Source organism: Quercus suber, unplaced genomic scaffold, assembly GCF_002906115.3.
Source record: "Quercus suber isolate HL8 unplaced genomic scaffold, Cork oak 2.0 scaffold_122, whole genome shotgun sequence".
Taxonomy (NCBI): domain Eukaryota; kingdom Viridiplantae; phylum Streptophyta; class Magnoliopsida; order Fagales; family Fagaceae; genus Quercus; species Quercus suber.
The window spans coordinates 488,042-560,130 of NW_027069587.1; the positions used below are offsets into that span (position 1 = coordinate 488,042).

Here is a 72,089-nt window from a genome sequence, read left to right on the forward strand (position 1 = left end):
CAAAACATGTCAAGTGATCAAGTGTGTGCATGTGGTGTGCATGTGAGATGCATGAGCAATGCATGACAAGGCACTCATGGGACAAAGTGTGTGAAACACACAACCAATGTTTAAAACATATTAAGAATGTAAAAACATAGTAATCCCTAAAAATTGGTACTCATCAAAGTCCAAAACAATGAGAAAATGTCATTTGGGCATTTCATCAAACACTTAGAGTACATACAAACCACTAACATTTAAAACAATGCATGAACATGATGAAATCTTGCCTAAATACATGTTAAAAATGTCATTTGAGGCTAACACAAATAAACAAAATGGGACACAGCCCAATCAAGAAAATTAAAAAAATTTGCAAAAAAAGTAAGTTTTCCCAACCCTTTTCAAGAGTGAAAAAATGTTAAAATATACCTTAGATGAGTCTTAGGAATGATTGATCTTGAGTTTTGGGTGAGATTTTGAGAGAGAGTGTTTTGGGTTAAGAGAGGCATGAAGGAGGGAAAATAGAGATATTTGAAAAACTATCATTGTTTGGCTTTAAAAACTGCAAAACCGCTCATTTCGCAGGTAAGCTTCTCGTGAAGTTACTCGCAAAATGGCCTCTAAAGTGCCTTGACATATTTTGTGGGTAGCTTCTACTCACGAAACTCTCTCTGTAAATTTTAGAAAGTATTGAAATTTGCTTCCTCATTTTCGCGGGTAAGTTCTTACTCGTGACTTACTTGCGAAAATGCCTCTGAAAGAGTTTTTCAACAAAAAATGAAATGGAAAATTTGGAAAAACTCTGAACACACAAAAACATAAAAACACTTCCAAAAACAAATAAAATAATCAAAAATATTTTTGGGTTTGATCATTAAGCAATTAAGTATACACATCACATTTGAACATATACAATCACACAAATGGAATAAGCATTCATTGAACATTAGAATTGTGTGTTGTGTGTGTGGAACAAGTATGAACTAGTCCATAGCCTAGTATGAAGTTTCAATGATCAATTCAATCAAGTTATACACAACTAATACGAAGTCAAGTGATCTATCTCACTTGTAGAAATAAATATATATGACTTCTCACCAATGTGTTTACATTTTGATTGAAAGCTTTTCATTTGGCTTCCATTTTTCATACTCTTGATAAAATAAAACTCAAATTCTTAAGAAACGATGCCATGAACTTTTTGATATATTTTTGACAAATAAACCTTTGGCTTTGGCACCATACATTTTAGTACATATTTGTCCACATTTTCCTAGTCAAATTAGTTTTTGAAGCAAGGCTTTTTCAGCTCTTTCTCTTTTTAGAAATTGACATTTGTAGAGTTCTTTTGAAATAGAAAAAAAACAATGTTAGGAGATATATATACACAAGTCTATNGCAACCTGGCATATTTGTCACAATTTTCAAGCAACGCATCATACACTTCTTGAAGGTTCTTCTCACCTTCGTTGAGGCACACATCCTCATCTCCCGAATCATCAACTTCTTCACCTTTGAAATGTACACCTAGCTCATCAACCTAGTTGCTCAACTCATCTCTAGAGTCAACTGTGGTAATTGCCATGTAAGTTGAATAGTTCCCTCACTATCACATTCTCCTTTCACATCGAAATTTGAGCTTTTTGAATCACTAAGGTTGTTGCAAACACTTACCTTTTCCTCTCAAGTAGTTTGGACATTCTTTCTTGATATGTCCGTGCCCATTACATTCATAGCACACGATTCCTTGAGTTGATGAAGAGTCTTTCCCATCCTTCTTCTTGAACTCCTTCTTGTCATTTTTTGAAGATGATAATTTTCATTTTCCAAATGACTTCCCATTGTTCTTCATCTTAAGAAATTTCTAGAAGTTCTTCGCTAGAAATGCCACCTCATTTCTACATCTTCTTCATCGAAGGAATCAACCATTATCTCATTTATAGTCTTAAGAGCAAGTGATTGCTGAACTTGTGAGAGGGCAGTTCGAGTTCATAGGTTTGGAGAGATCCAATGAGTTCTTGAATCTTTATCTCATCCAAATCTTTACTTTCCTCTATGGCTGTGACCTTAGCACGGAAGCTTCGGTAAGGATCTCAAGATCTTCCTCACCACTTTGCATCTTCAATCTTCTCCCTAAAATTGAGCTTGGAAATCAAAATCTCTTTGATTCTCCCATAAAAGGAATCAAATGACTCATCGTCGCTCATCTTTACTTCTTCAAACCGAGTAGCGAGCATTTGAAGCTTGGTGTCCTTAACCTTCTTAGTACCTTCATAGTTGTCTTAAGAATGGTCCACGCCTCTTTGGTGGTCTCTCACATGTGAAATCCTATGAAACTCATTAGTATAAACACCATAGAAAATAGTGGTTAATCGTTGCTATTGGTGTTTGTCAAAGCAAGAGCAGCCTTATTCCATTCAAATTTGGTAGTAATGGGTCTTACATACCCATTCTCAACAGAATCCCACAACATCTCATCAATAGCACAAAGAAAAGCACACATATATACTTTCCAAAAAGCATAGCTACTCCCATCAAAGTATAAAGGACCATTAAGGATTGAAATCTATCTATCTCACTTGAGGTTTAGGATCACACTAGGATAATGAAATCTGATAAGTGCACCCACTCTAATACCAATTGAAAGCTCGGATTTGTGCAAAAAACAAACTTGTTTAACCCCCATAAAAATTAGGCTAGATAGTTTTACTTTAACTTATACTAAGTGGGAACAAGAGTAAATAAGGCAAAGAACCATTTCATACCCTAACCATATTTATCCATTATCAACAATAAAAGGAAAGCTTAAAGAGAGGGAAGAGAGATGCAAACACAAGATAACACCAGACGTGTTTGAAGAGGAAATGAAGAACTTGGGAAAAACCTCTCCACGCCTCCAAGTCAAAATCGATCACTAGAGAATAAAGTTAGATACACGAATAACAAAAGACCATCCAAGCCTAGTCTACTATATACTTGACCCTCCAAGCTCCTGCTACAATGACTTCTGACAGAGCCTTGTCTTTTCTTAGCTTTCTGAATCCTGAATTCAGCCTGATTGCATCCACCAATGAATGGCTCCTTCAATGCTTCCAATAGCACCAAATCTCACTTTACACTCAGGATGGGTGTGTAAGTGTTTGGGCTAGCAACTTCTAGAAATATCGAATGGAGAGGTAGGAGTTGAGGAAAACCACAAGAAAATGTGTAGATGATTATGGGTAACAATATCTAACTCTCAAGTGTATTTTCTAGGGTTTCTCTCTTGAAAAGTACTTTACGATTTGTGGGTAATAAGTATAATAGTGTGTGAAAGACATGGTAAAGCAAACATAACTTTTTGCCAAATAGAGAGTTTCACGATGTCTTCGGGTTGGCTTACCACGAGACACTCCAAAACATCAGCCTGCATGACTCTTCATCTTCTAGTCATGTACTCTGCATGTGGCTTTTTTCCGGTAACTTCTGCAGAAGTGCGAGCCAGTCACGAAATCCACTTGTATATCCTTTGAACTTGGAGTCTTCACCAATCTCTCACACTCATCCCTTACAAATAATCTCACATACATATAGGGAAAATGATTGATGAAATTAAATCAAATTTGGCACGGAATTAAAGCCAACACAACATAGTTGAAATCACATCTCTTACAGTTTGAGAATAAAAAGGCAGTCAAGTGTCATGCTTTTATCGGTCGTTCATGGAGTGGTAAACAAATTTATGGTACAGAAGATCTTGATTCTTCCTAAACACATCTAGTGTTTAGCTATGTTTGCATGCTTTAACTTTTTTCCTTATTGTTTTATATTTGATATGCTTTTTTTAGGCTAGCGCTTGGTTGACAGAAAAGGGTTAATCACTTACACCTAGACTAATCGTATTAGTTTGCTGAGAAATGATATAGCTGTAAAAGTATGTTTAGGGTTATAAAAATTTTCTAGGGTTGCTATAACATCATTCACAATACATCATGGTGAACTAAAATTTAATGACTGAAATTAATAAATAATGCATAAATCTTAATATTAGGACAATAAAAAAGAAGATCAACAATACAAAAAGGAAGTTTCCCTTTATATGACTTTTGACACAAGAAAAGATTCAACAAACACTTCACTTTGAATGTTGCTTCTCATAACAACAAAGAAACATGCTTCAAGAAAAGGGGGGGAAAAAAACCAACAATAGAGAAGGGAAATAATTATTCCATGACAAATTAGTAGACATTGATTTATGAAAACAAGGTGGGGCATTGAGTTAATTTGGGTTCCACGGGTAGCAAAATCATAATCATTGGTCTTGTAATTTAACTTAAACACCCAGCAGGCTTAATCTTCCAATGCAGTTACTGCATTGAGGGTGATCTCTATCAAATAGGTAGATATCAAACCAATGGAAATTATCTAGCCATTGAAAATTACAATAGTAATCAATAGTGCTCCAAGGATTGTTTAAAGTTGAATTGGTAGAAGCCTTGGATACTGGATGAAATGAGGACTAAGATCGCCATCCCTAGATTTACAATGAATAGTAACATTAATGCCCAACTCATTAAACAATTCTACATATACTCTACTCCTTTCAAAAATCCCTCCTGTAACCATGAAAACTAGACAAAAACAAACAAGAAAAATTTGCAACAATACAATTCTGTTGATCAAAATCATAATGTACTCTTCAATGCAAATTTTGTTGGGTAAATGGACATTTTAAGTGCCTCTCATTTTGTAGAACCAAATATTATCCCATATTCAATGCTATAATCATCAAATTTGGCAACATTATATTACCTAGTTACGTTTTGCAATTGATGTCTGCACTAGCACAACATTCTTTGTTTTGACATCAACATTTTCAAGAAAACTATGTCATTTTCCTTTATTTGGTAGCTACCTTGAAATGAGTTGAAAAAACTATCTCTTAATTTCCCTTATTTAGTTTCGCATGAGCGAGATACATTTTCCCTTATTTAGCATCGCATGAGATAGAGTTGTTTTCCAAAAACATATTAGCGGAAAACAACTATATCTCATGTTAGGCTAAATAAGGAAGCTAAGAATAGTTTCTTTTAACTAATTTTTTTTAATACTAAAATACACTGAAAAATGTAAAAAACTATCTTCACATACGGTTTTCCCTTGAGAACAAACGGAAAATTGGTCTGTATTGCATAGAATTAGGATTTGGATGAAAATTTCAGGATATGTTTAGGGCATTTGTAGTAGGAGATAGTATGATTGATTGCTTAATCTGGTAATTTTAAAAGAACAAGATAAAAGGTTAATTTCATTTCATCAAACTAGAGTTAAAATTGCAGCCTTAAGTTAGAATATTCCATTGAACAAACAGAAGGAATAATAACCAATGTAATGCTAGTAAACTCCATGAATATACCAGCACAATAGCATGGGACACAAATCAAGAAACGTCCTGGCTCATTGTTCTTTAACCAAGGAGGGGCACTTTCTTGTAAAGCAATGCCTCATTTCTCTTTATAGTTTAAAGAAACCTTGACGAATCAAGGAAATATAGACCCGAAAGCCATCATAAATTTAAGAAATTCAAAAAGAAGTATTTTTTCAATTTTCTAAAATCAGTTTAGAAAAATACATATTTATAGAAGTCATTAAGGGTATTAGAGAAGCTTCGTTAAAAATAAAAATTTTAAAATACCCTCAAATTTCATACGATAACATAAAAGACCGAATTACCTAAATAAAATAATTGAATTTAGGTGGGGCAAAAATGGGCTTTTGCACCTTTCGCCCAAAAGATGTAGCAAAATGCCCCACGTTCTGAAACTATTTAGCAAAATACCTCTATTTTGAAACTCAATTTTTTAAAACTCGAGTTTCACATTAAAACTCAATTTTTAGAAAATCGAGTTAATTATAGGCAATCAAAATTAATTAAAAAAATTATGGAACTCGAGTTCCATATGAATTTTCCAAATAACTCAATTTTATCAAATTGAGTTTTATATTGAAACACGATTTTCTAAAAATCGAGTTTCAAAATAGGGACATTTTGTTAGATAGTTTCAGAATAAGGGCATTTTGTTACATCTTTTGGGTAAAAGGTGCAAACACCCATTTTGGCCTTTAGGTGTGAAAATAAGGATACTTGTTTCTAAAAGGATCGCACGTGGAATTTTGTTTGCAGTTCTTGAAGTAGAACTCTGAAACAAATTGGGTTCATAACATATTTATTTAGTTTTATTGTTTTTATTTGTTCGTTGCAAATTTGTTTCATTTCAATGTGGAACTTTGAAGTTGTAGGATTAATAACTTTTAGCTGTCAGAATGGAATACACACTCCTTTTCGGATAACATTCGTATAAGTTTTACCCTAAACTAGATGGGAGGAATCTCCTCACTAGCTAATATTAACGTGTACAATATCTATTTCAGATCCAAAAAAGGTAATATTCACCAGTACAATAATTATTAAACAAGTCACATACCTTTTAAGTATATTATCTTGTTAAAATACGTGTGGATAGTTTTGATTCTAAGAAAATATTATCTATCCAACAATATATCACGAGCTTTATAACTTAATTGCATTTTTTTCATGTACAAAATGCATGGAGGTATGGAAGTTTCGAGTCGTGAGTTAGCAATATATTGTAAACTAATAATTTTCCCAAAAAAAAAAAAAAAAAAAAAAACAGAGACAACTTTTTAATTCCCGTGACAGTTAGGATTAAGAGAATTTGACCACCTATTCAACCTTTTCTCTACTCCACTGTTTTATACTTTATCATGCATCCAACTAATTAATTGTCACATATATTTTTTAAAATTTTCAAAATAAATTATCATCTTTATCTTTTTAGTTTATAAAGTTTAACTTAAACCCATAATTAATGCCTTCCAAAACTCTCAAATTGTAAAATTTTTATAAAAAAGTAATATGTAAATTAAAGATAAATATTCATCTTAGAGTGCTTTCTAGTTTTTATCTTTTTAATAATAGATGAAGATGGATTTGTTGTTAATAAACTAAGAAATTAGAATTTAGTGACCAATACGTTTCGAATTGCGATATGCCCCTTCACTTTTGTGTTTTATGCATATAAACCACTGTTATTGTTGACAAATCCTCCCAGTATTGTGATAACATTATACCATTACCAAGTGAGTTCAACTCATGGTATGGTAAAAATATTTCTTTGTAGTATATTATGTACTATTATCTGTTCTATTTTTTCTTATATCATTAATGTTCATTTCATATAGATATAGGCCTACAATTATTCTTTTTGGATGGAATGAATACTCGGTACACTGCACATATTATGGCTTTGCTCAAAGGGTTTGGTATTGGATTGGCCAATTAGAAAAACTAGCTTGTAACTTCATGCATATATATGGTATATTTAAAGATATAAAATAAGATGTATAATATAATTTCTATGTATATAATTGAAATACTATTGATAGCCATTTTTATGGTTTGTTAACTCTTAAAAAGTTTGGTAAGGATATTATTAATTTAGTATAAAATGTAGATTGTCCATTTTTATTTATTTATTATTATTATTGCGAAGTACCATTTTTTTTTTTTTTTACGATTCATTTATTCTAATCTCTTTAGTTTTTGTACTTATGGCACGTTTGGTAGACTGTAATAGACACTGTAATGTAATAGATATTCCTATGGCATAACTATTCGGTTATTTGGTTATGTTTTTATTATAATGAATAGTTATTCCTTATGAATAACTATTCCTTATGAATAGCTACTCTTCAAAATGAGGAATAACTATTCCTTATCAAAAGTACTGAATATCTATTCATTACTTTATGTAATAACTTTTTTCTTTCTACACTGATTTTTTTTTTTTTTAAAAATAAATTTGATAGATGCAAGTGGAGAGATTTGAACCATAAATATTTCAATTAAAAATATTAAAAAATGCCTACCAGTTAATCTTGACATTTTTTATTATTAATAATTTGATAGTTGTAACGAGAAATGATGAGTTCGAATCTTGAATGTATATGTTAGAAATGGTATAAGATATTAATTGAGTTACAAGTTTCTTAGAATTTTTTTTTTTGGTTAATTTATTCATTTGATCATATTTTTAATTTATATTAAGATTTACTTTTTGGTATGTGGAACCAAACCAAAGATATTTTTATCATTGTTATTAATACCATTCCGTTCTGGCCAGAATGGTCAGAAAATTTCATACCAGTGCTTAAACTGGTACGAATCACCTTCTTGTTTCACCTCAGACCAAATTGCGGTTCGTTTCGGCCCATTTTGGCCATTTCGGCCTGTTTCGGTGAATTTTAGCCGGTAGACATATTTCGGTCGATACTGAATCTACTGATAAATACAGAAAAATTTTGCCTTTTCAAGTTTTAATGGCTATTACCTGAATAGACCCACCCATCGCAATTCATCTTACTTTCGATCCTTACAAGTTGAATGACTCACGTACTCATCCCTTTATAGCAAGTTTCCACCACGTCAACGGTTGCTAGAATGAACCCAAGCCATGGCAGAGGCAGCTGCTGCTGCTTCATCTTCTTTTTCTTCTTTCTTCTCTTTTTTCTTCTTCTTTCTTTTTGTCCGTTGGTCCTCCTTCAATTCTATTTTGAATTTTCATTGCCTAATTTTGTGTTTTTCTTTCTAGTTTTGTGAACCTAGCACGTGACTAGGTGTTGGAAATGACAAAGAGACTTGACAAAAAGTTGCTTTGTTTACGTGGGTTCACGCGTAATATATAAATAATAAAACTATTTTAATATTTAACTTTAGCTTTTATATTTTGGTTTTTAATAGTATTTTTTTAAAGAATATTTTAATAGTAAAATTGTTTTAATATATATATATATATATATATTAGAATCAATAGTATTATTATAATTATTGGGTAGTTTTGGACTTGAAATTGATATATTAGCTAAAATATGGACTTATAGTTTTAAGACTCAATAAATTATACGGATTTTGACCAATAATATATAAGGAAATATAAGTATATAAAATTATAAATAAATAAATAATTATAAAAAAGGTCACTTCGAAACAGTATGCCGAAACAACCTAGTACTAATTCAGTACCAAAATATTCCATTCCAATAGACAAACCGAAATAAGCACCGAAACGGTATTTATAACATTGATTTTTGTAGGATTTTGTGAATCTTGAATGTTTCTATTGGAAATACTAAAAAATATTATTTCTTTTTTAGAAAAATTCAACCCGATGGCATTTACTAAAAGGTCCCATTTTTTTTTTTTTTTTGAGAAATAGGTAAGTCCATATTATTAAGGCAAATCAGATTGGAATACATCCTCCAAATCACTAGGTAGTTCTTCTACCCATACATCAAAATCTGCGAATAAAACCGTTCTCCTAGCTAGGCGTAAGCCAACTTATTACCCTCTCTTCAGACATGCTAACTGGCAAAACTGTAAAGAAACACCTTGACTGTGTGCATCCTCAATAACAATCCCATACAAAGTGTTGCATCTCTCCTTTGCTTTCAAAGCCTGAACCACCTTCAAACAATCAGCCTAAAAGGTCCCAATTAAGTTACAATACTTAAAATTTTAAATTAAAAAAATGAAAAAAAAAAAAATGAAAAGGGAAAGAGTTTTTTTTTTTTTTTTTGAGATGGAAACTAATAGATTTTATTAATGTAATTCAACTACATCCAATTGTAAAATTGAAACAATGTGAGATGGGACATCTTCCATCTATACTTGAAAATCTGGTATGCATAATGCATTTCTTTCCAAACTATGAGCAACCCTATTGTCATTTCTCTTAATGTGAGAATACAACAATCTTACAAAATTGTTTGCAAGCACTTTCACAACTTCAAATAGTACGCCCGTTGGTGATAAGCTACGCTCCTCTAACTTCAAAGCTTGAATCAAGTTAAGAGAATCACCTTTAAGGATAGCACTACGAAATCCTAACTCAAACACAAAAGACAAATTCTTGAAGGCTGCCAGTGCCTCAATCTCTTCAGCCTTGTATACTTGAGGGATTTTTTGAGAGCAAGAAGCCAAAACATCCCCATTACTATTCCGTATCACCACACCAATACCGAGCATATTAGATGCACCAAAACCAGCACCATCAAAATTTATTTTCACCAACCCACCTAGCGGACAACTCCACCTCGTCCCTCTACTGCCATTGGTAACTGCCTGAACACTTGGGACCTGCAGATTCTCACGGTACTCTGCCAACATTTCCTGTGCATATTCAATCACTTGATGAAGCGACACGGCTTGTAAGTGTAGTCGAGTTTTATTTCTTTGATTCCACACCAACAAAGCCGTGTAAGCAAACAGTTCTAGTGACTTCCCTTCTGCAACTAGCCAAGACAACAGCTCCTTGACATCCATAAACTCCGTCTCAGACCTAAAATTCCATATTCCATGATTAGCCCACATAGCTTCGAAACTCTGAACAAACTCTAGCCTTGCATCATCTGTAAGTGTCTCGGCTAAAAACACCACAATAGGATCTTTTGCCCGTATAATTTCCATGAGCTCCCTAATTGTACGCAAGTTTCCAAGCCCGAGACAGTTCCATGCTAAACAACTCATTGCTATTGGCGGGGCTGCACAGCAGCTCCCGGCACTACTGATGGTGATTTTTCGTTCCTAGGGTCAGCCTAAAATCTCTTTGCCGACACTACAAGAAGGTTTGCCTCTACCCTTGTATCTCTTTTTTTTCCAAGAGGTTGCTTAGTCTCTGCCGTGTTGCCCTTTATGGCTTGTTTGGAAGTTTAGAGAGGGAGGAGAGTAGAGGGGAGTAGAGGGAAAGGGAGTAGTGGGGAGGAAAGTAGAGGAGAATAATTCACCTCCACCTTATTTGGATGTTTTTAAAATTAGTAAGGGGGAAGGGAGTAATTAGCCCTTCCCCTTGTGTAATTTTGTTAATATAATAAGGATAAATTAGGTAATTTACTTGGTCAATAGTTTATGTCCTCTACTCCCCTTCCAAATCTCTCCAATTTGGGGGAATTAAAATTGGGGGGCTAGAGGGAGTCCAAACCCCTCCAAACTCCTCCAAACCCCTCCCCCTCATTCTTTAAAAAACTTCCAAACAAGGTAATTGCATTACTCTCCCTCCCTCTACTCTACTCCCCCTCCTTTTTTAAACATCCAAACATGCCATTATTTTTCTTTCTCTCCATGTCCAAGTAGAAGCAACACGAATTGGATCTGAATGGAGAGAACTAGCCTGTAGGGAGTCACGTGATTTTTTAAGTTGGGATAAATGACTTAAATTGTCACATGAGGTAGGGTTTTTTATTGCACTCTTGCCCAACCCCAGAAGTTTAGCCGCCCCAAACTCCTTAGCCAAATAAACTTCCTTATTATTTGCTTCCACATCAGATATGGTCACATTATTTTTGATTAATTCCACCGTTATTTCCAAATCAGAAACGGACTCATTTAGTTTGCTTGATTCCTCCATTATTTCCTCATTAACTTTGGCTTTTAAACCCGAATCCTCTTTCCTATTTCCATTCATCTTATTGCGCATTAATGAGGAAATATTATCACCATCAATGCTGTCTGCTGTGCTGACCGTTACACCTTGTGATTGCTCTAGCAACTTCCCCCTGCCTGAAACTGAACTCCGGCCAGAACCATGATCAGTTGATGCCCCTGAAACCTCCTTCTTCTTCACTGCATAATAACCAGGGACCGTGATTGCATTTTTTCTGGCAACTACGAAAGGTGGAGCTTTCAATTGTGGTCCGAACTCACGCTGTTCTAACTTGAATGTACCCTCACTGTCAATCCACAACTCACAATCTGTGTCATCGTGAGTGAGTCGCCCACTCCAGTAGCATAAATTAGGTAGCCTCTCGTACTTGAAAGAAATCCACACCTGTTTACCTCCTCCACCAACCGATATCAATCTTCCACAGCACAAAGGTAAAGACAAATCGATGGAAACTTGAACACGAATAAAGTGACCACCATCATAGATTTTTGGATCCTTTTGGCGCTGATACCTCTCCCAGTACACTACAAATTTTTTAGGGAAAGAGTTGTTTTAAAAGCTTTTTCCTAAAACTTTTTTTAAGCGGTCCACTCTAGTTGACTTAAGATTATGAAACATATCGAAATAGCCAAGATTTTTTTACCTAATAATACAAAAATAGGAATATATTGTAAATGTTTGGTTTAGGTTGTAGTTTACGATATTTATAGAAGAAGCTTGTAAGAAGTAAATTTTTTTTTTTTTTTTTGAGGTGGGCGTAATTTTTATTTTTATTTTTTGTAAAAATGCTTGCAAATAACAGAACCATCCATGACAGGAAGAGGTTGAGATAGAAGCGAAGGTTGTGGCGAACAAAGAAATATTAACATCTGTGGTGGTGGAGGTCAGAAAGAAAGATAATGGAGAACTAATTGCTTTGGGTAAGCAATGGATGGCCACACCCACACTAAAGGTTAAACTTGGTGAAATGAGCAAGCTTTGAGCACAAACCAACAAAACGCAGAATGCATTTTTTTTTTTTTTTTTTGACGAATAGAATGCATTTTGGTTTTAGTTCTACAAATCAATACAATGAATTTATACATTTGAAAAACACAGGTTTATGCGAAAAATAATTTTGATAATATAATGAAATGCAATGCATTTCACTAATTCAGTTTACGGGTAATTTGTTCTCTCTCATATGGGTTGCCACAACTTGGGACAGGAAGATTGGTCAATTCTCCGTGAGCAAATAATCATGCTTATAATAACTCAAAATTGTTCTTTGACTCTCTCTCTCTCTCTCTCTATCACTTAATAGATGCATCATACTTAATTGATAACATTTAAAATTAAATGATATTCAATTTTTTTTATAAACACAAAAGAGAGAGAGGAAATGGAATATATATATATATATATATCCTTCTATGGATGAACATACTTATGCAACTTCTGCTTAGGGGATATAATTACTCAATTAAAAGCAAAATTAAAGGTCACTGGCGAGAGTTGAAGCTTGAAGGTCACTAGACAATGCCGCAGTTGTTGCAAAAATCCAAAGCCCAAAATTATGCATTGTGCCACAGTTGAGCTCTTTATAATGGAAGGTTGTTGATAAGTTTGTTGGAGAAAACTTGTAGGAATTCTAGCTCAAAGGAAGCACCAAATGAAAATTTTGACGTAACTTAAAGGTTTTTTTTTTTTTTTTAATTGTATATTTTTAATATTTTTTTTTATAGTATATCTAGTTCAAATATGAAGTTTAGATTTGAAAAGGCAAATTAAACAACTAACCCACATCTATGGCCTTCCTGTTAAAACAAAAGAAAGATAAACACTTTTTTTAAGTAATAAAAAATTAAACTTAATCGGTGCAATCTTATTTAAAGAGTTAATAATCACATCAAGAAATGTTATCAGTTTGTATACAAAGTACAAACCACCCATACATTTATGCTCTCAATCATTGGCAATCAAATAACAATACAAAGAGGAGTCAACCCTACAAATTTTAAATATTTTAAAATTTGGGCCCAAAATAACAATACTGGACCCCTCAAAAATTAAAGATTGGGCCGAGGAAACAAATGAATTAGTAATCTGGTCCATTCGTGAGAGTATGCATTATAAGACCTTGTGTACCTATGTGGTGTGTTAGTTTTTTACATCAAAACATGTTTGTTAATTGTTGATTTTTTGTTTTTTTAAAAATGACAGTGTTTAAATTTTTTACCTTTGGTTGCTACCCAAAGTTTAAAGTTGGGACTTTGGGGGATTTGGGTACTATCGTGATGTTGTTTAGATATAACTAAATGACTTATTTGTGGGGGTTTTTTTTTTTTCTTTTCTTTTCTTTTTTTCTTTTTTTTCTTTTTTTTAATTTGACAATACTTTTGAGCTTTTCAATTAAAAGAATATTACTTATAGTTTTTTTTATAGGACTACTTATAGATTTAGATAATAGATATAACTTTTATTTGATTTTTAGATTATGGAAAAACTAGCTACAAGCCTACAAATAATTCAGAAACTTTTTTTTTTTTTGGTTAATACGAAGTAGATGATAGTTTGAATTTTCATAAAAATCTATTAGTTCATGCTTGTACCCCTAAGCTGAAATCTCAATTCCATTTTTGATAACTTTCACGGAAACCTACAATTGACAACATTTTTATTAGGGACAATCATAATATGCCACCTCATGAATTATGAAAAAGATTGTGAAAATTTGCGTCTCTATTCATATTACATATAGGTAGAATAGTGTAAAGAATTATATAGCTAATAGCGTGATCATTAACTAAGCCAATTTACTCTTAAAACTCTGGTTTTATTTGATGTACACAAATTATTTATGCTGGTGAGGAATATTGTAGATATTATATATAGAATAAAATTGAAGATTAATTAACATCTTTAATTGGAACTTGAAGTTATATCATAGATTCAAAGATGATAGTCTTCATTATATTTCACTACATAGGCATAGCTCACAAATATTCACAAGAAGCAGCACAAAATGGTTAAACATACATCAAGCTAATTACTCTAAAAGATATCAAACTGTGTGGATGGAAACTTTATTAACTCTTATTTGACCTTTAAACCTTTCCCTTGCTCTTTAACTTCATTCGCCAATTTGTCCATCCTTAATTTCTGATACTAATTCAACAGCTGCAGGTCCATAAATCCAACTACAAACAAAAAAGTACAGCAAATTTAGAAAGCTCAACACAGCAAGAAGCCAATAGTAATTGTCATAATGACCCTTGTCAATATTCTTTGAAACCCAGCTATCTTTTCCTCCACTTGAAGTTATTTTATTAACAGTGCTCAGTATAGCACTAGCTATCAAGCTTGCAAACCCCATTCCTAATTGAAAGAGAGCCATGGCAATACTTGACATACCCTTTGGCAACTCTGCATAATAAAACTCAATCTGGCCTATTGCATTAAAGGCTTCAGCTAATCCAATCAAGCAATATTGTGGCACAAGCCACAAAGCAGACATCTCTGAGTCTTCATTTGCATTGTTCATAAACCCTTCCTGTATCGCTCTTCCACGTCGAATTTTCTCTACATTTGCGGAAACTACCATGGCCAAGCATGAGAGAAATACTCCAATTCCCATTCTTTGCTTTGCACCTAGCCACATTGGTTTACCTTTGATTTTTGACGCTAAGGGAATGATCAGGCGGTAATAAAGAGCAACCCAAACTATTAAAGCAACGATTGAAAACAATCCAAAAGAGGCTGGTGGAATTTTAAAACTTGAAGTGATGTGTCTGTTCATGGACTTTGCTTGACGCAATGGAAATGAGCTCTGAGTAGTGCTTATTGACACCATGATCCCTGTAGACCACAATGGTAAGACCTTAATGAGTGCTTTTAGCTCTTCCACTTGCTCTATTGTGCAAAAATTCCAAGGATCTGAAGCTGCTGATGCATTTGGTGCTATCTCTTTTCCAGTATTTCTAATGATGCAAGCTCTGTTTAAAAACCTAATAATAACAAAGAAATTCAACAAAGGTTTATGAATGTTTGGAATTGAAATGTTGAAATTGAAACTATGTTAAATATATGATACCATAGCTTGTTGGTTGGCAGGACAAGCTTTGAGCCCTTTTGATAATACCACTTGTAACTTAAATCCGTGTGTGGCAGTGGGAATTTTCTTTTTCTATAAGCAGCCACAAGCACTTGAAGAAAGCTTGTGAAAATGCTCTTGCTGGGTTTCTTCATGACATATAAGGGTGAAGCAAGGAAAAAGAAGAAAGCAGACAAGAACATAAGAATGGTAGGAACTCCAAAACCCACTTTCCATCCTAGATGATCTTGAATGTAGACAATTCCCGTGTAGGCAATCAAGATTGAAAGAGCTGCAGAAGCATAGTACCAGCCAAAGAAGCTTCTTAAGACACTCTGGCTTTGGGGATTATCTCTCTTTTCTAACTGATCTGCACCAAGTACTAAGGAACATGGCCTAGTTCCACCAGCTCCAATGGACATGATTGCAAAGGAGGAGATTAGAAGAGTCATTTGAGCAGTTGTTGGAGATCTGCAGCTATGTGTCGTAAATGGGTTGCATGGAGGAGGCCGTGCTTCTGGAATTATGGCTGTCAAACATAGGAGTAGCATTCCCTACAAAAATGAAAACTATAATGTTATTTTTCTTAATAAAAGTACAAAGAAAGACCTTTTTTTTTTTTTTTTTAAAGGATAAAGCTTGATANAAAAAAAAAAAAAAAAAAAAAAAAAAGGATGCTCAAGGTCATCAATAGTATTAAACTAAATTAAGCAGGACTCACTTGTTAATATATAAAAAAAACCCAAGGACCACAACTATGGCTCATCCCCAACAATGGCAAAATTACTAAAATAACCTTGAATTTAGAAAATCAAATAAAGCATAAAATAAATTATAAAAACACAATTAACTCCATCAACCACACGCAACTATTTCCCCCTATTGGGATGGGGGCATAGCACAATTCGTCTTGGAGGATAGAACCACACTATGGTTGCTCCATCAACCACATCCATAAGATTGCTTCTCCAACCACGCTAGAGTTGCCATCAACCACTCCATAACTTTTTATTACATTAATATTTTGAGAATTCCATTGTTTGATCACATATTCTTCTTGTTCTTAATGTCTATGCCAAATTCTATGTTTATTAATTGGATGTCTTTACTATTTGATTCATAAATCATACTTTGCATATAATTTTAAAGTTAAACATACTTGAAATTAAACATGAATTGATAAGATAGTTACTGATATTTGATTAGTTTGATATTTTGTAAACATGTAAATTAGAACAAGAAATATAATTTAATGGTTAATTTGTCAATATACTCATTTAATGAACAATTATAGAGCGCTGTAATATTGTCAGTCTTAAGGAGCTTATTAGGCCATACCAGGACTGGTCAGCGTGATGGGAAGAGATTCTGGCAGCTTAGCTATATTTCACTTGGTTGTCGGAGGTCTCTTGGTCTTATATTGCGTGCATCATGACACATGTTATTGAATCCACGATGAAGAGTGCACAAATCATTAGAAATTAAATAGAGGTCAATGATTTCTTAAATTAATGCAGTAGTACTTAATTAGAATTCCTTTTGTGTTTGTTAATTTGCTCTAGGATCAATGTGATACATGTTCAACGAATACATGCCCAAGTGATAAATGGATAAAAGAGCCGGAAATTACAATATTTTTACGACTAGCCAGATGATTTGGAAAAAGCGAATGAAGTCTCGCCTAAGCATTCCAAGGCCTAACCCTGCATCCCTAGCTAGAAAAGCTACTGCCCCCTACCTTAGAATATGTGGAGGCTAATTTTGGTAGTCTCACTTGAGTTCCTAATATTTTTTGTTGTTTTGTTCTCTATAGGAATTCTCTCTTTTTTTTTTTTCTTGTTTTAGTTGCTTTGGAGAATTAAATGGAAATGACAACCGATTTAGATATAGCAGAAGCCTTTGTATTGTTGTCTCTATTGTTGGTTTTGGGGAGGTGTTTCCTCTAGCCTGTACTGGTTGCTCCAGTTGTATACTTTATGCGGTAGAACGAATTATTTTTTTTTTTTTTTTTTTTTTTTTTTTACAAAATAGAAATTCTAATCTAGCTTAATCTAAATATAAATGTGTGTGAAACTCCCTGTTGAAGACTTGAACCCTAACCATTATCCCTCGCACCTCACAAACATTTATACTTGAAGAATGACTACCGCACCAAGGGTGTGCGGTAGACTAGTACGTTCTTGAGCCAAATTTTAACATCTCCTACTAGAACACTTATACAAACCCTAAATCTTAATATTGTGTTACTTCTAGAACTTATATAGACCTTAAATCTTAGCTACTCCTACTAGAACTAAAACCTCTTTGACTAGTAAACCAAACCCTAATGGAATTGAACCAAATTAAGATCACACATAAAGATACTCCAAAATCCTAATATGCTTATGTCAAATCTTAACTTCTCCTACTAGAACACACTTATAATTAAAGACCCTAAGTCTTAATAATGTGTTACTTCTAAAAATACCACACTTAAATAGAGACTTTAAATCTTAACTTATCATGCTAGAACTAGAACCCCTTCTAGTAAATCAATACTTAATGGAATTGAACCAAAGCTCACATATAAAGAAAAATGTATCTATAAAATGAGTGTATTGAAAATGAAAATATTAAGATAGATAAATATCTCAGCAAAAAAGATTAAAAAAAAAAAAAAAAAAAGATAAATGAGAATATTTCAGTTTAAAGAGACATCCATGTCACTATGGCTTTTGTGCCGTTCGAGATGGGTGAGATCTATGATTAATGCACAATATCATGAAAAGTGAAAACAATTTTTTTTGTTTGCTGCAAGCCGTATCGGCAATAGGTCTACGGGGTTAAAGTGCCAGGAGATATTGCCTTAAATTATAATCTATTAGATAGAAAAAGAAATGTCATAAGAAAGTTAGAAGATCAACAAAAAACATAGTAAGTACGTACCAAGAGACTGGCAATTGAACCCAAGGCAATGGTGAGGAAGCGACCCAGATATGAATCAGCAAGGAAAGCCCCGAAGAGAGGCATGAAATGGGTGGCAGCTAACCAGTAGAAGAGGATGTTGGTCCCTTCGGCTAATCCCAGATGGTACTCTAGCATCAAGTACATTATCATATTTGGAACCAGCCCCCCAGCTTGCCACCTTCTCAAGTGCCTCATTTGCTGCAATTATTAATTTCAACAAAACTTCATCATAAAGCTGCAAGATCATACAACATATAGTATACTGCAAATAATATTAAAAATATAGCGAAGACATTAAAAGAAAAATATTCTCTTCTCTTTCCTTTTGCATGTACCTATTATGAACGGTATGGTTACCAAGCCTCCCTTTGGTCTTTTAGCTGGAACATCTTGGTGGGTATTCATTTCTGTGTGTGTGTGTGTGTGTGTGTGTGTGAGAGAGAGAGAGAGAGAGAGAAGTGCAACTAGCTATGTGGCTTCCGATATTCTTTTTGATATGGAGAAGGCAATGGTGGATATACAGTTGGTTGATATGGAGAAGGCACTTGACTAAGCAAAACATATATTTATAGAGGACAAATTTTGGATTTTCATACCATGGAACTTCCAAAACTATAATATAAAAGATGCAATATTGGAGTATTTGGTAATCTTTCAAAAAAAAACCAACCCAAACATTCTATCAACGTATACAACTAATCATCAATATGTATATAAAATAAGAGGCCTCATGCAGAAGTACATGAAGTTTTTTCATATGACGCTTTGTATGAGTATTTTTTTCATTTAGCCTCTCACCTCCCATCTTTTTTTCAATGATTAGTTTAAGCTATAAATGTAGAAAATTAAAAGATTTGGTTCTTCTCCCTTTTTCAACTTCTTGAAACTCTTCCACTTTTAATTTCATTAATTTAAAAAATGAAAGGTTTTCTCCATTCAATGTTGGTTTTCATGTTCTTTTATATATATTCCACTTTCATAAAATATCAAAAGGCCAAAAGAAAAATAGGACTAGAGAGATAGAGAGACAACGAGTGAGAAATTAGTGTTAAAAAGAGTATGAAATTGAATTTGGTTTCAGGTGCATATGCTCTAAACTCCTTAACAACACTATCAAAGCTTGATACAATGCTTTCACAACATATGAGGTCTCTAAAAGGTAAGTGTTTTTTGTTTTTATTTATATTTTTGGAAAGTGTTTAATCTTTATGTAAGTGATTAAGGTACTTAGATGTAAGTAAACTCATTAACAACATTATCAAAGCTTGATACAATATTTTCACAACATATGGGGTTTCTAAAAGGTATGTGTTTTTTTTTTTTTTTTTGTGGAAAGTATTTAATTTTTGTAAGTGATTAAGGTACTTAGATGTAAGTAAAATTAAACGTAAAATACAAAATAGTATAAGTTTATATTTTCCTGTTCAATTATTGTTTTATTTTTAATCTCTTGAGATGTATATTTAGTTTTAAGAATTAGAAATTATAAACCTTAAATCTTAGATGTTTAGCCTTCAAAAGTTCACATGTTTTCTTTAAAAAAAAAAAAAAACCTTCTACAAAGAAAAAGAAAAGGAAATAATAAAAAAATTTATATTGGAAACGGTCAAATATAAGAACTAAATATACATGTATACCTGATCAAACAAAAAAGGGCATATAGTAACATTCTTAGAGTCTAATTAATTATGGTTACTCATGGATATATTGTGTTACAATTTTTTTTTCATTCATTATTTTAGTGACGTATATAGTACATAATCAAAATTAATTTTCCAAATATTATAACACATATGAGCATTATAAAATAACTAATAATGAATGCGCAAATCGCGCTGGACACCCACTAAACAATGAGTCAAATTTGAAAGTTACAAACTAAAAAATATTTTCAATAAAATATTGGAAAAATAAAAATGAGATTGAGATTGAAAAATATTGATACCATTTATTTAAAGGTGTATCAGTGTATGGAGTCTTTGGATCTAAACACATAAAGGAAGAGACTTTTTTGCTTTAGCAAACTTAATAAAGATTAAATAATGTTGTACAATTAATGAACTGGATGATTAATTGATTTTCTTGAATAAAATCTCTAAAACAATTGTGCAAAACTAGAAAAGCGCCATGTGGTAAAAAATAGGTCATTCTAGAGTTTATGGACGGGACTGTTTTCCAGCTTATCCCTTTTATATATTTTGTTAGGGTTTAAACTTTAAAGATGTTTTGAAAAAATGGTGTGACTTACCTCTAGTACTTTTTTAAATTGACATATCTTTTTTGTTTTAAGGACAAAATTTAGGTATAATACCTTAAATGTTGTTTCTTAAGTTTCCCACTTAAGATTGAGCCATATGGCTACTTAACTAAAAAATATACTTCAATCTTATGAGAAAAAATTCACATGGTAGAATCTTAAGAGAGAAACCTAAAGAACAACACCTAAGTATTATACCTAAGTCTTACCCTTATTTTAAATATACAATAACATGTAATAGTAGGTTTTAATCCACAACTTTTATTTAGTTAGTGGATGATAGAATAGTTTTTTATTAAAACAAATAGATATTCATTTTTAAAAAGTACTAGAGATAAGCCAAACTTTTAGAAAAACTGATGCCTAAACATACCAAATTATAATTGAATTAGAAAAGTAATGTCAACACATATATATTTGGGCTGTATCAATAGAATTATATTATGGTTGAGTCTGGGTTAAATGACAATTGAAGACGACAAAGTTTCTATAGGCTCAAAAATGAGTAGTTGATAGTCTTTTACCCATATATTTTAAACCATAATGAATTTTTAAGTAAAACTTATAACAATCAAAATTAGGCAACCAGTTTTTAGACTTTGGGATCATGTATATCGACTCAAAATCTTATATTGTGAAAGAAACAGAACTGGAAGTTAGACTCTTGTGGTGCTTTGGGCGACTAGAACAAGTGGAGAGATGATTTGGGTAATTAATATGGAAAAACCTCAATTTATGGTGTTTTCTGATCTTGCGAGGTATATCTCAATCTTATATTTTTCACTACCGTGATTTCTCACCGTTCTAGTTTGTGCAAATAAAGATTTCATGGATGAAATCACTGTAACGGATTTCAAAAGTTCTAGGATTACTACAATAGAAAGGCAAGCAAGGCGTTTGTAAAAGTTATGATAGTGAGTCTAATCGTATAGAGGTTTTGTAAGTAGACTAATGTTTTCATAGCAAGTTTTCTGTAAGACCAAGACCCTAAAGTGTTTTTCTATAGAGCAATGGCGGAATCAGAAATTTTTTATAAGGGGGCCAAACTAAATATAATAAAATTCTTAAAAGATTTTTTTTTAATGGTTTTTTTTAATTTTTGAAAAAGAAATTTTTTTCATAAGGTAGTTCTTTTTTTTGAGAAGTCATAAGATGGTTCTTGATTAATAAGATATTCAATGAAAAAAAATATAAATAATAATAAACTGTATGCTTATCAAATAATTAATTTTTATGCACTAGTTATATATTTATTTTAAAAAAACATATAAATAATAAATTGTGTGCTTATCAATCAAACAAAATAAATAAAATAAATTAATGAAACCTTAAAATTTAGCTGTAACTCACAAATGGATTCAATTTGCAAACATATTAAACAATCTTGTGATCTACAGCTACATGCCAAGCAAAAATTTAAAAAAAAAAACACACAAAAAACACAAAAAATTATATTTAATATTATTTAAACATTACAAGTGCAAGCCAACTGTAAAACACAAATCAATGCACATTTAACAAAAGAAGTCTTTCATTTTTTTTTAGGTATGCACGGCTATTCACTTTAACATACATAATCGTATGATTATCCCACTCCCACCCAACTAAACATAAACAAAGACAAAGAAACAGCACTTAAAAAAAAAAAAAAAAAAAAAAAAAAAAAAAAAAAAAAAAGAGAGAGAGAGAGATCTACAGAGATCAACTAAGCAAGAAAGAAAGAGAGTCAGAAACAAATATCAGTGCCGATTGATCTGGACGGAGCCAGCGCCAGTCATCGAGTGGAGGCTGGAAGCAGCTCGTGGAGGAGACAACGGCAAAAGGGGTTTTTTTTATTATTTTATTTTATTTTTTCTTTAAATGGTAGATATATGTGATACGTTAAAGCAATAAAGCTGGTTCTTCTTTTCTTCATATTTTTTCATTATTGGAGGAGTACTTCTAATTGGAAGATAATTCTTGATTAGCAAAGAATTTGTTTGTTTTATTTTTTATCTTTTTTCCTTTTTGGGATATTTTATTATCATTGTTTTTCCTTTTTTGGGATATTTTATCTCGACCATTGAACGAACAAAGTGAGAAAAAGTTAAAAAGTGGAACTAGCAAAAAACAATTTGTGAGTGGGGGAGAGGATAATTGCACTAAGTGCACGCGATCCTATCTGCTATATCCGACCTTTTTCTTTCTATTAAGGTGTTTACTTTGTCTATATATAATTTTTTTCCTTTACATATTTTATTGGCAATGGGAGAAAATCTTGAAACTAAGGCCTTGTTTGGGAATAGAATAGAAAGGAACGAGAAGAAAAATTTTAAAATATTCTTATATTTTTCTGATTGGGAGTTTTAGACTCTATTAGGGAAGAGAGAATGGAACAAGGAAGGAAGAATACAACGAAATAGAATGAAATAAAAAAAAAAAATATTTTTATAATATTCTTCTTCTTATTTGTTTGAGAGAGTTTTAACGTAGAGGATAAAAAGTTTATTTTTTTTTGTTTAAAAGTTTAAGTGGGAGAATGCTTATTCTTCTATTTTTTTTCAAAATTTTAAATTTTAATTCCTTTCAAAATTAGAAAAAAAAAATTAAAAAAAAAATAAAAAGGAATAGATTTAAGTTTAATAAAATTTTTGTTAAAATTCTTAAAATATTCCTCGGTTCTTTTTTTTTTTTTTTTTTTATTCAGCCGTAAAAAAATAAAGCTATTATTCTTGCACGTATTGCTCGTCCTCTGCAAAGTGAAGTTGCTACCGCTGGTTTTTCTTTTTCTTTTGTCTGCTGCAATTTTCGGTTATTGCTCAAACTAAGTATGTATATCTTTTTCTTTTTCTTTTCGGCTGTTTGCTATTCTCTTTTTTTTTTTTTTTTTTTTACGAACTATTTGCTAGCCATTCATGAGAGTGATATATAGTGTTTTTGTACACCTAAAAACCAAAGCAAACTAGCATTCTCTACACCTAAAAATGGAAAGAAAAGAAACAAAGAAAGTTACCTGTACAGCTAAAGAAAAATTGTATTTAGAAATTTGAAAGTGAGAACTGCTAAAAAATTTACTATAGAACTGCTGTAAATTTGAAAGTGAGAACTGCTGGAGAACTCAACTGATTTACTTTTTACTCTAATTCCTCTTTGCTTCTTCTGTTATTTACGAAACAAGTGCCGTGTTAAGAGGAAATGTCTCCAAGGCTTTTTACTCAACTGATTTGCATTTTACACTTGCAATTTTAATTCAACCATCCAATTGGTTAATATCACCAAGGCTTCACCACGTGTATGGTTAAGAGCTAGTGTACAAGTTTAGACAAAAGACAAATGTGTGGTTGAGGAAAAAACAAGAGTAAAAAAAAAAAAATTTAAATGAGAAGAAAGTAAAATGAAAAGTATTTTAATTAAAATAATAGTAATTTAGAACTTTAATGAGTTAGATTAGTTTAGAACTTTGCCGGCTACTATTAAAGTATTTGACAAAAGTACAAAACACCTATTTCTCTTTGCTGCCATGGCTGTGAATTTAGTGTTATTGTGGCATGTCTGCATCATAAATACGGGTGAGAAGAAAGTAAAATGAAAAGTATTTTAATTAAAATAATAGTAATTTAGAACTTTAATGAGTCGAAGTAGTTTATAACTTTGTCTGCTACCATTAAAGTATTTGACATATTAGTCCTCAAAAAAAGTATAAAACACCTCTTTCTCTTTGCTGCCATGGGTGTGAATCTAGTGTTATTGTGGGATGTTTGCATCATAAATACGAGTGAAAGATAATGTTATAATTTAACACTTTGAATCCCAAACAAAATTAATGTTTATAGTTTAACAGTTTTAGTTTTAGATTAGTTGTAACGCATTCATAATTAGTTAGACTAATAACGTAACTATCTTTTTAGAACATGTGCCCATAATTTTCTAATTTGGACTAATAACAAAACTATTTTTTTACTTAGATAGATTTGCATGATGAGGTACTTAAGACTATAATTTTTTCGGACTTTGTGCAGAAACTAGCCTTGGTTCATGCTACATGCCGTTATTTGTGTTACATTATCCATCAAAGGCAATGACTAAAAAGAAGACACGTTCTCCACATTCCTACACAATCAACCATAGAAAGACAAAAAGTTCATGATGAACTAATGTCTCGACTTAGGAATAGTGAAAAATGCTATGATGTAATACGCATGGGTTCACAAGCTTTTCAAGGTTTGTGTGACATTTTGCGTAGAGATGGTGATCTTCAAGACACACAGCGTGCCACGGTTGAAGAGCAAGTTGGCAAGTTTCTTCACATGCTAGCACATAATCAGACGACTTGTACAATGTCCTTTTTTTGTCATTCTGGTGAGACCATTAGTCGCCATTTTCATAACGTGTTAAGATCAATAATTATGTTAGAGAATTAATTCCTTCGACAACTTAATGGAACCCAAGTGCCACTTGAAGTACTACAAAGTAGTAGGTTCAACCCATATTTTAAGGTAAATATATCATGCATATAATTTATGTGGGGCCAGAAAGTCAGGCAGCCTCGGCCCACTTCAAACCAGGCCCAAAGGCCCATTCTGAGGATGCATGTGGGGTCCGAGGATAAAAGTACGATGTCCAGCCCCCAAGGAATAGGTCCGAGGATGACCCTGTCCTCGGACATCCGAGACCTTAAAAGTACACAAGCACCACACCACCAAGGGGGGGTCTTCTTGAATATCCAAGGAGGAAAGGGCAAGTGCCACGCGTCGACAACGAGAACACGATGGAGGAGCAAGTCTAAAGCGAACTGTCACCTCCATATAAATGCCCACAACTAACGTCCTGGCTGCATTAATGAGGAGGGGATTACAAAACAGTGTTGCATTGGTTGCTGCAACCCACAAGAAGAATGGGAAGGTGGCTGATGGGATAGGTACTCAAGTGGTGGCCTGGTTGCTTAACAAATGTAGGGCTACGATCAATGGGAAAAGGAGGATATAATAAAAGGGACCCTTCTTAAGAAAAGGGGGAGAGAAAAACAGTGGGGACGAAGGATAAAAAAAGAGGAAGTCATAAGAACAGCAAGCTGGCCGAAGAAAGGTCAAGGAGCATCATGGTTCACGTTCATCTAAGAACTACCACGCGTGGTCGTTGCACCCCTTACTAGGGCCTAGTTCTTGACCCCGCTCTCTACAAATTAGTTGCAGGGCTAGCTGGACTTGGGTCCACTCCCGTAACATACAGGGCAGCCTGAACCTAGTCTCTACAATTGGCGCCGTCTGTGGGAAGAACTCGTGCATTGGTAAGGACAACAGCCAAGCATGGTAGGGTCAGACCCTCACCAAAGGAGTTCCCATCGGCACGAACCGGCTAGATCCCAACGTCCAAATAACTATGGTGACACTGGGCACAGCCGAAACGAGGAGAACAGACGATTCCAAGAAGAAGCGTGCATACCTCACAAACTAGCGAAAGCCACACACATAGAAGCTGCCGCGTGCCCTAGAGGCACGATAACGGCCCGGCCACGCGATCGCAAGAGGATAAGAGTCACGTATCCTAGAGACAGGACGGTAAGGTGGCCATGCAGTGAGAGATAGATGATTTGAAGAGAAAGCTGCGCCATGCACAGCGAAGGCAATCCGAGCCCAGCTCTAACTTACCCTCTGACGACGAAAATGATGACGACTACAGGCAAAGGTCGACAACACCCCCGAGCAAAACTTTTTCCCACGAGGATAAGCGTTACCAGAGGCGTAGGCGTGGCAGCCCAACCCCTAGGGGCTTAGGAAGTGACGCCATGAGCAGGGCGCTGGACCGGCTCTCTAGGTCGCCCTTTACACGTCGCACAGAAGAGGCGATGCTCCCTCGGAGGTTCCAGCAGCCAACCTTCACCGTTTACAATGGTAAAACGGACCCCGTGGAGCACGTGAGCTAGTTCAACCATAGGATGGCCGTTCACTCTAAGAACGAGGCGCTGATGTACAAAGTCTTCCTATCCAGCTTGGGACCTGTGGCAATGAGGTGGTTCAACGGCTTGAGGATGAATTCCGTAGACTTGTACAGACAGCTGACCCAGGCCTTTGGTTCCCGTTTTGTCACGAACAGCAGACCTCATCGGCCCATGAGCGCGTTGCTGTCCCTAACCATGCACGACGACGAGACCCTCAAGGCTTACTTAGATAAGTATTGGAAGATTTACAACGAGCTGGATGGCAAGTACGACGATGTCGCCATCAACACATTCAAGAACGGGCTCCCAATGGGGTACGGCTTGAGGAAGTCCTTAACTGGTAAGCCCACCACCAGCGTACGGCAGTTAATGGATCGGATCGACAAATAGAAACGGGTGGAGGAAGACTTGCTATAGGGCAAGGGGAAGGAGAAGGCTATCCCTCAGGAGAGGAGGGATTCCAGGTCGAACAGGTATAACAACGCCCGTCCGAGGAGAGATTTCATGGGACAATCTGGGGCAACAAACGCACAGGCTGTCGGTGCTGTGTTCCGAGAACCGGTACACAGGGTGCTGGAAAAGATCAAGAACGAACCGTACTTCAAGTGGCCGAATAAGATATCGGGGGATCCTGAGAAGCGTAATCAAGACTGCTACTGCCAATATCACTAGGACCACGGGCACGCTACGGAGGACTGCAGGAATCTTTGGAACTATCTGGACCAGTTAGTCCAAGAGGGGAAGCTGAAGCACCTCTTACACCATTCCAACAGCCATCAGGGCCAAACCTACTAGGAGCCACGGAGGGACACTGCCATAAGGCAGCCTGCTGGAACGATTAATGTGATCCTGGCTATGCCAAGAAGAACAGATATGCGCCCCTTGCGAGTGCTGTCTGTGACCCAGGTGGCCGCCGGGGAGTCCCAGTCTGAGCCAAAGAGGGCCAAAAGAGGCTGTCACTCGACCCTAACTTTTTTCGCGAAGGACAAGGACGGGACCACCCAACCCCACGACGATGCTTTGGTGATCACCCTCAAAATTGGGGACTATGATGTCAAAAGGGTGATAGTGGATGGTGGCAGCGCGGCGGAGGTTATGTACCCTAACCTCTATAAAGGGCTGGGGCTAAAGCCTAAGGACCTGTCGCCCTATAGCTCCCCCTTGATGAGCTTTGATGGGAAGCTAGTCATCCCAGAGGGCGTGATCAGGCTGCCCATCCAGACCGGCCCGGAAGTAGTAGAGGTGGACTTTATAGTAGTGAACACATACTTCCCCTACACTGCCATTGTGGGAAGGCCTTGGCTCCACACCTTGGGAGGCGTCGCCTCTTCCTTGCACCAGAAGGTGAAATTCCCGTCTGGAGGCCGAATCCTCGAGATCCAAGGATGCCAGTCAACGGCAAGGCGGTGTATGGTGGCAGCCACCTCACGTCCGCAAGATACGGAATCCTCGGCCACCGTGGCCGAAAACTTATAGCAGTTAACCACCTCGGTGGCACCAGCTGACAGGGCTGCCGAGGAAGCAAAGCTTGAAGGCCTAAAAAAAGTGGTCATCGACGACGACCAGGAAAGGTTCTTTCAGGTCGGAACCTAACTGCCTCCCCAGGAGAAAGAGGAGTTACTTGAGTTCCTCAGAGGGAACCTTGACGTGTTCGCATGGGATCCCTGCAATGCCCCAGGGATTGATCCATCCTTTATTTGTCACCACCTTAATGTCAACCCTTCCGTGACCCCCAAGAAGCAACCACCCCAACGCCTGTCAAAGGAGCACGCCAAGGCAATTAAGGAGAAGGTCAATAAGTTTAAGCGCGTGAGGGCTATTAAAGAAGTATTCTACCCCGAGTGATTAGCCAACATTGTGGTGGTTAAGAAGAAAAGCAGGAAATGGAGGGTTTGCGTAGATTTCACAAACCTGAATAAAGCATGCCCAAAGGACCCCTTCCCAATGCCACGAATAGACCAGCTAGTGGATGCGACCGCAGGCCATCCTCGGATGAGCTTCCTAGATACCTTTCAGGGCTATCATCAGATCCCATTAGCCTTGGAGGATTAGGAGAAGACGGCCTTCGTGACACCCATCAGGAACTACCACTACAAGGTGATGCCATTCGGCCTGAAAAACGCTGGATCTATTTATCAGAGGATGATGACAAGAATGTTCGAGCCGCTGTTGGGCAAAAACATTGAGATGTATGTTGACGATATGGTGGTGAAGAGCAAATTGGTGTCCGAGCATCTGGAGGACCTCGGCTGTATATTCGACGTCCTCAGAAAGCACAGGCTGCGACTAAATGCTTCCAAGTGCTCGTTTGGCGTAGGATCTGGCAAGTTCCTAGGCTACATCATCACCCACCGGGGGATCGAGGTTGACCCCGACCAAATCAGGGCTATCCAAAACCTAAGGCCTCCGCGAAACCCCAAAGAGATCCAGAAGCTTGCTCGAATGATCGCGACTCTGAATCGATTCATTTCCAGGTCGGCCGACCGGTGCAGACCGTTCTATCTCCTGATCAATAAGTGGAAGGGATTTGAGTGATCCGAAGAATGTGCCATGGCCTTCCAGCAACTCAAAGATTACCTGGCCCGGCCACCCATCATATCTAATCTGAAAGCCGACGAGGTCCTATACGCATACATTGCTGTGGCGCACCACGCTGTGAGCCTGGTGTTGATACGAGATGACAGTGGTGTTCAAAAAACCAATCTACTACGTTAGCAAGTCATTACACGAAGCCAAGGTCAAGTACTTACCCTTGGAGAAAGCCATACTTGGTGTGGTCCACGCTACGCGAAAGCTGCCCCATTATTTCCAAGCTCACACGGTAGTCGTTTTAACCCAATTACCCTTGAAGTCCGTACTTCGGGCCGCTGATTACACAGGAAGAATTGCGAAGTGGAATACCATCCTGGTGGCCTTCGACATTAAGTATATGCCTCGGACCGCCATAAAGGGCCAGGTTCTGGCAGACTTGACGGCGGAGTTCGCTGAGCCTACTATAGAAGTGGGGGCCGAGGGAAGGATCGCTGATGAGAAGCCAGTTAGTGCAGTCTCTGTCTCGAGGTNAAAAAAAAAAAAAAAAAAAAAAAAAAAAAAAAAAAAAAAAAAAAAAAAAAAAAAAAAAAAAAAAGAGAGAGAGAGAGATCTACAGAGATCAACTAAGCAAGAAAGAAAGAGAGTCAGAAACAAATATCAGTGCCGATTGATCTGGACGGAGCCAGCGCCAGTCATCGAGTGGAGGCTGGAAGCAGCTCGTGGAGGAGACAACGGCAAAAGGGGTTTTTTTTATTATTTTATTTTATTTTTTCTTTAAATGGTAGATATATGTGATACGTTAAAGCAATAAAGCTGGTTCTTCTTTTCTTCATATTTTTTCATTATTGGAGGAGTACTTCTAATTGGAAGATAATTCTTGATTAGCAAAGAATTTGTTTGTTTTATTTTTTATCTTTTTTCCTTTTTGGGATATTTTATTATCATTGTTTTTCCTTTTTTGGGATATTTTATCTCGACCATTGAACGAACAAAGTGAGAAAAAGTTAAAAAGTGGAACTAGCAAAAAACAATTTGTGAGTGGGGGAGAGGATAATTGCACTAAGTGCACGCGATCCTATCTGCTATATCCGACCTTTTTCTTTCTATTAAGGTGTTTACTTTGTCTATATATAATTTTTTTCCTTTACATATTTTATTGGCAATGGGAGAAAATCTTGAAACTAAGGCCTTGTTTGGGAATAGAATAGAAAGGAACGAGAAGAAAAATTTTAAAATATTCTTATATTTTTCTGATTGGGAGTTTTAGACTCTATTAGGGAAGAGAGAATGGAACAAGGAAGGAAGAATACAACGAAATAGAATGAAATAAAAAAAAAAATATTTTTATAATATTCTTCTTCTTATTTGTTTGAGAGAGTTTTAACGTAGAGGATAAAAAGTTTATTTTTTTTTGTTTAAAAGTTTAAGTGGGAGAATGCTTATTCTTCTATTTTTTTTCAAAATTTTAAATTTTAATTCCTTTCAAAATTAGAAAAAAAAAATTAAAAAAAAATAAAAAGGAATAGATTTAAGTTTAATAAAATTTTTGTTAAAATTCTTAAAATATTCCTCGGTTCTTTTTTTTTTTTTTTTTATTCAGCCGTAAAAAAATAAAGCTATTATTCTTGCACGTATTGCTCGTCCTCTGCAAAGTGAAGTTGCTACCGCTGGTTTTTCTTTTTCTTTTGTCTGCTGCAATTTTCGGTTATTGCTCAAACTAAGTATGTATATCTTTTTCTTTTTCTTTTCGGCTGTTTGCTATTCTCTTTTTTTTTTTTTTTTTTTACGAACTATTTGCTAGCCATTCATGAGAGTGATATATAGTGTTTTTGTACACCTAAAAACCAAAGCAAACTAGCATTCTCTACACCTAAAAATGGAAAGAAAAGAAACAAAGAAAGTTACCTGTACAGCTAAAGAAAAATTGTATTTAGAAATTTGAAAGTGAGAACTGCTAAAAAATTTACTATAGAACTGCTGTAAATTTGAAAGTGAGAACTGCTGGAGAACTCAACTGATTTACTTTTTACTCTAATTCCTCTTTGCTTCTTCTGTTATTTACGAAACAAGTGCCGTGTTAAGAGGAAATGTCTCCAAGGCTTTTTACTCAACTGATTTGCATTTTACACTTGCAATTTTAATTCAACCATCCAATTGGTTAATATCACCAAGGCTTCACCACGTGTATGGTTAAGAGCTAGTGTACAAGTTTAGACAAAAGACAAATGTGTGGTTGAGGAAAAAACAAGAGTAAAAAAAAAAAATTTAAATGAGAAGAAAGTAAAATGAAAAGTATTTTAATTAAAATAATAGTAATTTAGAACTTTAATGAGTTAGATTAGTTTAGAACTTTGCCGGCTACTATTAAAGTATTTGACAAAAGTACAAAACACCTATTTCTCTTTGCTGCCATGGCTGTGAATTTAGTGTTATTGTGGCATGTCTGCATCATAAATACGGGTGAGAAGAAAGTAAAATGAAAAGTATTTTAATTAAAATAATAGTAATTTAGAACTTTAATGAGTCGAAGTAGTTTATAACTTTGTCTGCTACCATTAAAGTATTTGACATATTAGTCCTCAAAAAAAGTATAAAACACCTCTTTCTCTTTGCTGCCATGGGTGTGAATCTAGTGTTATTGTGGGATGTTTGCATCATAAATACGAGTGAAAGATAATGTTATAATTTAACACTTTGAATCCCAAAAAAAAAAAAAAAAAAAAAAAAAAAAAAAAAAAAAAAAAAAAAAAAAAAAAAAAAAAATCGTCCTAAGTGTCAGACATAACCGCGGCCTTGCATAGGGCTCGGACTAAAGCCCACGGAAAAACAACTACCCCGCGGGGGACCTATGTTAGGAAGGACCAAAACCCTACCTAGCCCTTGGGACATAAAGGGTCTACCCAAGCATACATTCCCTCCCATTATTATTGTTACTGCCGTGATTGGCCAAGATACAATTCAAGTTAAAATTATGCAAGTAAAAAAAAAAAGAGGAAACGGGTAGCATGCAAGCGAATAAATAGCTAGAATAGATAAAAAGGGAAATTAAACTCGCATTACAATAAGTCCTTAGAAATTGCATGGCAAGAGCCACATTACATTTTAAAAGGAAAAAAAAAAAAAAAAAAAGACAAAACAAATGGCAAAGGCAGATTAGACCGGGACGCCAAGGGATCTATTCTTTCTGCTCAATCTCACCCCCAGTAGATGGCTGGATAGAGGTAACCTCAGGGTCCTCTAAGCTCTGGCCTAAAGGGATAGCCTACAAAGGTACAGCAAGTATGGCTACCTCCTCGGTGGTGGGGATCTGGGCATCGGAAGGGACATTCGTAGCCTCTTGGGGCGCCTCCTCGCTCGGGTCTTCCCTTGATTCAGCAACCGAAGCCCCCTCACCCGGAGTAGCCCCTACCTCTTTAACAACCTCCCCAACCTTGGCGCCATTAGGAGCGGCCTCGCAGATGGCAGGGGGGTAGTATACGCTCTCCGCCTTCCACAAGTCGGACGAGGCCTCCACCCTGGCTTGTTTGAGGGCCTCAGCCCAGACCTGGGAACAATAGCGCCGGCATACCCCAGGAACCTGAGCTTTGTAAGCGGCTTCTATCTCGGCCACCCCCTCAGCATAAGCTGCAGCCTCGGCATCCTCCTTAGCAGCCAGGGCCTCTTCCCTACCAAAATCTGCCTCAGCCTTAGCCCTCAGGGCCTCCTCCCTACCAAAATCTGCCTCGGCCTTAGCCCTCAGGGCCTCGCCTTTGGCCCACTCCGCCACCCTCTAGGCCCCCTCGGCAGCAGCTACCTTCGCTTTTAGATCCTCAATCAGCTCTTTCGCGATCTTCAGCTGCTCTTCCGCCTCGCCCAGACGCCTTGCTCCCTGGCCTGGTTCTCGGCACCAGTGAGACCCAACACTGTGCTGTCTCGAGCTCTAGTCATTGCCTTCAACTCCTCCCTGGCCGTGGCGAGGTCAGCCTCGGAGGTCTTGAGGGTCCGGGTGGCCTGTAAGCGCCTCTCCCGCTCCAGGTCGAGGGCCTTCCCCTAGTCGTTGGCCGCCACCTCCAACCTATAGGTAGCCTGGATAGCCTGCCAGAGTAACCAATGCACTATAAGCCTAACTCAAAAAAAAAAAAAGTTGAAATTAGGAAAATCACAAGTACTGGGGTTCTTACCATTCCCAGGTAACGTTTGAGGCTGAGGAAGACATGCTTGCTCCTCAAAGAATCCAACTCGGCCATATCCACAAGGAGCAACAGTCATCTCCCCAGCGTGTCGGCCACATACGCACCTTCGCCCTCGTTAAAGTCTCTGAGGGAGGCGTCGTCCCTCAGGGTCTCCCCATGGAGCATTGGGGCCGGGAGCCAGGCCTGAGCCTCGGACGGGGTGGTGATGGCCTGCCTATCCTGGCTTTTGCCACCTATCCTTATCTGCTTGGAAGGCCGCAGAGTATTGTCCTCATCCTGCGAGGACACTAACTTATCCTCCATGAGCCTTTTGCCCTTGTCCTTCTTCTTCTTGGGATCGATGGGCACGGACCTAGAAGGCAGACTTGTCTGAGGTAGAGGAGGAGGGGAAAGCTTTTGCTGGGCAGAAGTTGACCTGGTCTGGACAGGCTGAGTCTTGGGAGAATGAGGGGGAAGCTTTTGTTGGGACTTCCCCGGTTGGCCTTCGATAAGATCTAAAAAGCTAGTGTGGGGTTTCCTCTTGTAACCCATCGTTAGCCGAGGAGAAGTTTCTGACGCTAGAAGGTTCGCTTCAGTCAGACGAGGGTCACCCAAGTCTCCGGGAGGATTCTCGGACTGATCGACTTGATCAAAAATATCAAACTCTTCCTCGGCGGGGCCAAAATCTGCTTCTTCCTCTTCCCTCTCTAGATCCTCCTCTGTGGCCTCGGCGAATCTGTGGGAGGAAGAGAGGCCAGCCAATGTGACGACTTCTGGAACGAAGGGCTCCTCGGGGAACAGAAACCCATCCTCGGTTACAGTGATTTTCTATAGCCGAGGGTCGTTTGCTCTGATCATGTGCTTCGAAGTCGGGAACGATTTTTGAATAGGAGTGTACCCCAAGATTTTGTGGGCAGCTCTAACTTGATGGTCATCTTCATTTACAAAAACTGCCGCCCTTAGTACTTTCTGCAAATCCTCCCTGTTGACCAGGTTGAAGTGGCGCTCGAAGGCGTGCGAGTCTGCAGGAAGAAAACACATTCACGTTAGTAACCAAACGAAGCAAATTGCACTAACACAAAAAAAGAAAAAAAAAAAAAAAGAAAAAGAAAAGAGAACTTGAACCCCCCTCCAATTCCCACTGCCCCACCTAGTATTCCCTCCGTCGTTGGGCAGTGAAGGCCATCGTGCCACTCTCCGGACACGATGAGGAAATCCTCGTTCATCCTCTTGCTAGACTCGGGGAGGCATTGGATGAGCCGTACCCTGTCATCCCTTGTCTTCAGGTAATACGACTTGCCCTTAAGGAGCTGAAAGTTGTAACACCAGTTCACGTCGTGGTGGGTCAACCTCAGCCTCATCTTCTCGTTCAGGGCGTCCACACAACCCAAAATCCTGAAAACATTTATTGCGCACTGGGTGGGGGCCAGCCAAAAGTGCGTAAGGTAGCCCCTCGTCACCGGTCCCATGGGAATTCTCATACCCCCTTCAAGGAAAGCGATAATGGGAATCACCATCTTGCCCTCCTCTCTTTGAAGGAGCCACTCCCCATCCTCACAATACCTCAAGCCTATGTTGCTAGGTATCCCATAGTCGGCGATGAATTTCTCCATCGCATCCTCAGTGTAGACATATTTCTTAAATATACCCATCCCAAGTGATGCCTAAAAGAACTAAGAAAGAGAAAATGAAAGAGAAGGAGTAAAGAGGAAGAAAGCTCAGAGAGGGATAGAGCGACTTACGGGAATGAGGAGGAGCTCCTCGGACAGGCTTTTTATGCTGGAGATGTAAGTGAGAGTTTGGCTGGACTCAGGATAGACGCGCGAGAATTCTTGATTGCAAATAAAAAACAAGAAAAAGCAGTTTGAATGGGTATTTATACCCCAAATCGAGGAACCGTGCGGGTTTTCCCGCCCAAAAATGCGAGGCAAACCTCCACCATTAGATTGGTATCGCCTCGTTGAACATGGGGAGCACAGAGCCGCTTGAATTTAATGAAGGGCCCGTTACGCGCACCGAAACGTTAGCAACGCGCCTTGTGCAGATGAAAAGACCCTAGTACTGACGGGGGATAAGACTCGACTGGACACGGAGTAAACCCGTTGATGTCAAAATCCTTCTCCCTGCCTGGGGATGCGGGCAGCAAGATTTTGAGGGGCTATTGTGGGGCCAGAAAGTCAGGAAGCCTCGGCCCACTTCAAACCAGGCCCAGAGGCCCATGCCGAGGATGCATGTGGGGTCTGAGGATAAAAGTACGATGTCCAGCCCCTAAGGAACAGGTCCGAGGATGACCCCGTCCTCGGACATTCGAGACCTTAGAAGTACACAAGCACCACACCACCAAGGGGGGGTCTTCTTAAATATCCGAGGAGGAAAGGGCAAGTGTCACGCATCAATAACGGGAGCACGGTGGAGGAGCAAGTTGAAGGCGAACTGTCACCTCCACATTAAATGCCCACAACTAATGTCCTGGCCGCATTAATGAGGAGGGGATTATAGAACAGTATTGCCTTGGTTGCCACAGCCCATAGGAAGAATGGGAAGGTGGCTGATGGGACAGGTACTCAAGTGGTGGCCTGGTTGCTTAACAAATGTAGGGCTGCGATCAATGGGAAAAGGAGGATATAATGGAAGGGACCCCTCTTAAGAAAAAGGGGAGAGAAAAATAGTGGGGACGAAGGACAAAAAAAGAGGAAGTCATAAGAACAACAAGCTGGCCAAAGAAAGGTCAAGGAGCATCATGGTTCACGTTCATCTGAGAACTACCACACGTGGTCGTTGCACCCCTTACTAGGGCCTAGTTCTTGACCCCGCTCTCTACAAATTAGTTGCAAGGCTAGCTGGGCTTGGGTCCACTCCCGTAACACACAGGGAGGCCTGAACCTGGTCCCTACAATTTATATTTGATAGTAGTTTAATACAAATATATTTTAAGGTAAATGTTGTTGAGAGATAATGTTAATTTCAGGATTGTATTAGGGCACTTGATGGAACACATGTTCGTGTCAAAGTGTCTAATGAGGATGCACCAAGATATCAGGCTAGGAAGGGTTACACAACACAAAATGTGTTGGCAGCATGCTCATTTGATTTAAAATTCACATATGTATTACTAAGTTGGAAAGGAACTGCTTCAGATTCAAAAATAATAAAGAGTTCTTTAACTAGAAATGATAACTTGAAAATCCCATAAGGTAAATTTAATTCAAATACGTATTAGGGTGTATTCTTTATAATTAAAAAATTTGTAGTATATAATTAATGGTTGTTATTGTTTATTAGGTAAATATTATCTTGTTGATGCAGGATACATGAATAGAAGTCGTCTGATTACACCTTATAGGGGAGTGCGATATCATTTAAAAGAGTACTCTGTTTGTCCCCCTGAAAATGCTAATGAATTGTTTAATTTGCAACATGCGTCATTTGCGCACTGCTATTGAAAGAGCATTTGGTGTACTTAAAAAGAGATTTCCTATCATAGCAAGTACTACAGAGCCTAATTATTGTGTTGACACCCAAAATGAAATCATTTTTGCATGCTCCATACTTCATAATTATTTAATGGGTGTCGATCTTGATGAAAGTCTTATTGCTAAGGTTGATGAAGAGGTTTTGTATTCTCATCATGAACCTGTGGCCCTTACTCCAAAAGAAGATGATGAGGATGCTAGACAAGGAGATATCATAAGAGATTCTATAGCATCAGCCATGTGGCAATAAGATTATAATATCTCTTATAATATTATAAGAGATATTATAAGAGATTTTAGGGTGTATTCTTTATAATTAAAAAATTTGTAGTATATAATTAATGGTTGTTATTGTTTATTAGGTAAATATTATATTGTTGATGCGGGATACATAAATAGAAGTCGTTTGATTGCACCTTATAGGGGAGTGCGATATCATTTAAAAGAGTACTCTATTCGTCCCCCTGAAAATGCTAAAGAATTGTTTAATTTGCAACATGCATCATTTGCGCACTGCTATTGAAAGAGCATTTGGTGTACTTAAAAAGAGATTTCCTATCATAGCAAGTGCTACAGAGCCTAATTATTGTGTTGACACCCAAAATGAAATCATTTTAGCATGCTCCATACTTCATAATTATTTAATGGGTTGTAGATCCTGATGAAAGTCTTATTGCTGAGGTTGATGAAGAGGTTTTGTATTATCATCCTGAACCTGTGGCCCTTACTCCAAGAGAAGATGATGAAGATGCTAGACAATGAGATATTATAAGAGATTCTATAGCATTAGCCATGTGGCAAAACTATGTCTAAATATGATAGCTTTTGGGTTTATTGTTGTCATGTCATTTAAGACTATGCTATGTTTCAATTACGTAGACCTAAATGTTATGCAAATTTCTCTTTTCATTTTGATATTGCTCTTTATCTTTTGATAATTAATATTAATATTTGCACAATATTTTATATGTGTTTTTTGTCCTATTAATTATAGCATGGATAAGATATCAAAGAAGAATGGTGGAGATCCAAGCAAAGAAGTACAATGGAGTAGTGTTATGAATGATGCTTTAGTGGATGCTTTTTTACATCAGGTGATCATAGGTGGTAGAGTTAATGGAACTTTTACCTCTAAGATATATGATAACATAGTGAAAGAGTTGGTTGAAAATTTTGACATGGAGATTAACAAGGATAAGGTGAAAAATCGACAGAAGACACTGAAGAAGAATTTTCATGAATGCTATGACATATTTAAAGATGGATTGAGTGGTTTTAGATGGAATGATTCTTTAAATATGTGGACAGCTGAACCAGAAGGTTGGGAGCCACTCATAGCGGTAAATTACCATTTTTTGTGAGTTTAATTTTGTATTACATAATTATATCTGTTGTTTAACCATTTGTCTTGGTTTGTAATAGTCTAAACATGCAGCCAAGAAGTGAATGGCAACACCTATACCCAACTACTCTATGGGCTAAAGATAAAGCAAAAGGTGATCATGCTAAAACTGCAAAGGAGAAACGTGCTAAGTATGCTGCATCAACCACTATTGATGAGATTGATAATTTGATTTCTCAAAATGAAGTTCCTTTGGAGAACTTTGAAGTGGAAGATGATTAGAGGTCACCAGAAATTAATATTGCACATTCTCGAGTGTCATCACAAGATGCAATGTCTTCTAAAAGCAAGAAAAGACGACTGGCAGAAGATGATGAACTTGGGAATGTAATTTCCCAGTCATTTGATAATGTATCAAAGGCAATTGATAGGGCGATTGAGGTTAAGGCAAAGTGCTTTTCAAATTCATATGGAGTAGAAGTTCACGCAGCTTTAGGTGTATTGGACTTAGATCCAATATCAAAGACTGAGGCCTACATATTTTTGATGGAAAATCCAACATATAAAGAGATGTTCTTTGGTTGCCCAGATCATGAGCGCAAATGTGTCTTATTGACTCTGATGTCTAGGTCTAAAAATTAAAAAAGTGTGGGATTTTTTGGCCAGCCTTAGTTTAGGAATGGATTATGTTATTTTTTTTTTGTTTTGGCAAGACTCATTACTTGAGTTTTTTTTTTTTTTTTTTTAAATAGATTTGTTTGCATCGTTAGACAATATTTATTTTTTAGTTTAGGAATGGATTATGTTATTTTTTTTTTGTTTTGGCAAGACTCATTACTTGAGTTTTTTTTTTTTTTTTTTTAAATAGATTTGTTTGCATCGTTAGACAATATTTATTTTGTTGAGAATAAATATGTGATGCATGAATTGCTTTACAACAAAAAAATATACATAACTTGTTTTTTAGCTACAATAAAATTTTCTTTTTTCCTTAAAGAATTTGGGAGATGGACATGTATTAAATTATCAAATCCATTGTAAAGCACACCAGCCAAAAAAGGCCCAATCTAAAACTAGCAGCTCCTAAAAAAAAATTGCAAATTGAAATAAAGAAATTGTGCTATTTTCAATTTTTCATGCAATTATTTTCATCGGTTAAATTATTAATTAGCGTGATGCAATCTATTCACCTTGACAAAACTATATTGTAATTCAATAATCTAACACAAACCCAATTGTGGCTAATTAGTTTCACATCATCCACTAAATACTAAACAATTTCAAAGCAATTATAAGTTCTCATTGATTATTTTTTATGTTCTTTAAAATGAAGGGTATAATAGTAATGATATTATAAAATGATTCCATTTCATTCCTTCCAATGTCACTTCCAAACGGTGTTACTTACTTTCTATTCCTTTTTATTTCTTTATTTTATAACATTCAAACAATATTTTTAAATTTCATTTTATTCCATTCATTTCCTTACTAAATCCATTCCATTCTATTCTATTTCTAGGCTCCGCTTGGGAGTTCATAAGGGAAGGGAATGGAATGATCATAAGGGAATAGAAAATAATAGAATGGAATTGAATATATTTAAGTAAGAGAAAAAAAAAATGGAATGAAATGGAATTAAGTAACCTTGATTGAATGTTTTAAAATAAAGGAATGGAAAGGAATGAAAATGAATGGAATGTAAGTAGTCTTGTTTGAGGGCAGCATGGAGGGAATGGAATGGAATCATTTTATGAAAATATTACTATTAGACCCCTATTTTAAAATAAACAATTGAGTATATAGGGGTATTTTGGGAGTTTTAGTAAAAAAATCGTTAAATCTAATTCCATTCCCTCTCATTCCTCCCAATTTCGGGGTAATGAAAATTTGAGGTTTTATAAGAATAAAGAGGAATGAGTGTTCCCTCTTACCCATTCAATTTCCTCCCACTTAAACTCCCAAACAAGATAATGGACTTTCCATTCCCTTCATTAAAACTCGCAAACAAGGGAAATGAATAATATTCTAAAATGATTCTTTTCATTCCTTTCCATTCCATACCATTCTTCTTTGATATCTTACCTATGCTATAATTAATAGGACAAAAAACACATATAAAATATTGTGCAAATATTAATATTAATTATCAAAAGATAGAGAGCAATATCAAAATAAAAAGAGAAATTTGCATAACATTTAGGTCTAAGTAATTGAAACATAGCATGGTCTTAAACAACATGACAACAATAAACCCAAAAGCTATCACATTTGGACATAGTTTTGCCACATGGCTGATGTTATAGAATCTCTTATAATATCTCATTGCCTAGCATCCTCATCATCATCTCTTGGAGTAGGGGCAATACGTTTATGATGAGAATGCAAAACCTCTTCATCAACTTCAGCAATACGACTTTCATCAAGATCGACACCCATTAAATAATTATGAAGTATGGAGCATGCTAAAATGATTTCATTTTGGATGTCAACACAATAATTAGGCTCTGTAGTACTTGTTATGATAAGAAATCTCTTTTTAAGTACACCAAATGCTCTTTCAATAGCAGTGCGCAATGATGCATATCGCAAATTAAACAATTCTTTAGTATTTTCAGAGGGACGAATAGAGTACTCGTTTAAATGATAATGCACTCCCCTATAAGGTGCAATCAGACGACTTCTATTCATGTATCCCGCGTCAACAAGATAATATTTACTTAATAAACAATAACAACCATTAATTATATACCACAAATTTTTTAATTAGAATACACCCTAATATGTATTTGAATTAAATTTACCTTGTGGGATTTTCAAGTTATCGATTATAGTTAAAGCACTTTTTATTATTCTTGAATCTGAAGCAGTTCATTCCCAATTTGGTAATACATATGTGAATTTTAAATCAAATGAGCATGCCACCAACACATTTTGTGTTGTGTAACCCTCCCTACCCTGATATCTTGGTACATCCTCATTAGACACTTTGACATGAACATGTATTCCATCAAGTGCCCTAATACAATCCTGAGATTAACATTATCTCTCAAAAACATTTACCTTAAAATATATTTGTATTAAACTACTATCAAATATAAATTATATGCATGATATATTTACCTTAAAATATGGGTTGAACCTACTACTTTGTAGTATTTCAAGTGGCACTTGAGTTCCATCAGATTGTCAAAGGAATTGATCCTCTAATATAATTATTGATCTTAACACGTAATGAAAATGGTGACTAATGGTCTCACCAAAACGACAAAAAAAGAAGGACATTGTACGAGTCATCTGATTATGTGCCAACATGTGAAGAAACTTGCCAACTTGCTTTTTAACCGTGGCACACTGTGTGTCTTGAAGATCACCATCTCTCTGCAAAATGTCACACAAACTTTGAAAAGCTTGTGGACCCATGCGTATTACATCATAGCATTTTTCACTATTCCTAAGTCGAGACATTAGTTCATCACGAACTTTTTGTCTTTCTATGGTTGATTGTGTAGGAATATGGGGAACAAGTCTTCTTTTTAGTTGTTGCCTTTGATGGATAATGTAACATAAATAACGGCATGTAGCATGAACCAAGGCTAGTTTCTGCATAAAGTCCGAAAAAATTATAGTCTTAAGTACCTCATCATTCAAATCCATCTAAGTAAAAAAAATAGTTATGTTATTAGTCCAAATTAGAAAATTATAGGCACATGTTCTAAAAAAATAGTTACGTTATTAGTCTAACTAATTATGAATGTGTTACAACTAATCTAAAGCTAAAACTGTTAAACTATAAGCATTTATTTTGTTTGGGATTCTAAGCGTTAAATTATAACATTATCTTTCACCCGTATTTATGATGCAAACATCCCACAATAACACTAGATTCACAACCATGGCAGCAAAGAGAAAGAGGTGTTTTATACTTTTTTGAGGACTAATATGTCAAATACTTAAATTGTAGCAGACAAAGTTCTAAACTACTCCAACTCATTAAAGTTCTAAATTACTATTATTTTAATTAAAATACTTTTCATTTTACTTTCTTCTCACTCGTATTTATAATGCAGACCTGCCACAATAACACTAAATTCACAGCCATGGCAGCAAAGAGAAAGAGGTGTTTTGTACTTTTGTCAAATACTTTAATAGTAGCCGACAAAGTTCTAAACTACTCCAACTTATTAAAGTTCTAAATTACTATTATTTTAATTAAAATAATTTTCATTTTACTTTCTTCTGATTTTAAATTTTTTTTACTCTTGTTTTTTTCTTAACCACACACCTGTCTTTTGTCTAAACTTGTACACTAGCTTTTGTAGACATTTCCTCTTAACCATACACGTGGTGAAGCCTTGGTGATATTAACTAATTGGATGGTTGAATTAAAACTGCAAGTGCAAAAAGCAAATCGATTGAGTAAAAAGCCTTGGAGACATTTCCTCTTAACACGGCACTTGTTTCGTAAATAACAGAAGAAGCAAAGAGGAATCAGAGTAAAAAGCGAATCGATTGAGTTCTCCTGTAGTTCTCACTTTCAAATTTACGGCAGTTCTACAACAGATTTTTTTTTAGCAGTTCTCACTTTCAAATTTCTAAATACAATTTTTCTTTAGCTGTACAAGTAACTTTGTTTGTTTCTTTGTTTCTTTTCTTTTCACTTTTAGGTGTACAGACTGCTAGTTTGCTTTGGTTTTTATGTGTACAAAAACACTATATATCACTCTCATGAATGACTAGCAAATAGTTCATAAAAAATAATAATAATAAAAAAAACATAGACTAGCAAACAACCGAAAAGAAAAAGAAAAAAAATAGACATGCTTGATTTGAGCAATAACCGAAAATTGCAGCAGACAAAAGAAAAAGAAAGACCAGCGGTAGCAACTTCACTTTGTAGAGGACGAGCAATATGCGCAAGAATGATAGCTATATTTTTTTACGGCTGAATGAGAAAAAAAAGGGCTAATATTGAGGGGAATTTTAGGAATTTTAACAAAAATTTTATTAATCCTAAATCCATTATCTCTCATTCCTCCCAATTTTGAGGGGAACAAAAATTTGAGGCTTTGAGGGAAAATGGAGGAATGAGCATTCCCTCCTAACTATTCTATTCCCTCCCACTTAAACTATTAAAAAAGGGAATAGACATTCCATTCCCTCCGTTAAAACTCTCAAATAAGGGGAGGGAAGAATATTCTAAAAATATTCTTTTTATTCCATTTCATTTCATTCTATTCCATTCCATTCCTTCCTCCCAAATGGAGGCTTAAAACCTCAAACTTTTATTCTTCCAAAATTAGGAAGAATTGGAGGAAATTAAATTAGATTTAATGATTTTTTTACTAAAACTCCCAAAATACCCTTATATTTTCAACCCTTTATTTTAAAATAAATGTTTAATAATAATATTATCATAAAATGATTTCATTCCATTCCCTCCATGTTGCTTACAAACAGAATTACTTACATTCCATTCATTTTTATTCTTTTATTTTAAAACATCCAATCAAGGTTAATTCTATTCCATTTCATTCTTTTTCATTTTTTTTTTTCCCTTACTTAAATACATTCCATTCCTTTCCATTCTCTTATGACCATTCTATTTTATTCCGTACCCTTATGAACTCCCAAACGGAGCCTGAATGATGAAAATTAATTAACTTTTCATTTTCGTTAACGAACAGAAGAACTGCCTTCTATTTGCCAATTGTAATAACTAATAAGCATGATTGATTATGCAATTTCCATATGAAAAATGTCTCTATTGATCTGCCCCCTCTTCCTCCCTAATATTAAATAGAATCTTCTTAGGCACAAACTACAGCTTTCCATTTTTTGGGGTCATCAAGGAGAATTAATAAACATTACTCTTCTTACATACCAAGAGATAGTTTCTTCAGATACACCAAAAGCTAAACATTAGAGAAACATTAGGGTGGGTTGCTCAGTTGCTGTGAAGACCAAAAACTCTCATATTGGTTGCACTCAGTGGCGGCTTTACATGTATGTCAGGGTGTTTAGACTTGAAAAAAAAAATTATATATTGTACATAATTTTTTTTTAAAAATTAACTTGTTTTATCTACCCTATAAAAAAAATTGAATACTTTACTTGAGAATCTTAAGGCCTGTTTGGTTTACGCAAAAATGGGTGTAATTTTATATTCATTTTAAGTTTTTCGTGGGATTCACCACTAAAAAACTTGTTTGGCTTTGTATTTGTATTTAGTTTTCATTTTTAGTATCTAAAAAAAATTTACTGTATACACTCAAAACCAAGCAGCCAAATTATCGGTAGCAATATAATCATTAGACAATATTTCCACGCTGTTTCCTAAAATAAAACCTCATTCTACAATCCCATTCAGTCCAATCAGAGCAAAGAAACAAATAAAAGAACTAATTAGGTGTTGGAAACACGACTAAATACCAGAGTTCCAATAGAAAAGGAGAGGAGTAGAAAAAAGGGAGGGTAGGCATCGACAGGGGAAAAAAAAAGGAAGAGGAACAGACTATAATAAGATCCATATGGTCCTCAAAAGATGAAACACGCATATCCTGCACCTTTTTTTTTTTTTTTTTGGGGGGGGGGCGGGTGGGTAAAATCCTTCACCTTTTTTATCATATGCACATCCTTCTTTAATTGTTGTTCTTTAAAAACTCAAACAAGTACAAGATTAGGCCAATACAACAATAAATGAACAACATATTCAACAAAAAGCTAATTAAAATACAAAAAATAAATACCCCTAATCATTTAGAATTGTAACTCATTCAACCCATTCCATAGAAATAATCCATAATTTCATTTTTTTTTTTAATAAAAAATGGTACCAAGAGATATACTGTGGCTGTGAGTTCTCCTTAATGTCACTGGTAGTTCTACTCTTCTCAGCTTTGCAGTCGCAACAAGTATCATCCCTCCATTTTTCTTCTATATCATTATTTCAAACATTTTTTCACTTTATTACTCTAATCTCAATATTCTCAGTTCTCATTTTATCTCTCATCAATTTCTTTTTGCTTTTTCATTTTGTAAGTAGAAAAAATTGTAAAACTTCATATATTTATGTGTTTTTTTTAAATATTAATATATTCAAGTTCTCTTTTTATTAAATTTTGTATAATTTAAAATTTTAAAATACTATTTGGAAAATTAGGGTTATACTAACAGTGTCCTTAGAACAATTGTAATAAACTATATTAAAAAAAATTTAACACTAATTTTATGGGAAATATAAAAAGCTGTCAGTAATATTAATTGTTTTATTATTTTCCCATTAAAACATTTCTAAAAATAATTTCTAAACTAATGCCCTCAAGCATTCGTTAACATTTCCCTTATTGTATTAATTATGCTACAATTCCAATGGCATTGTTGGCTTCCCTGCCTTGGGACACTGAAGTTATAACTTAAAATTTTGAGGGAAAAATGCCCATACACTCCTTGAGCTTTAAGCTAGTGGCCATTATACTCTTGAACTTTTATTTTAGCCAATTTACTCCTTCAACTTTACATATTTGCCCATTCACTACATCTATTAGTTTGCTGTCAAAAAACTAATAGAATATGCACCTGAAACACACGTGATGTTAAAATACCAAAACCAATAGTCTGAAGACTCTGAACCCCAATGGAAGAATAAATGAGAGAGGCACGTTTTGAGTGTAAGAGAAAGACAAAGTAAGAACCAACGCATCATCCCTCTCCGGTGCCAAAAAAAATTTTCTTGCCCTCCCTCAATTTTGTGGGCCCACCATGCCTCAATTTTGGAACTCTATTTTTTATAATGCGCTTGATTTACAAGGCTAGAATTAGACATGGCAAAACGGGCGGGTCGGGTCGGGTTCAGGTCGGGTCAATCGGGTTGCGGGTCAAACGGGTCACGGGTCAAAAACGGGTCACTTTAAGCGGGTCAAAATCAGGTTCGGGTCAATCGAGTTGCGGGTCGGGTCGGGTCGGGTCGGGTCGGGTTGACCTGTATTTTTCACATGAATTTTTNAGTTCTCATTTTATCTCTCATCAATTTCTTTTTGCTTTTTCATTTTGTAAGTAGAAAAAATTGTAAAACTTCATATATTTATGTGTTTTTTTTAATTTCAATATATTCAAGTTCTCTTTTTATTAAATTTTGTATAATTTAAAATTTTAAAATACTATTTGGAAAATTAGGGTTATACTATCAGGTGTCTTTAGGACAATTGTAATAAATTATATTAAAAAAATTTTAACACTAATTTTATGGGAAATATAAAAAGCTGTCAATAATATTAATTGTTTTATTATTTTCCCATTAAAACATTTCTAAAAATAGTTTCCAAACTAATGCCCTTAAGCATTCGTTAACATTTCCCTTATTCTATTAATTATGCTACAATTCCAGTGGCATTGTTGGCTTCCCTGCCTTGGGACACTGAAGTTATAACTTAAAATTTTGAGAGAAAAATGCCCACACACCCCCTGAACTTTAAACTAGTGGTCATTACACTCTTGAACTTTTATTTTGGCCAATTTACTCCTACAACTTTACATATTTGCCCATTCACTACATGTATTAGTTTGCTGTCAAAAAACTAACAAAATATGCACCTGAAACACACGTGATGTTAAAATCCCAAAACCAATAGTCTGAAGACTCTGAACCCCAATGGAAGAATAGAAGACAGAGGCACGTTTTGAGTGTAAGAGAGAGACACAGTAAGAACCAACGCATCATCCCTCTCCGCTGCCAAAATTTTTTTTCTTGCCTTCCCTCAATTTTGTGGTCCCACCATGCCTCAGTTTTGGAACTATATTTTTTTATAATGCGCTTGATTTACAAGGCTAGAATGTCGAAGTTCACTGATGTTTTACCCTTCAAACATTGTGTGGACGAATTCCTTGCGAGTTGTATTTAACAAACAGATCAAAATCCAACAAGTCCCCATCTAAATTAACAATCTATACTGACCCAACAAAGAAAACTAACCAAAACCCACCAATTAATTCCAAATCCCAACAAGACAAACAACGAAATTCATCAAAACCCATATATATTTTTTTTGGTAAAAAAAAGATGCAATTAAATATAAATTCTTTCAATCAATAACTAGAAAAAAAGTACCTTAGTTTGTTTGGGTTTGGAGATCAAAGTCTGGAAGCGCAATCCCTTATGTCTAGATCCATTATAGCCTTCTTAAAATTGAAGCTACATGGTTTTAGAGATTTGAGACCTTTTTTTTTTTTTTTTTTTTTTATATATATATATATATATTTTGGTAAAAAAAAAAATGCAATTAAATATAAATTCTTTCAATCAATAACTAGAAAAAAAGTACCTTAGTTTGTTTAGGTTTGGAGATCAAAGTCTGGAAGCGCAATCCCTTATGTCTAGATCCATTATAGCCTTCTTAGAGCATCCACAGTAGTAGATGTAAAATTTTAGCTATTTAGTTACACAAAAAGCCACTTTATTTATTTTACCTACATACATACTACAGCAGTGGATCTATTTTAGCTTTTAACACAATAAAATAATATAAACACTACAATAAAATAATATTTCATTCAACCCCCAACACACCACAACAACCACCATCAAACCTATAAAAATCACTGCACAACTACAACTCCGCCGTGCCCATAAAACCATTGAATAAGAAAAAAAAAAGAAAGCAGAAAAATCATAGCCGGAAACACAAACCCAGCCCGAAGCAAAAACAGAAACCCATGCCCGAAACACAAATCTGAAATAGAAACCCTGCCCGAAACACAGAGCCGAAACGCCGAAAATAGAGAAGAGAGGCCGAAATGGGTCAGGTCGACGGCCGAACGTGGGTCAACGGCGACGGGTTTGTGGCGGCTGGGCTCGTGCAAATTGGCGATGGGTCTCGAAGGAAGAAAGAAGGGAACCGAAACCCATGCCCGAAACAAAAACCCAGCCCAAAACATAGAGCCAAAACGCCAAAAATAGAGAAGAGAGGCCAAAATGGGTCAGGTCAGAGGCCGAACGTGGGTCGTCGGCGACGGGTTTGTGGCGGTTGGGCTCGTGCAGATCGGCAATGGGTCTCTGAGGAAGAAAGATGGGTCTGTGGGTTTGTGGAGGAAGAAAGAAGGGATGGAGAGGCAGTGAGGAGAGAGAGAGTGAGGTTGAGAGAGATGAAGTTCAGAGATGAGATGGGATTGAATGAGAGAGAGAGAGGGGCACGGTGAGAGTGAAGGAGAGAGGTGGGATTTTTTTTAATAAAAAGCTGGAATAAAATAATGTATTTTTTTTTAGCTCTCATGAACAGTGCACATCTATAAATAGATGTGCACTATAGCAATGGAGCTAAAATTTTTAGATTTAGCTCCATTGCTGCAGGGGTGTTTTTTGTGTTTGTAGAGCAAAATTTTAGCAATATAGCATTATAGTTACACTACTGTGAATGCTCTTAAAATTGAAGCTACATGGTTTTAGAGATTTGAGACCTTTTTTTTTTTTTTTTGGTGAGTAAGGTGTGGATCCAGTTATGCTATTGAAAGGCGAAACAAGAACTTGAATGGCAAGCCAAAAATTTCCGACACTAGAGAGGGATGATGCAATAGTTCTTACAATTTTTCTCTCTACTTCCACTGGGGTTTAGACTTTTGGTTTTGGAATTTTAACGTCACATGAGTTTTAGGTGCATACTCTGTTAGTTTTTTAACAGCAAACTAACAGTGAATGGGCAAATGTGTGAAGTTTAAGAAGTAAATTGGCTAAAATAAAAATTCAAGGGGTGTAAATGTGTAATGACCACTAGCTTAAAGTTAGGGGGCATTTGGACATCTTTTCCATTTTTTTTTTTTTTTTTTTGATTGTAAACCTGACTGGATTTCATTAATTTGGACCAATGTCCATTGAAATTACATCTTTCAAGATTTGAGTTTCAATAATGGGAGAAGTGTCCTCAACCCATATTACACAATTAGATACATTCCTAGCAAATTTAGCTAGCAAGTGAGTGGGTACATTGTTAGTTCTTCTTGTGTGCGCAACTGTCCAGGAGCTGAAATTCCTAAGGTACCTCTTCACTCCCTCCACAATCTTTAGAATAGGTAAGGCAGGTGGTGTTAAGCCTTTAAGTGCTTGAGCAACCAGCAAAGAGTCCCCTTCCACCTCTATGTCCTTCAATCCCAAATCCCAAGCCAGACAAACTCCTATCTCAGCTGCTTTAGCTTCTGCCTGTAGAGCCCCCCACTGGGATTCAACTCGTTTGCTCATGGCACCCATCAGTTGCCCCTTATCATTCCTAATTACAACACCAACCCACAGCAGCCTTGATCCTTAAACACAGCAGCATCTATGTTAACTTTGTACTTACCAGGGAGGGGAGGAACCCAGCTCTTTGTCCAAGAAGTAGTTGGAGTAGCTTTGCCTTGGATTGGTAGGGAGTCACGCACCTCAGTCTCATATTTTCTAGCTTCCCAAGCAATGGACATCCCACTTTTGCAGCTGCCTCCATGCCTTACATAGTTCCTATTGTTCCACAAAAGCCAGGCCATGATAGCAAACTCCTCCCAATTTTTCTCTCCAAGTGTCTCCATCAACAACCAGACAACATCAATGAACTCCTTTGGGGATTGGCTTGGACTGTCAAGCTTGAGACTTGTTTCGTTCCAGGCTTCCCTTGCAATGTGACACCCCCACAAGATGTGGCCTAAAGATTCACTTTCCTCACATAGAACACACCTATCCTCCAGCAAGACTTTGCGATGCATTAGGCACTGTTTCGTAGGGATAACATTCTTGCACGCATGCCACATGAAATGCTTGATTTTATTTAGGCACCTTAAGTTCCATATCAACTTCCATATTGCTGCCATTTTGGAGTTATCAGAGCAGCCTGGACTAGCATTGCCTCCATTTGTGTCCAAGAGGTACTTGACTGCAACTTTATAGGCACTCTTGACCGAGAAAATACCATTTGCAATCTTAGCCCATACCTGTGAGTCCCTCGGGTTCATAGGGCTGATTGGGATGCTTAAGATAGCCTCGGCTTCATGAGGAAGGAAGACGCTCCTCACCCTTTCAACATTCCATTCAGCTCTATCCCGTACAATTAAACCTTCCACTTTCTCATTCGCTTCAGGTGATGGTCGCAGTGAGATCACTCTGCTTGACTCCGTGAAGGGCAACCACCTGTCATCCCAAATTTTGATGCTTCTACCATCACCCACACACCACCTTGCCCCTTCTTGCACCACTGGTCTGGCAGCCAACAAACTTCTCCAAATGTAAGAGGGGTTTTTCCCTACCTGAGCTTCCATGAAAGTAGATTTAGCGAAGTACTTCGCTTTGAGCACTCTGTGAACTAAGGAGGTTGGATTTTGCAATATCCGCCATCCTTGCTTTGCTAGGAGCACAAGGTTGAAAGCTTTTAAATCCCGGAATCCCATACCTCCATCTACCTTCGGTTTGCATAAATTCTTCCAAGATACCCAGGAAATCTTCCTTTCCTTCTCTTTCTTTCCCCACCAAAACCCGCCAACCATAGAGTTTATTTCTGAGTACAAAGAGTCAGGGAGCTTAAAGCAGTTCATTGTGTAAGTTGGTGTAGCCTGTGCAACTGGTTTTATGAGTATTTCCCTTCCGGCATTAGACAGCAACTTTCGCTTCCAACCTGCTATTTTTCGGCCCACTTGGTCCTTAATGCAGTTAAAAGCCTTCTTTTTACCCCTTCCAACCATTGGTGGTAACCCCAAATATCTCTCATGTTGTTGGACAATTTGGGCCCCGAACATTTCCTTCACAAAATTTTGGATTTCCCTACTTGTGTTCTTACTAAAAAACAATGAAGTTTTGTCCCTATTGAGCTTTTGCCCCAACTCTTTCTCATAAGTATCTAGCACCGAGGCCACTTGCTTGCATTCCTCCATGGTTGCTCTACAAAAAATAATGCTATCGTCTGCAAAAAATAAGTACGAGATCAAAGGTGCTTGTCTACTTACAGCCACCCCCTTAATCAATCCCATGGCTTCCTTTTGTCTTATCATTGCTGACAACCCCTCAGTGCACAATACAAACAAATACAGGGATATTGGATCTCCTTGGCGTAAGCCTCTCGAAGGAATAATGTTACCCCTTGGTTCCCCATTAATGAGTACTGAATAGGACACTGTTGTTACACACGTCATGATCAAAGAAATCCACTTTTCATTAAACCCCAACTTACGCATTATTGACACAAGGTAAGCCCATTCAACCCGGTCGTAGGCTTTACTCATATCCAATTTGATGGCCATTAGCCCTTCCTTCCCCTTTCTCTTTTTGGCAATAGAGTGCATGGTTTCGAAGGCCACCATCACATTATCTGTTATAAGCCTCCCTGGCACAAAAGCACTTTGTGATTCGGTAATCACTGCATTCAGAATTTTTTTCAGCCTATTTGCCAAGACCTTCGATATTAACTTATAAATTACATTGCATAGGCTAATTGGACGGTATTCAGTTATCTTCTGGGGATTTTTGGTTTTGGGGATTAGGCATATATATGTATCATTTATTCCCTTTGGCATCACCCCTGAGTTAAGAACCTGTACTACACAGTTTGATACACTAGGTCCTACGACATCCCAATATTTTTGGTAGAAGATAGAGGACATACCATCAGGCCCGGGTGATTTTGTTGGATGCATTTGTTGGAGCGCTCGCCATACTTCAACTGCCTTGAATTCTTTAAACAGCTCTTCGTTCATTTCGGGGGTCACTCTCTTGTCCACTGCTTCCATACTTGCATCAAAACTCAATGGTTGATCTGAGCTAAAGATTGTAGAGAAATACTCAAGGATTAGCTTCTCTGTTGCCCCTTGCTCCTCATGCCATACACCCCCCTCATCCATCAACCCCCCAATTCTATTTTTCCTTTGTCTTTGGCTAGCGGTGGCATGAAAAAATTTCGTGTTTTTATCTCCATTTTGCAGCCAAAGCACTCGAGACCTCTATTGCCACATAACTTCTTCCCTGGTATAAAGCTCATTAATCTCTTTTCGGATGGCTTGAATTTCCTCGGTTGTTTCATGGAGTAAATTGAGAGATTCTAAGAGTTGCAACCTGGCTTGTTTTTGTTTTAGGATTTTATACACATTGCCGAATTTTCTTTCATTCCAACACTTGAGTTCGGTTTGACATCTCTCTAGTCATTACTGGATAGGACGGACTGAGTCCTCTACATACGGATCCCAAGCCAACTTAATTACCTCTTTGCACTCCTCCTCTCTCACCCACATTGCTTCAAAAAAGAACCTCCTTTTGCTCCGTTTGTGGGGCTGATTCTTATTAAGAAACATTGCCAAAAGACAGTAATCCGAAGCCGACATCGAAATATGATGAACCTTTGCCTTAGGGAAGATCTGAACCCAAGTCTCATTAGCTACCATTCTGTCTAAGCGTAGCAAAGTGCGTTGCTCCCCAAACCTTCCATTACACCAAGTAAATCTCTGACCCACAAAACCCAAATCAAATAAACCGCACCTGCTCAATACCTCTCTGAACTCCTTAATCTGATCTACATCACACTCCTTCCAACCCGTCTTCTCATCCAGGTGCAAGATTTCGTTGAAATCCCCACATACCACCCACGGCATCACACATTAAGCATTCAGAGCATCAAGAAGCTGCCATGAACTCTGCCTTTTGCTCATGTCGGGATGTCCATAAAAACCCATAACCCTCCATGGAGCTCCCTTGCCTTCGCCGTGAGCCACTACGTCTATGTGAGAGTGTGAACAACTCTTGAATCTTATATCCGTCCCTTCTCGCCAAAGCATCACTAAACCACCACTTTTCCCATCACTCGGAACAATGATTCCTTGAGTAAATCCCAGTTTGTGTTAAAAGCCCTTCATTCTGTCTGTGGTCGCTTTTGTCTCTGCCAGAAACACTACCATGGGGTTTTTGTGTTTCACCTCTTCGGTGAGTGTACGAATTGCCGGAGGAGACCCCAACCCCCGACAATTCCAAGATAGCACACTCATTTGGCTTGGCGGTGCTGCGTAGCAGCCACCGCCTCACTGCCAACCCTACTCTCATAACCATTTACTTCACTCTCTTCTTTGTTCAGCCCTTTTTGTCATTTGGTGCTCAGCGTGTTGGGATCAAGCTCCTGTAAAGGAACAGAACCCTTTCTCTTTGTGTTAACCAGGATAGACTTGACATTTGGGCTTCGTTTATTATTTTTCCTTGCCAAACGCTTCCAATGCCCACTACTAGGGCCCAAAGGTTCAGCCACCCAACCTTTTTCTTGTGTAAAACTCATTGCTAATAGGCTTGAGTTACTTTCGGCCTAAGCCTTTGAGTCATTTTCCTTTTGGCTTTTCCCCACAAATTTCCATTATGTTCAACCTGGCTTCACCCATCCCTGATCCCCTCCTCTGTTTTTGATTTCTCCCGATGTATGCCACTCTCTAGGTCCGCTGTGGGTAGTGAGTCTAACAAAGAATCCTTTCTGCTTTGAGTTAAACTCATTTTCTCTTTTTCTTGTGGCAGATTGACTTTGCCCTCACCATGAAAGGTTTCACTTTCCTGGTTTGCTGCCCCAAGTCTCTCTGTCTTGTCGCTATGCTCCACCCCCTGACAAGGATTCTGCTTGTTCACGTGATTCTCACCTAACTCCGGCCTGTCCCTACGTCGGAGAGTTTCCATGTTGTGCGTACACGGTTCCGGCCTAAATTCCAGCCTAACTTCTTCACCTATTTTGACTTGTTCCCTTCCTCCCCTCCTGCTCAGCTCGCCCCTCAGCCATGCTCCGTATTGCATACATCCCTCCCCTTCTCCATTCATCAAATTTATTATTTCTAAGCAATCCTTTTCCCTGTGGTCCAACCTCCCACATTTGTAGCAAAAGTTTAGTAATCTCTCATACTTGAAGAAAACCCACCTGCTCTTCCCTCCTTCAATCGTAACTCTTTTACCTTTTACCAATTTTTTCGTTGCGTCGATTTGTACCCTTACTCGCAAGAACTTGCCCTAGTGTACTCCCTTTTCAGGCACGTCAACATCTAACACCCTCCCTAGCTTTGCTTCGATTTCCATGCCCGATTCTCGAGTCATGCTCTTCAGGGGGAGGTTATAAATTTGCACCTAGAACGGAGTCCATTAGATGGTAATCTCCTTAGGAACTCTTTCACCTTCAAAATCTTGTAGCAGTATTAACTGCTTCTCGTAGCTCTAGGGGCACATCTCCAAGATCCTCCTTTTATCTCTGCCATCACCAAACTCTGTCAAATACATTTCCTCTCCTATTTCTAAGCCTGTAATCCCTTATTAGGCTTCCATAGCATTTTCAAGTGTTTTTGTAGCGCTTCTAGGCCGATGGTACGCTGCGTTAAAATCTTCATAACCAGGCAGTTTTTCCTTATTTCTCTCGCCGCCTTCGTGCTATCACTGCCCAGCTCTATGCCTTCTCCCTCCTCCTCTATGAACGTTAACTTGCTCCAAAGAGCTTCAAGCTCATCCGCCATTTTATTTCCCACCCACTCTGTTTTACACCGAAGAAAACAGGGGTACCTACACTGGCCTCACCACAATTGGGAGGTCACAAGACTCTTGGAAGGAAGGCTGCAAGACCACTCACCGCTACTACATGCTAGAACGCATGAGAGCACTACACCACCTCCCAAGGGCTTAATTAATTCTCAGTAATTGGATCGATTGGAGATATAAGTGTGAAGATATCCGGTAAATCTAGCATATGCAGTATCTCTCTTACTACGTGCATCTTTTCCAAATTTTGATAATAAAGTGAACAGGGAATTTAAAATTTTAGCCCCTTGCAATACATACATATATATATATATATATATAAAGTACTACACTTATTTAAGGATTTATGTCTTACCAAAAGCCTTGTAACTGAATTGGCAGCTCCTCATGCACAAAGTGCTTGGGGCCTAGGGAGAAAAGATTCGAGCTGCGGGGTTAGTTGCATGTTATAATTATCTCTCAAAAGAAAAAGGAGCAATATGTCATATAACATTTTTTTTTAGGGACAAAATTTGACCACAAACTTAGTTATAGCCTAAGGCTACAATTTCAATTAATATTTTTTATTGGATATGAATTTTCACAAATTTACCATTAGATTATATATATTTTTTTCTTATATTTTTCATGTTTGCAAAATTTCCAAAACATCAAAAATCAATGGACAAAATTTAGCTACAAAATTGGTTGTAGTCTAAGGTTACAATCTTACTCAATATCTTTTTATTGGAGGTAAATTTTGACAAATCCACCATTGGATTACATGTTCTTTTTATATCTTTCATACTTACAAAATTTCTAGAAATTGAAAGATTAATAGCTATCATCAATAAATTGTTTAAAATGCAAGTTTTTGTAGTTTAAAATTATGCTTAAAATATTAGCTTATAGATTATATAATAAATAATATTTGATTAACACAAAATTTGATATGTGTATTAAGAGTATAAAGTACATACAATTTAATGGTCAGATTCTCAAAATATGGAGTAATATTTATTTTATTGAGTAAGGTTGTAGTCTTAGGCTACAATCAATTTTGTAGCTAAATTTTGTCCAGCTATGTCATCAATCAAATGATTAAATTTTAAATTTTTGTAATTTAAAATTATGTATAAAAATAAGTTTATGAATCGAAAAGAAAATAACATCCGATTACACGAAATTTGACATAAGTGTTAAGAACATAAATAATATATAATCCGACCGACGGTTAGATTTTCAACATATGTAATTATGCTAATTTTTTTAGTGAGAGTTGTAGCCTTAAGCTACAACTAAGTTTGTTGTCAAACTTTATCCTTTTTTTAGTGCTCTCAGCGTAGCTCATTAAAAATATCGGAAGCATATGCTCTCAAATTTAGATAAGCAAATCCCTTTAGCAAAGGCAAATTTCTATCTGTTTTCAAATAAAAACCCTTAATTTAAGATGTTTAATAAGTTCTGATAGTTTTCTATGGGAATCATTTCTAATAGATAAACTATTGTTATGTTTCAATATTGTGCAATTTCTAATCTATTTAACCCAAAAAAAAAAAAAAAAACTTAATTTAAGATGTTTGATGATATTAATTGTGATTAATGTAAAAAAAAATAAAAATCAAAATAAAAATAAAAAATCAAATTTCTTGGATTGATTTGATGAAAGAAAACATTTATCGTGAGTTATGCTGACTTGATGCAAACTATTTTTAGAATGAGAAATATGTAGTGCTACGTAGGTATTGATTTAAACCCCGCCAAAACTTAAATTAAGGTTTAATAATCAATTAAGTCATGATCTTTTGATTCAGGCAAGTCTGTGGAGAGTGGGGAATGGAGCAATGATTAATATTTGGCAAGATAATTGGCTTCCGATGGATTTTAATCAAAAAGTTATTTCTCCCCCAAACGATTCTACCTTCGGAAGCTCGAGATTCAGTTCTTATTGATGCCTCTTCCTTTCAATCAAAATGGAAAGTGACTCTTATTGATTCTATTTTTTAATATGATTGCCCCCAGATTCTCTGATTTGGACGAAAAATAAAGCTAGAATTTTCAGAGTCCGTAGTGCCTATTTTCTCCAAAGAGAATTGGAGGAAGCCTCCACTGGAAACACGACATCAACTTCTAGTTCTGGTCGATTGCACTCTTTTTGGAACAACATTTTGTCTCCATTAATCTTCCCCTAAGATCAAATGTTTCATTTGGAGAGCTTGCACTGATAGTCTTCCACTTTGCACCAAAGCTCTTTGATAGAGATATCTCCAGCACTTTCTCTTGTGTGCTATGTTCTGATGCAGCTGAATCATGCAGTCATCTACGTTGGGAGTGCTCCTTTACTCAAGCCGTTTCGTTTCAAGCTCATTTTGGAACTCTTTCAAAACTTCCTCTACATACTCAGTTTGTGGATATCATGGATGCTACCATTCATAAGTTACATTCTCCTGAATTTGAAATCTTGTGTATGGCATTTTGGATGATCTGGAATTGTCGTAACAAACTCATTCTTGAAAGCAAATCTCCTTGTTCTGTTGGTCTGTGGTCTTGAGCTTTGGTGTATGCACTGGAATTTATTGAGATCAATAAGATTGGCTCTACTGTACCGAAAGCACCTGTTAGTAAATGGTCTCCTCCTCCCTTAAATTTGTCGTTCAAATTGAATCTTCCTTTATCTCAATCTAATTCTTTGTCCTCTGTTGGTGTGGGTTTCCTCATCCGGAATTCAAACGGAGAAGTTATGGTGGCATCGCGTGAGCAAACCTGGAAGGAACTTCACTCTCTTTGGACAGCAGCTTCTGTTATGCAAAAGGCTCGTGTTCTGTCCAAACAACGGATTTTCCAATGTCATCGTTGAATGCAATTTTGCTAAATTGGTGGATTTCCTTAACTCTGATAGGATTTTTTACCTAGAAGTGGTTGTTTGAATTTTGGAGGATATTAAGCTTATTTGTGAACAATTTGTTAGTAAATCCTTTGTTTCTGTTCCTTTAAGATGTAATCGTATTGCTCTAGCTCTTGCTAGTGCTACAAAGAAAAATGAAGAAGTTATTGTTTGGTTAGAAGAATGCTCCTCATTTTTCTTTTCCATTGTAAAGCATGATATAAAATGAATAAAGTCTACTATCATTTCTTATAAAAATAAATAAATAAATAAATAAGCTAATCTATCAATTAACACCAAGCGTATGCATGGATAAACACATTGTAGCATATAAAATGTAAGACCCAGAGACAATACCACAAGATAACATCAAATGTGTTCTCAAAGAGAAAAACTCGAGAATTGAGCGGAAAAACCTCTCTATGGCACCACCAAAAATGATCTACTAGAATAAATAGTTGCAGTATAAATTACACTCACAACCCTCCAAGTAATGCAGTAATCTTGTAATCAAACCCTCCAAACTCTTATTCTCAATTCACTTCTCGAGTCATTTTTCTACTCTAGCAACCAAATCCATAATTGAGCTCAAATTGCATTTTCAAGCCTCCATGGCTAATTTGTGGTGGCTCCTCCAAACAACACTCACAACATTGACATGGTGATGGGTGTGAAGGATCTAATCTCCTCATAAATTTGGCTTTAGTGAGAGAGACAAAGTAGAGAGAATGGGTAGGTGTTTAGCTCTCAATTTTTGATAGGTTTCTCTCAACTTTGGGAATTAGGGTTCAATTTTTGGGAAATGAGGCTTATAAAGGAAGGGTAAAGGTCGAAACAACTAGAAAGTTTGTAATTAATTTCTCTCATGGTCAGATTATTTCGGTTGACCAAGGTTCCAGTCAAGGTCGAAATCCTTCCCAATTAATTTTCAAATGCTTGACACGTGCTAGTTTTGCGGGACCGTGAATTTAGTTCATTTGATTGAAACTCCTTTTGCAGTGACTTCAATTTTCAGCACTAGAACCGTAACCCAATTACAAATAGACCCATATACAACATAATACAATATTTTTTTTAATGTTAATTACATGAAAATTTTGACATGAAATATGCCAACACAAAATATAACCTATCATAGAAAATACTAATATATTTTGAATTATCTTTAGATTTTAATATTCTTGACATTTAGTTTGGCTTGTGAGTGCATTTCAATTTTGGTGCTTAAATACAAAATGGCCTAGGAAGTTACTCCAGCCATGACTTTCACTAGAAGAAATATCTAATGTAAAGTCACTCGAAGTGGCTGGCCCAAAACTTGCTAACTTGAGTATTGGACGCTAGTAGTCCTGTCCAAGATATATTGTCATTTGCATCAAGTGATAAGGAGGTCCAGCAATGCAGAATATATTTATTGGTATCCACCACTTTATGGGTTCTAATAGCCAACCCAAATGGGACTTGAAGTTGAAAATCAAGAGGAATAATTTCAATTACCACTTCAAGCACAATTTGCTCCAGATCCAAGCTCTGATAATGATGTAACTAATTTGTAAGTATGCATCTGAATGAGTCAAAGGAATATGGTAACTTGTAGGGAACATTGAACTGAAGAAAAAGAAAACTTGTACATAATAGTCAATAGAGATCATAATTGCAAGAATTCTAATCCAAATAACCAATCTCCCAAATAAGTAGGTATTAGCTTCTTGCAAGCTCGTAAACATACTACAACATTCAAATCAATGTTACACAATCAGGACATGTAGGTCTCTAATACATTGAATATATACATCTTTTCTCTCACAATCTGTAGGGCACACAACGATGATGGGGGTCCACATATTGTGAAAATGAGGATGCATTGATCAACGCATGAGAAAATTATTGACTCAAGACAGCAATACCAGTTATTGCAACTCTTGTCCCTCATTAAAGCCTTCTCCCTCCTCCTCAGCCCCTTCCTCTGTGCAAGGGCCATATGTCCAACTACATGCAAGGAAATAAAGTAAATTGAAAAAGCTCATTATAGCAAGAAGCCAATAGTAATAGTCATAGTGACCCTTGTTAATGTTTTTTGAAACCCAGCTCTCTTTTCCCCCTCTTGAGGTAAGGTTATCGACAGTGCTCTGAATAAGACTGGCTAATAAGCTTGCCACAGCCATTCCTAGTCCTAATAGAGCAGTAGCAATGCTTGACATACTCTTAGGGAACTCTGAGTAATAAAACTCTATTTGGCCTATTGCGTTAAAGGCTTCAGCTAATCCAAGCAAGCAATATTGTGGCACAAGCCAGAAGGCAGACATGTCCAAAACTGCATTTGGATTGTTAATAAAACCTTGCTTGATTGCTTTTCTACGTCTAATATTCTCAACCATTGCAGAAACTACCAAGGCCATGCAAGAGAGGAATATCCCAATTCCAATTCTTTGAATTGCACCAAGCCGTACTGGTTTCCCTCTGATTTTTGATGCCAAGGGAAGGATTACTCGGTCATAGAGAGCAACCCAAATTGCTAGAGTAATGATGGCAAAGAACCCAAAAGAGGCTGCTGGAAATTCAATGCTTGAAGTGATGTGTCTGTCCATTGATTTAGCTTGGAGCAATAGGAATGAGCTCTGGCTGAAGCTTATTGCCACCATGATCCCTGTAGACCACAAAGGGATTACCTTAATAAGAGCTTTTAGCTCTTCTACTTCCTCTATTGTGCAGAGACACCAAGGATTTGAAGCTGATCCATCGAGGGCTATTTCTAATTTAGGATCTCTAATGATGCAAGCTTTATTTAAACACCTAACAAGAATAAAACAATGAAGGGTTACTGCAAAATTTTCTGCATAAAATAGGCCTACAAGTAAGATGATTATGTTGACATTACCTTAGTTTCTCAGTTGGTGCAATGAGAGGCGAGTTCTTTCCTCGATGATACATTTCACTTGAGCTCTTATTGAGGATTGCAAGTTTTCTATTTTTATAAGCAACAGCAATAACTTGTGCAAAACCAGTGAACAAGCTTTTCTTAGCTTTCTGCTTGATATAGAAGGGGGAAGCAAGGAAAAAGGAGACTGCGGAGATGAACATAAGTATCACTGGAATTCCAAAACCCACTTTCCATCTGAAATGATCTTGAATTGGAACAATAATTGTCACAGCCAGCATGATAGAAATAGCTTGAGAAGCATAGTACAAGCCAAAGAAACTTCTCAGGACCCTTGCATTTCTGGGGTTATCACCTTTGGCCAACTGATCTGCTCCAAATGATAAGGAACATGGCAGAATGCCACCAGCTCCAATAGACAAGACAGCAAATGATGATACTAGGAGAGCCATTTGGGCTGTTGTTGCAGATTTACAGCTGCCTTTTAATTGGTTACATGGAGGAGGCTTTGCCTGTGGAATCATGGCTGTTAACCAAAGAAGCACTGTACCCTGAAACAATGACAAAATTAATGTGACTTTCCTTGATACAAACTCAAGGCCTTTTTTTCTTTTGTTTTCTTTTGACTTGTTAATCCTAGTAGTTGACCATGGACTTTATTAAACACATATTAGCATCAACGTGAGAAGTTTACTGCATCTCTTCATACATATTCCTTGCACAATTGTTAATGTTTCATAGTTTGTATTTTATTAATTTGATTGTGTCTTCTTCTTGCAAAATGTTATTACATGCACTCTATATGCATGACAGTACAAGTACCCCAAAAAACCATGTATCAAAGAGAAGTTTCTAATGCATCAATTTCTTTACCCTATTTCCGGGTGTGCAGTAGGCGATAATGACAATAGCAACTCAGAAAAACAGGGAACTTCTAATGACCTGGTATCCTACTTGCTCATGGCTTGTGCAGATGGTTCCTACACACATCCTTATCTCGAGTCTCGACCATTTGTTTTGAAATTAAAGTAAAGTTGTGACAATTATGTGCACAAATTATTGCAAATAACAGATCCCCAAATTTATTTTGTGCATAATAATGAACAGTGAAGCTCCTATTACCAGTCTCGACACCAACAAAATGATCAAATAAATGTAATTTCTTTCTTTTCAAAATGTCCCCCATTCCTTCAAGCAGTGAAAAATGAGAATTTGAAGTAATCATAGTCATAGATGTCTAGGAACAGTATATCTTCTAATTTAAATTTACAATAAAACAGGTGTGCTTAGATCATAACTAGACCAGCCAAAGCTAAAATCAGACTGCAAAAATCACATGGATCAAGTATCTCTCTCAAACAACTTTCTTCTTTCTTTTTTAAGATTTGCAAATCCCAAATACAAGGACTATATATATGAGTTGTCTACAGAAAGAGGATAATATATTCACTTAATTATTGAATTCGGAAGATTAAAGCAATGCACCAAAAGAAAAATAAAATAAAATGGAAGATAAAGATACCAGCACGCTGACTATGGAACCCAAGCCAATGGTGAGGAAGCGACCCAGATAAGAATCCGAGAGGAAAGCCCCCAAGATAGGCATGAAATTGGAGGCAGCTGACCATAAATAGAGGATGTTGTTCCCTTTGGTTAATCCCAGGTTGTACTCTGTCATCAAATATTCTATCATGTTTGGAATTAGCCCAAAGCTTGCCACTCTCTCAAAAGACTCATTTGCTGCAATGAATAATGAAGAACATCATATATAAACTTCTAAAAAATCAGTAAAATCTCGTAAACCCAGTTCACATTCTAAAAGAAAACAAAGTCTTTACCGTTTGCATGTTACATAATACATGTTTACCTATAATGAATGGCATGGTTATAATGCCTCCCTTTTGTCTTCTTTTTGGAACTTGATGGGTTGTTAGAGTACTTTCCATTTGATCTGACTCTGTGATCTCTGCTTTGTTTTCCTCCATTGCTGAGCTCTAGTTTGCTTCTCACAAAGAAGGAATGCCACAGAAAGAAAGAAAGCAAGGCAGAGAGTGGAACAAAATCTTTTACTGCGATTTCTTTTAAAAAAATCCTTTGGATTTGGTATTTTCAGACAGACACAAAGAAATGGAACATAGAAGTTACTACTGCATAATTGAATGTACTACACGGTATCGAGTTTTATACATCGCACGTTTAACTTACTTCCAAATATTATTCAGCAAAAAAATAAAAATAAAAAATAAAATTCCCCAAATATTAAATGAAATTAGCTTGATTCTCATAATAATAATAAATAAAATAAATTTAAAAAAGCTTGATTTCAACTTTTATAAAGTTTAGCTGTGAGATAATAATAAGACAAATTAGTGTGACACCATCATTTGAGAGTGTTGAAATCAATGTGCCTGTTTGGTATTTGCTATGGGAAGTAGTTAACTAGAGTTTGAGTTACAAAACTTTAGGAGCAGAGATTTTGCAAATATAAATCTTTATCTGAAAAACTAGTTGACATTTAAGTAAGTTCTTTAAAACTCTGCTGAGTTTTCTAAAATTCTGAAATTTCAACTTTAAAGAATCGCTAAAAACTCATTAATGATAGATCCTTAGGACTTTTAAAGTACTTTTTTTTTATGGGTGACTTTTAAAGTACTTTTATGATATCTCTAATGCATTACCTGTCACACCTAATATCCAACCCATGCTAAGACCGATAGGTCATATTTTTTATGTATTAGTTTATCATTTGACAAAATGCACTTTATTTGTAATTGGATAGATTTAACTTGGGTTTAATATATTATCAAATGTGTAAAGTTTACTTTACAAGTGGTATCATTAAAGATATAAAAATTGATTCAAGAAACAAGTGAAGAAAAATTGTTTCATTAAAGCTTGACACTAGCTCAACACAATGCAGGAGCTCAACACAATTCTCAAATCTGAATTTCGGCCCATGATGACTTAGATGATTAGGATTTCTCTCTCTACAACCCTAGACATATAAAATGCTTATTTTAAAAGTTATCAAGTACAAAAACAGAGACTCAAAACTCATATACTCTATGAGAAGCTACTACTTTTCGTGCACCTTAGGGATTTGTAACCAAATGCTACCTGATCTTCAATGTCTTTAAAGTGAAGAATTTTGCAGCCAATAACAGTCAATCAAGTTGTTGGAGTTAGTCACGTACTGAGATTCATGCATGCAAAGAAGTCTATTACAAGATCGAATCCAATTGGGTATTGGACCAAAAGTTCAACTGTAAGTTGGTATTTTGGAATAGGGTAAGGTAGTGGTAAGATTCCTTATACTTGTAATCGCTTGATTGTTGATTAGTGGATTCTTGGGAGTGGTTTTTGCCTTGTGAGAGGTTTTTCTCATTCATCAACAAATCGCTATGTTATTTATTTTCTGCTACATATTAGTTTATTTAGTGATTTGTTGATGCCTCCAAGATTTGCATGTAATTTAATCTAATTAATCAACTTTGATAATTGAATTAATTAACCAGATTCAATTTATAACCCAACAAAGACCTTATTTATTGTACCACAAATTTGGACCATCTTTTTTATACTCTTATTTAATAAAAAAAATTAAATAAATATATAATAAAATAATAAAATCTTTTATCTAAGAAAACATTTAAGGGATTTGTTTTGTCTAGTTATTTCAAGATTACTACACTTCTTATAACTTGTGCCCTTTCTTTTTTTTCTTAAAATAAGTGGGCGATTTGAACTCACATTCTTGGCTTATATGCCATTACATTATGTATGAAACTTTCCAATTATCAAATTTTTATTTTTTATTTTATTTTATTATCATTTCCTTATTCTCACCTGTTTGGTAAAAAGAAAGATTCCACCATTTGTGGTTGAAGGGATGTAAAGGTGAAGAAATAGACAATATGGGAAGGAGAGGGAAAAAATAATAAAAATAGAAAATAAAAAATAAATATAACTTTCTTTAATTTGGTTAGAGGAAGAATGGGGTATAGAAAAAAAAAAAAAGTATATGAATTTACTATTATGCCATATTTACATTAAAGAGATGAGGTAAAATCATAAATTTTTCTTCTTTCCTTATTAGGGAAAACTTTATTCTCTATTTTGGAAAGAAAACATTTTGTGTATTTAGGATAAAATACTCCCCCACCCATCTTTCTTTCTACTAAGTTTTCTTCTCTACCAAATAGAGGAGAAGAAGGTTAAACACCTCCATTTTCTCTTATCAATATTTCCTACTCGTTTTTTTTTTTTTTTTTTTTTTTTTTTGCTAAAATTAAAAATTCTACTAGTCAATGACGGTGAATAAAGATTAGAGGTATTTTCATACTTATGCATCAAATATATGGATCTTCTCTCTTATAATGTGTAGGGCTTACAACAATGTGAAACTCCATATTGTGAGATTTTTTTTTTTTTTTTTGGGAGAAAGTACTATGAGAATGTTGATATATATAACTGATTACCAATACATGGAATACACTATTGAAAAATGCACCTATGTATTGCATATAAAGAATTGTATTTAAGTTTTACCCTTTAATCTAGATTTTTTTTAAAAAAAAAATGCATTTTAGTTGTTATACTTTGGGGGTGATTTCATTTTGATTGATATGTTTCATTTTGGTGAGTAGGGATGGCAAAATCCACTTAGAAGTGAATTTTTTTTTTTTTTTTTAATGTTTCATTTTGGTCCTTGTCATCATCTCAATGATGAATTTGATGTGGCTAACAAAAGGCTAACATGGTACACCTAAAGTTGACCTGACTAACAAACAGAGTAATTAAAAAAAATTAATTAACATTCAAAAAGCCACATAAAAAATAATAAACATTTCCCAAATAAGTGTGTGAAAAAAATAAAAAAAAAAAGGCTACATTAAAAATAAAAATAATAAAAGCAGCAGAATTTTTTTCTTTTTCTTTTTCTTTGTTTTTCTTTTACACTTTCTTGCAATTGCTCTTAACCAAGCACAAAACAAAAGAAACAAAAATTTCATTTCCTTCTCTACGCATTTCTAACCCGTTCCTTTTCCTCAATTCCTCCCTCAAAATCTTCATTTATTGCTTCAATTGGAGATTCGATTGTAAAATATTAGTCTAGTTTTGACGGGTTTTTCTTTTGCTTTGAATAATTGATTGTAGTATACTAGTATGTAGATAAAAAATAAATAAACTCCATTTCCATTTGGTGCCCTGTCGTTTTTGCAAATATACCCATCTGATTTTGGGTTCCCCTTCTTCTTTTGGAGTGAAGAAATTGAAATTTGTTTTGTTTTGTTTCTGCTTCATTACCAAATAATCACAAGAAAGTGCAAAAATAATAGTGAAGAAAAGTTGGAAAAAAGAAGGAGGGGGGGGGGGGGGGGGGCGCGGGGATTGGGAAAAAAAAGCTCCTAATGTGGCTTTTTTTATTAAGGAAGACAAAAACCAAAATGATTTTTTTTTTTTTTTTTTTTGCAATGTGCAAAACACAATGATCCCCCACAAAATGTAAGTATCAAAGTAGCATTTTTGCTTCTTTATACCTAAGACAAGAAAATAACATTTATATCAAATGTCCTGGTGTATATTTAGCCCCAAATAATAATGTGTCGGTTTGTTGATTTTCATACATTTACACAATGTCGATGTTATGATTTACTTGTGACGTGAATAGAGATGGCAAAACCCACTTGTTAGTGGGTACCTAACCCAAATAGGACGGTTTTCATCCGCCCTAATAAGTGGTCATGGAATTGGGGCTGGTTTTGCTTGTGCCTAAGTCTAATAAAACGAGTTTTGGTATTATTTGAATTTGACCCGTATGATAAACTCTCTTTTTTTTAAAAAAAAAAAAAAAATTTAACTTAAAAATATCTTCCAAACTAAATTTCTGCCCTTATTTATATTCCTAAGATTCTAAATACATGAAGATACTAAAATTTTCGAATCAAATGTTGTGATTAGAGGTTTGAGGTAATTCAATCTTACAACAAACATGAAAATTTGAGAGGCAAAATCCTAGAGCCACACCATGAGATATATCATGTCTGATACTTGGAAAGGAATACTTTAATATTTAACGTTTCCAAAATGTGCTTAACTAACACCCAAATTTGAGAGAATTTTGTCAATATATACCCCCATACTGTTTTAACCAAGTGTTGAATAAGACAAAAATAATGGTTTTTCATTAATTGCAACTTTTTTTTAGAATCTTATAATTGCAACTAGTTAAGATAATTTCATCCCAAATTTTTTCTCACCTAACCCCCAATTTAGGTGGTAGCCTGGTAGGGGCATAGCAATACAATTATCTCAAATTAGGGTACCAGATACCAATAATGTCAATTGATATTTTTTTTTTTTTTTAATATATATCCTTAGTTAGAGATAGGAAAAATTGAACTTTGGATGTTCTTGTTGAAAATACCAAAAAGTGACAGTTAAACTACAAGGCTCTTGCATGTAAATCAATAGTTGAAATGACATTATAAATAGTGTAAAAGTTAGTTGTACGAGAAAATGTAATATTTCTATAAATATAAGAGAGACACAAGATTAAACTGTTAAGTCTTATAAGTTTGGCTAATTACAGGATAAATTTATTTGTATTATTGGCTTCAAATTTCATTGTTTCAATGTATATTTTTGTGGGCTTTTACAAGTATTGGGCTTGAGGTTTGAGGTGGTCCTAGTGCAAAAGAGGAAGCTTGCTGAATGATTTTTCGCACCTACGAATGGTATGAAGCAAAGATGGTACGAAAATCAAGTTTGAAAAGTTGTTGATAAGTGAGATTGTACGCGGCTCACCTCATGCTCATACCTACGAACTCTTTGGTATGGTCGAGAATTTTGCTACAAATTCTCTGTTTTACCAACCCTTTTGCCTACATATATAATGTAAAGGATGATGGTGTTGATGGTTCTGCCTCAAGTCACTCAGTCAACAGAGCTTCAGTTCATAGACAAGCACAGTCACATAAACGATCTGTAGTTCAGTCATATTGAAAAGTTGTTGATAAGTGAGATTGTACGCGGCTCACCTCATGCTCATACCTACGAACTCTTTGGTATGGTCGAGAATTTTGCTACAAATTCTCTGTTTTACCAACCCTTTTGCCTACATATATAATGTAAAGGATGATGGTGTTGATGGTTCTGCCTCAAGTCACTCAGTCAACAGAGCTTCAGTTCATAGACAAGCACAGTCACATAAACGATCTGTAGTTCAGTCATAATATTGTAAAGCTGTGTGTAGTTTAGTATAAGAACTTGTGGTATTAGTTAGTTACACTACTGTACACGTGTTTGTATTCTATTAGTCATTACACAATTCTCTTAGGATAGAGTTTGGCATCTAAATCTGTTATGATTAGTTAGCCTATATGTGTTGTATCTCATGTAATCTATTTTCAATGAAAGATTTAGTTTCTCATTGTTTCTCTTCAAGAACTTTCTCTCAAAGAGCTATAGTTTTCTTCATATGAGACCCATTTTCCATGAAACCGCAATCCTGATTCTCACCTAAAAACGGCTCATTTTTTGTGGTGAGGCCACATAAAAGTTTTTTTGCTCAGTTCTCAAATTATTCTCTTCAAGTGTTATCTTTGTGGTATTGTGTATTAATTTGCTGTGATTTGTGTTGATTATATTGTTTATCCATGCTTACTAATGTTATTGGCTAATCATGTACACAATTGGGCTATAAATTAGTAAATTAACTTAAAATTTACATTAGTGGTCATTGTAACTAGGGTCTAAATAATTTGGTAGTTTTAGAAACATGTATGAACTATGAACTCCTAACTAAAGCATTATTATTGGTGGGTGAAAAACCCCCCAAACAGCTATTTTATACTTTATGTGGCCCAAAACATGCAACACCCCGAGGTTATATATCTAAAAAATTATACAACCTAGTTACAATAAGTTGCTAGATTTACAACCTACTATTCACCCGATTGTAAACTTAAAATCAATTATTTTATTTAGTCATCTCTCTCTTTCTCTTCCCTTAAATGTTTCTTTTATAATATTTTATGGTGTAGTTATATTATTTTCTTGTATTGATTTATATTATATTATTGTGTTGTATGGAAAAATAAAAGCTGAGATTTTTTTTTTTTTTTTTTTTTTTGTTAAACGGTTGGAGTCTTTGTCTTTTTGCATAATATTAAGTCACTTAGAGCCAAAAAAAAAAAAAAAAACCTTAGATAGGATCCGTGAAAATTAGACAACAATTGGAATATAATTTAGAATTTAATTGAATTTTCTTTCAGTATTGACTTTGATCTATATATAATATATATATATATAATGAAGTCTTTGTCTTTTGTTGATCTTTTAAATTTTGACACATCAACTTTGTAAACTCACAAATTTACACATCATTATAATTATATTATATATATATAAAAGTTGAGCTTAAACGCCGTGGTTACGCCACGTGACTTCACTAAATTGCAAATTTTAATAAATTTTTAGATTTTAAGAATAGATATATATATTTTTTAGATAAATATGACAAATCAAATAATGAATGAAAGTAATATTTGATTTACAACTATGACAGTTGTGTCTATCTAAAATGTTATCAACAAACCCTAAAATCAAAAATAGATATATTTTTTTGTCCTAATCTTTTTGTCCTATAATTTTTAAGTTGATAAAAATTTTAATTTGATCACAATCCAAATTCTTCATATAATCCTTTTATTATTAATTTATCTATAATTTCTAAAAAAAAAAAAATTTAGAGTATACATAGAGTAGGTAAACCTAAAGTAGTTAAAGTGAAAGAATAGTTAAATAAGGACTCAAAGTCTAGAGAGAGATCAATTTTAAATCTTTGTTTTTGATAAGGGTATAACTTCTTAATTTGTTGAAATTTTAATGAGTATGAAACAGCTCTGTGTTGACACCAACACTCCACAGTCAAGATAATGAAAACCCATGTGCTAGTATGCCACAGCAAATAATGAGTAGATAAAATGTTTTTTTTTTTTATTATAAATAATTGTAGCTCCCATGTGCAAAATCCAAATCCCATCGTAATGAGAAAGAGATTGTTTATAATATATATATATATATATATACACACACATATAAAAGAGAGAAAGTGATTACCGTTGCCATAAATCTATGGTTTTAGTTGACACCATCTTGATCTTGATGAATTTTTTTTCCTACATTTCTTTAAAAAGCATAAAAGGAAAAAAAAAAAAAGAAAAAAGAATAGAACTTGCTTTTTTTTTTTTTTCCTATGGTTTTTTTTTTGGTGGATAAATTTGCAACTTATGTCATCTTTTTCCTAATAATAAAGTAAAAAAAAAAAAAAAGTTTTGAGTTTCACTTAAACTACTTCTTTTTATTCATATCTTCTTCACAACCTAAAATTCCCACTATATATACACACAGTTTTTTTTGGTGTTTCATTATTTTTACTATGTACTTTACAATTATTTGTTATATTCTTCATTTCTTCTCTCTACCCTACCTATAACCTTGTAGGTATTTTTTTTTTCCTTTCATCCAAATTGAATAGATTTTGTGTATTTGTTGCCTTTTATTATATATATATGATTTTTATCAACACAAGTTTTATAGATAGGCTGAAATTCTATGTTTGATCACACCTTTTAGTGTTTTTTTAGAAGTCAATATAGCAAGCAATATTTTTTTATTTTTTATATTTCTTATTACATGATTAATTGTTGTTGACATCAATATTTTATTACGGATTTAATTTGTTATGGCTTTTGTTTAGTGCTTTGTTCCATGTGATCTATATTCTTTAATTAAAAGCAAATTTGTTTCATTATTTTTACTTACGTACTTTACAATTATTTGCTATATTCTTCATTTCTTCTCTTGCCCTACCTACAACCTTGCAGGTAATTTTTTTTTTCCTTTCATCAAATTGAATAGATTTTGTGTATTTGTTGCCTTTTTATTATATAAATATGATTTTTATCAACAAGTTTTATAGATAGACTGAAATTCTATGTTTGATCACACCTTTTAGTGTTTTTTTTTTAGAAGTCAATATAGCAAGCAATATTTTTGTATTTTTTAATTTCTATTACATGATTAATTGTTGTCGACATCAATATTTTATTATGGATTTAATTTGTTATGACTTTTGTTTAGTGCTTTGTTCCATGTGATCTATATTCTTTAATTAAAGAGAAAAATTTGCTGTCAAATATGAAGTTGGATACAAGAGAATCCATCCGTCCAAATTTCTATGTAAGGCTATCTTTACTTAACTCTTTATTTTTTATTTTTTTTTTATTTTTTAAGTTAAAAAATTTGGATAATTTTTTCATTAATGAATTGAGGTTTTGGCTTAATTTTGTTTTCTACCGTTTCAATTATTGAATTCGTTTTTTTCATGTGTAATATTAATATCTGTGTTTTTTTTTTAATGATAAAAAAATAATATATGTGTTCTTAAAGGCTAAAACACAATACAATTACAAACATTACTTTAAGTTAGGGTGTTATATTTATTTATTAGTAAGTTAGAATGTTACATTAAGTTAGAGTATTATATTTTTATTTATTATTAATTTAGTTTAGGGTGGATATAACTTATAACCATTTGAATGAAATCAACACTAAAACAAATGATTTAAATATCAAAATAAGAAATAAAAATTAAATTTCTTTTAAGTGTACAAGTAAAATTTATTTTTTAATCTTAAATTTTGAATTAATTATTTTTTCGTTTTATTTGTTATTAAATTTAATATATTATCAAAATATTTTTTACTAAGCCATGCATTGCACGTGCATAATGCTAGTTTATTTTATTTTTTTTTAAGAGATTATTAGAAAAAAAAAATTACTACTATAAAAAAAAAAAAAAGGCTACTAAAAATAAGAAATTAAAGAACACGCTACTATCTCTACTAGCCTATTACTAAAACATAAAAAGCTAAAAACCAAAATGAATACGCTTCTCTAATGGCTTGTTTGGAAGTTTAGAGAGGGAGGAGAGTAGAGGGAGTAGAGGGAAGGAGAGTAGTGGGGGAGGAGAGTAGAGGAGAATGGTTCACCTCCACCTTATTTGGATGTTTTTAAAATTAGTAAGGAGGAAGGGAGTAATTAGTCCTTCCCCTTGTGTAATTTTTTTAATATAATAAGGGTAAATTAGGTAATTTACTTAGTCAATAGTTTATGTACTCTACTCCCCTCCAAATCTCTCCAATTTAGGGGAATTAAAATTAGGGGGCTAGAGGGAGTCCAAACCCCTCCAAACTCCTCCAAACCCCTCCCCATTCTTTAAAAAACTTCCAAACAAGGTAATTGCATTACTCTCCCTCCCTCTACTCTACTCCCCCTCCTTTTTTAAACATCCAAACATGCCATAAAAGTCTAAAAACCTAAAAACTCTATAATGTTTTTCCTTCCTCTAAGAACCTATGCCAGAGGCCATCTTTGTTTTCCTTTGCTTTATTCCTCTAAAAATAAATTTAAAATCGTTAGGAGCAAAACCTAGCAGGTAGGAGAATTAGTGGTTGTATCTTTATCTAATTTTTATTTTTAGGTGCAAGAATGTTTATTGATATTTCTCACTTAATGTCATACTTAAAATAGAGTAGATAATTGAAGGTGTTCTAACATTAGAATCTAAACGTCGTTTCAAAGGTGGTGTTCTACAACCATCAGGATCTAAATCTGCAACCTTCAA

The 72,089-nt window shown here is 35.3% G+C and overlaps 3 protein-coding genes across 3 annotated transcripts; 1 reads left to right on the forward strand and 2 right to left on the reverse strand.

The window, feature by feature from the left end:
* Positions 1 to 14,392: 14,392 nt before the first annotated feature.
* LOC112027323 (protein NRT1/ PTR FAMILY 1.2-like) lies at positions 14,393 to 18,906 on the reverse strand. The gene is made up of 4 exons (XM_065775913.1): positions 18,859 to 18,906; positions 18,584 to 18,736; positions 15,556 to 16,109; positions 14,393 to 15,469 (listed from the first exon to the last, which is right to left on the reverse strand). Exons 1-4 carry the CDS (start codon positions 18,904 to 18,906, stop codon positions 14,596 to 14,598), a joined length of 1,629 nt encoding a protein of 542 aa, XP_065631985.1. The 3' UTR covers positions 14,393 to 14,595.
* Positions 18,907 to 27,548: 8,642 nt separating this feature from the next.
* LOC136068574 (uncharacterized) lies at positions 27,549 to 28,520 on the forward strand. The gene is made up of 2 exons (XM_065775914.1): positions 27,549 to 28,073; positions 28,281 to 28,520. The coding sequence occupies exons 1-2, from the start codon at positions 27,549 to 27,551 to the stop codon at positions 28,518 to 28,520; spliced, it is 765 nt and encodes a 254-aa protein (XP_065631986.1).
* Positions 28,521 to 59,103: 30,583 nt separating this feature from the next.
* On the reverse strand, positions 59,104 to 62,544 carry LOC112027317 (protein NRT1/ PTR FAMILY 1.2). Its single transcript, XM_024059997.2, has 4 exons — positions 62,265 to 62,544; positions 61,920 to 62,137; positions 60,398 to 60,948; positions 59,104 to 60,312 (listed from the first exon to the last, which is right to left on the reverse strand). Exons 1-4 carry the CDS (start codon positions 62,380 to 62,382, stop codon positions 59,430 to 59,432), a joined length of 1,770 nt encoding a protein of 589 aa, XP_023915765.2. The 5' UTR covers positions 62,383 to 62,544; the 3' UTR covers positions 59,104 to 59,429.
* Positions 62,545 to 72,089: the final 9,545 nt, after the last annotated feature.

Coding starts and splice junctions, on each gene's coding strand:
- LOC112027323 (XM_065775913.1), bottom strand. CDS start 18,906: ATGAATACCCACCAAGATGTTCCAGCTAAAAGACCAAAGGGAGGCTTG. Junction 18,737..18,858: donor AAAGACCAAAGGGAGGCTTG/GTAACCATACCG, acceptor ATGATCTTGCAG/CTTTATGATGAAGTTTTGTT. Junction 16,110..18,583: donor ACCAACATCCTCTTCTACTG/GTTAGCTGCCAC, acceptor TCATTTTTGTAG/GGAATGCTACTCCTATGTTT.
- LOC136068574 (XM_065775914.1), top strand. CDS start 27,549: ATGCGCCCCTTGCGAGTGCTGTCTGTGACCCAGGTGGCCGCCGGGGAG. Junction 28,074..28,280: donor TCCAAGGATGCCAGTCAACG/GCAAGGCGGTGT, acceptor CTGCCTCCCCAG/GAGAAAGAGGAGTTACTTGA.
- LOC112027317 (XM_024059997.2), bottom strand. CDS start 62,382: ATGGAGGAAAACAAAGCAGAGATCACAGAGTCAGATCAAATGGAAAGT. Junction 62,138..62,264: donor AACCATGCCATTCATTATAG/GTAAACATGTAT, acceptor TATTCATTGCAG/CAAATGAGTCTTTTGAGAGA. Junction 60,949..61,919: donor GTTCCATAGTCAGCGTGCTG/GTATCTTTATCT, acceptor TCATTGTTTCAG/GGTACAGTGCTTCTTTGGTT.